Consider the following 72089-nt stretch of genomic DNA (forward strand, 5'->3'; position numbering starts at 1 on the left):
ATCTATATAATGTCTTTAATAATATAACTAATATTGATGTTAACTATTAATATTAACATTAGTATTAATAATAATAATAAAAGTAGCAATAATATTACTATAACAACTGTATTATAACTTGTTAATAATATATTATTACTTATGTAACATTTAATAATCATATAACATAATATAATAATTTTTATTGAATATTTATCATTTATACATTATAAATATTTTACATTATTATAATAATCATACATAAAATATCTATAGTTTCATTTCTAATGACAGTTTTTATCTTGGATAATATTTTACATAATTAAGTCAATTGATTAAGTTGTATTATCTTATTTTGATTTATTATATAAACTGATATTTGTATATATATATCTAATTACAACATTCGTTCGTGAATCGTCGGGAATAGTCAAGGGTCAAATGAATATATGAATATAGTTCCAAAGTTTTCGAGACTCAACATTACAGACTTTGCTTATCGTGTCGAAACCATATAAAGATTAAGTTTAAATTTGGTCGGAAATTCCCGGGTCATCACATAATGCATATAGTACTTGTATAGGATGTTTGGTTTTTTTTGCAGGTGCTACAAGGAGTAAAGGTGCCAAAATGTGGTGTTTAAATCTGAGTCAAACGGCTATACAACGGATACCAATTTTGGACTGGAGCACGCACGGTCGCACCACGGTCGACCGTGCAGGCAACCGTGTGTCAACGGATATTTTTTGAATCCCACTATAAAAGGCAAACATTTAAGAGCATTTGAAGCTGACCCTCTTGCACATTTAAAAGGCTTATCTTCAGTGATCACAAGTGCATCAATTACTACTCAAATGTGATCAAGCAAGAAAAGATTCTATGATCTTATAGATATAGAATTGGGTTGTTGTAACCTTACTAATTAAAATCATTTATCTTGTGAGTTTACTTAATGTAATATATGTCCTAGTATTGTGTTAGGGTCATCAATGTAGAGTGTATGAGTCTTGTAACTTCAATTAGTGGAAGCATAGGTTAGCTTAGTGATCTACTTCCTTAAAGGGACTTAGGAAGTTGATTAATCTCATTTGGAGATTAGTACTTGTCCAAGGTTAAGACAAGTTGATCTAGGTTAGAGTTTATCTTTCAAAGGGATAGAAAGATTAGGTTTGTTGTCTACTAAAGAAGATTGAAGACTTGTAAATCGGATCTCCACCGGGTTTAGAGAAAAGTGCTTAGTGAAGCAACAAATCCCGATTGGTGTAATCGGGGAGTGGATTAAGGTGGATTAGTTAACATCCACCCGAACCACTATAAATCCTTGTGTCTATGTTCTTTATATTACTTCATTTATCATTTTGAACATATACACTACACACATCAAGTTTGAGTTGAGTTGGTTGATCAAAGTAAAATCGAATTTGGTGATCAATCAAAAAAATATTAAAAATGTATTAAGTAACTATTCACCCCCTCTAGTTACTTACAATTGGTATCAGAGCGGTTGCTCAAATCATTGCGCTACAAATGATCGCGAAAGCGTCAAAATTCGTTTTGTGCAAAAACTTGAGTCAACGATTCTCGGATCAACTCAAACGATGGGATATTTGGAAGAATTGGTGAAAGAAGCACCAATCTTTGATAAGATGAATATTGATGTGTGGAAATCAAGATTTGAGTCTTATCTCAAATCCAAGGATTACTACTTGTGGAGAATAATCAAAGTAGGAGACTTTGTACCACAAGCTAGTTCAAGTTTAGTGAAGTCAACATTTCAAAACAATGATGTTTTGAAAAAATTTGATGCAATTTCACTACTTCATGAAATTCTTCCTAGTGAAGAAAGATTAAAGATAATCTTATGTGAAAATGCAAAAGAATGTTGGGACTCACTATGTTCTCAAGAAGATTTAAACTCTAAGAGTTTAAAGGGTAAAGGAATAGAGAAGGGTTTTGAAAAGGTTGGTGATTTTCAAGCAAAAGGGGTGAATGAAAATGAAGACTTTTGCCTCATGAGCTCTTGGAATGACATGGATCAAGATGGTCAAAGTGAAGAAGAGGTTGAATCTCCATTCAAAGAAGACGATGTCTCAAGCATGGATTGCAATGAGGTACATGTATTCTATCCTTCTAATTATGAAGAATTGTTATATGATTACAAGACTATTAAATTTGTGTATGATAGTAGTCGTGACAAAGTAAAACTTTTGGAGAAAGAATTACACCAAGTTACACAACTTAACAAAGTTTTAATTGTTGAAAATAACACTTTGAAAAGAAAACATGAAAGGATAACTAATTGTAATTCATTAAGAGGTAAACATGAAATGAATGTATGTCACGACTCTAGCAAACACAAATCTTGTAATTAAAGTCCATTATCTATTATTAGAAAAATTGAAAACATGGGAAAAATGGACCAAGCTAGCAAGTCCATGGTAGGGATAAGTCAAGGATTGGGCAATCTTAAAATCAATCAAAATCAATGATCAAAAAGCTAATGAGAATAACCTTCTCAAAAGACTTTGTATAAAAGAAAGGTTTTTCTTACAAATGCAAATTGTTTTTGAAAAATGATTTTAAAAGATCAAGTGTAGGAAGCTTACTTGCCTTAGGATTGTGTGTTTATGTGAAAACATGTATTGCATGCTAAATACTAGGTTGATGCGTTTTGTATACTATGTCCGATTAAAGATATATATATATATATATATATATATATATATATATATATATATATATATATATATATATATATATATATATAGTATATTATGAGTTATTGATGATTAAACATCGGGAGGATGTAATCATTCAATGTTAGGAAAAGAAAACTTGTCCTTAAGTATTCTATAGTGAAGCGACCCAACCTAATCCATCCGAACGAAGTCCATATCGATTATAAATGATTCACAACAGTTGATTACATCGCGAGGTACTTGACCTCTATATGATACATTTTACAAACATTGCATTCTTTTTTTGAAAAGACAATCTTTCATTACATCAAAAGTTGACGGAATGCATACCAATTTATAATATATCTAACTATAATTGACTTAATAATAATCTTGATGAACTCAACGACTCGAATGCAACGTCTTTTGAAATATGTCATGAATGACTCCAAGTAATATCTTTAAAATGAGCAATTTCACAGCGGAAGACTTCTTTCATACCTGAGAATAAACATGCTTTCAAGTGTCAACCAAAAGGTTGGTGAGTTCATTAGTTTAACATAAGTAATCATTTCCATCATTTTAATAGACCACAAGATTTTCATTTCTCATAAATATACGTCCCATGCAAAGAGATAAAAATAATCATTCATATGGATTGAACTCCTGGTAAACGACATTCACAATATACATATAAGAATATCCCCATCATTCCGGGATCCTCCTTCGGACATGATATAAATTTCAAAGTACTAAAGCACCCGGTACTTTGGATGGGGCTTGTTAGGCCCGATAGATCTATCTTTAGGATTCGCGTCAATTAGGGTTTCTGTTCCCTAATTCTTAGATTACCAGACTTAATAAAAAGGGGCATATTCGATTTCGATCATTCAACCATATAATGTAGTTTTGATTACTTGTGTCTATTTCGTAAAATAGTTATAAAAGCAGCGCATGTATTCTCAGTCCCAAAAATATATATTGCAAAAGCATTTAAAAAGGGAGTAATGAAACTCACGCATATAAGTATTGTAAAACAGTTAATAAAGCATTTGCATGTATCTCAGCCCAAAAACTTAAAGAGTAAAAAGGGCAAATGAAACTCACAATCCAATATTTTGTAGTAAAAATATTCATACGACTGAACTGAACAATGCAAGGTTGGCCTCGGATTCACGAACCTATAACAAATGTATATCTATTAAAATATATAAAGGAAGTCACATAATTTCATTTATTAGTCATATAATATTTATATTTTTGTAGTTATATAGAATTTATTCCAAATTTCATTTAGAAACATATTCTTTATTTATATACGTTATATCTTAACTTATATGTTATATATATATTTATTTTGTATATATAATTAAAATAATTAATATTTATACATTTAGTTTCATTAGTCTATCTATATATCTATATATATGTTTAGTATTATATTTAAAATCAAAAGTTTGATATATGTTAATAATAATAATATTTGTGATAATAATAATGTTAATGATAGTAATAATAATAATAATATTTTTACTAATAACAATACTAATAATGAAAATAATAATAATAATAATAACAATAATAATAATAATAAAATTAATAATAATAATAAAAATACTACCTTAGAGTAACGAGCTTTAAAAATAATAAACACCGCTTCCCGGGCTCGAAACTACAACCTTCCGTTCCAGACTCACACTACTAACCATCTGATCTATCTCGCTTTTCTGCTATAATTCACAAACCACAACTATATATTCAATATTTCTGTGTTCTTCTCCTTCTTCTCCTCAGGATAAACCCATTATCATTATCAAATCATATTATGTATCATTATCTTAATTATTTTTGTTAATTAACATCTTCATTAACATTTTATCTTTATCTCTACTATCATTACTTAATCGCCATCTTTGTTTAATCATCACCATCGTGCATCATTACTATCCTTAACCTAAACTATCATCATTATCCTCATTAAATTAAACTAGCATGATATCATAAAAAAATCATAACCTTATCATTTCATGACACCATCATCATCTTCGATTCCTCACGTTATCATCATCTGTACTAGTCACGTATCATCAAATAATCACCATTATTTTCATCAACTATCGTCATCAATAAATCGTTTCCATCAGGAAACATAGCTAAGTCTCGATGGCAACAAGAAGGATAATTGCCCAACTTCAAAAGCCCAACTATCAATTTATTAAGCCCATGTGAAAATGATAAAAGTAATCGGCCCAAAAATTGTACCCAAGCCCAGTTATGTGATTATTTTGGATTTAGGAAAATAGCCCGCCATTTATATATAAAGGTTACGGTTTTTTTTTTTTTTTTTTAAACACATAAAAGTAGCAGTCAATAATGACTCCTCCTATCATTATAATATTCGTGCCTTTTACAGCTATCACCTCTTCTTTATTGATAGTGGATGTTTGTCAAATAAACAAAGCAAAAATAAAAAAAAATAAACTGTAGCGGCAGCATAGTGCAGCCGAGTGTTTTGTTGGGTGGTCTTCAAATAACAGCAAATTAGTAGCAACAATAGCGTGATATGTGGTGGTTGTGTGGCGGTGATATGGATTATAATGGTGGTGGTTTACAATCGCTAAGAGGAGTGAGAGGTTGAGAGAGAGATCATGGTGGTTAGCGACAGTTGTAAAAAAAATTAGCTGCAGTACCTTAACAACGGTGTGGTAGTAACAGAAACAATGATGACTAGTTGTTGGTGGCGACGGTTGGGACAGAAACATAAATAGTAGGTGGTTAACCGTGGTGGTCTTGATGGTTCACAAAAAAAAAATATAGCGAGAGTGATGAAAGAGAGTATGTGAGGATAATTGGTTTCGGTTGCTTGAAACAAAAACAGGAACACGATGGTTTATGTGCAGCAAGTAATATATGGAAATTTGTAATAGTGGTAGCCAACGATAGGTGATGAAAGGGTGATGGTTTGGTAATCAATTAAGAATGGTGATGGCTTGATTAGTTCCATAATCGTGTATGTGCGGTGTATTTGTTGATAGAAAACAATAGTCTACTGGAGTTCAAGAGACGATGATAGGTTCACTCATATTTGTATGTTCTCATAGTAGTCGAGATAAAAGGTGTGGCTTGTTCACATGTAGGTGGATACAAATATGAAGGAAACTTGATAATTTATAGTGTTCAAGACAATAAAGTTTGTGGTGGTGTTAATGGGTTATGAGTGTTTACCAGGATGAACAATATATGTATACAACCATACTTATCAATTATATTTAATTATAACAATAAAATAATAATATTCTAAATCAAGTGGAACAAGTTTTTGGAATACGACCAGAATTATAAGGGAAATGAGTGTCAGAAAAGATGAAGATATTTAAATAAAGGTAGATGGTGATAGATATGGGTAGGTAACAGAAAAAGATATTGGTGTTTGTCTCTTATATTTGTTAATCGAATTTTATGGTGTTAGTGGGAGACTAGCACATGGGACAAATTGTGGACAAAACAATAGTCTCACGCCAGTTCACATTCAATACAATTTCTAGTGTTTTAAGCATACAATATTCAAATTAGATAGATATATAATATAGTATTAAATATAATAATATATATTATATACTCTTGATAAAAGAATGATGTGAATTGAATTGAAATGAAATAGAAATTGCAATTTTTCAAAGAAAGAACAGTACATCACTTTATAATTTGATGTGGTGGGTGTGTGTTGCTTATCATATGCATACGTATATAGAGAAAGAAGAAGAGTAAGAGAAATATATAATATTATAATTTGTAAGTTAATTAAACGTGCAAAAACAGTGTTCAAACTAGTGTAGCAGCCACCTTATAAAAATATCCTATATTTATTTTATTAATTTTTAATAACAACAACATATAATACTTCAAATTATATTTCGAATTATTATTTATATATACATACACACATATCTATTTGCACTTAATTCTTTCGTTAATCGTCGAGAGCAGTCGAAGGTCAAATGAATATATGAACATCGTTTCAAAATTTTCTAGACTCAACATTACATACTTTGCTTATCGTGTCAGAAACATATAAAGATTAAGTTTAAATTTGGTCGGAAATTCCCGGGTCGTCACAGTACCTACCCGTTAAAGAAATTTCGTCCCAAAATTTGAGTGAGGTGGTCATGGTTAACAATAAAAATGTTTTCATGACGAATATGAGTTGATAAATAGAGTTTTATCATCATTGAGTAATATGGATAAAATGATTCGATTAATCGAAGCGTATGAATGAAGCTATTACAAAAGATCGAGATGAAGAAATGGAGATTTTCCTAACTTTTGACGTAGTCGTGATTGAATTCCGGAATTCAAGGGATTTAAAAGAAAATCTTCGAAATATAAAAGATTTGATTTTTTGGTGAATAAGGAAATTAAGATCTCTATAATTAAATACGGTAATCCGCCTTGATTACTCTGTCTGATATTTCCATTATAAATTAAGCTCTTCCGTTCCATTATTCTCATCATTCCTATACTTTCTTTCTTAGTTCATACATCCAAAAGATTGTGAAAAATGCTTAATCCCGTTCTAATCCTTGATGTTTTCCTAATTATCATTCCTGTCATCCTTCTTTTCAATCTTCCACCAGAAGAATCTGTTTACTTCTACTATTATCTTAGGATGATACTATTCTTAATTATACCATGTCTTTATATTGCTATTCGTATTAATATCCACAGTTTGTAATCTCCGTGTTGTTATTGGGCTTTATATTTTTTTTTATATTTTGGAACTCTTTTGCCTTTTTATTCTCTTCTCGACCTCTAGTAAAGCGAGTAATGGTCCAGAATTCGTAAGTATATAGTTTCGAATGAACTTAATGTTCTAAACAAGAAAGAACGTAATAGCACGATTTGATTTGTCAAATTACCATAATTACTGAGAATAGAACTATCAAGAATATATTTTCTTGATATGTTCAGAAGTTAAGCAGAATGATAGAGTTATGTAACATGGTACATGATGACATTATAATCTGTGAATCATCATGTTCCATTTAGAAACTCAGCATGACTTACTGTAATATAATCACGTTGATCAAGTGTCATTATATTATACTAACTCATGCATCAATTTCCAACACTACTTCAAAATCATTCATAATTCAAACTCAAATTTTAAAGAAATTTAGAAACTAAGTAGTTTCCTTTATGATGTAATATAGATAGCAGGAAGAGATAAATAATTTCGGACAAGAATATTTATGAAAATATCCTCAGAAATATCGAAGATATTTATGATGATATTTTGGAATTTCTAAGTTCGATGGTTGATGGAGAAAGATTTTTCGCAAGATTTTAACATACGTACGGAGCAAGATATTTGTTGAAGGTTTCATCGGATCCAGAATTACTTGGATTCTTTGAACATATGGTATGTTACTTGTATTTGGCCTTGGTCTCCTTCATGGTTTGCTCAATATATTTTTCAGTACCAAATTTTCTATCGAGCGTTCCTAACACTCCCTTCTTTATCATCAAACTTTTGGCCGTTTAGACCATCTACAATTTTTTTGTTTCCTTTGCATTTAATGCTACGATATCTGAATCATCGGTTATCAATCCGAGGTGGTTTCAGGAGAATTGTGTTTTTAGATGATTAAACGCTGATAGTAATATGGTGGAATCTAAAAGGTTCCCCGGTAACAATAAAATAGCACGCATATATATCAAGGTTATAATAAGGTTGTTTCGAATGAAAAGTCGAAGTTGATTTGCTGGAGCTGTGACAAAATTGGCTACTTTGAAAAGGGATTGCAAAGTTATTTTTGCTAATAAATGCCAAAGGATCTGACGCGGCTACGTGTTAAACTTTTACTCAGTTACCGAGAGTTTCTCAGGTGCAATACTATATACATAAATCTTTCCTTTCGTAGATGAAGTGCGGTTGGTTCATCCTCTCGATTGAGGTGTTTTCTAGAATCATGAAAGGTTTGAACGCAGATTGTAATCGTCAAGATACAATGAGGTTTAAGATAAAATCAAGTGGCAAACTTGAAGAATTGTTTAGTTTCATATGTTATAATCAATATTTTAATTCATTTTAATTGTCCAATGTCGGCAGTCCACAAATAACAGTCCAATAAGTCATATATAACTTAATATATAATATTCGAATTAATTAATAAATATCGTGACCCGTATTCGTCTCAGACTCAATCACAACTCAAAGTATATATATTATTATAGAATCAACCTCAACCCTGTATAGAGAACTCGATCATTACTGCATATAGAGTGTCTATGGTTATTCCAAATAATATATATATATATATATATATATATATATATATATATATATATATATATATATATATATATATATATATATATATATATATATATATATATATATGTGTGTGTGTGTGTGTGTGTGTGTCGATATGATATGTCAAAACCTTGTATACGTGACCCGATATTTAAAGTGCGTAAAAATAAATAACAGAAATTAAATGACGATAAATAAAATTGCGAGAATGTAAATTGCGATAATTAAATTGCGATAAATAAATTGCGATAATAAAAATGTAATACGGAATTAACGGTTAGCTAGGAACAGTTAGCTAGGATTTCGTTAGCGTAGATTCTTAACAAAATTTCTCATAGTTAATTTGTTTGTTTCTAACAAATTTTTATTTTTGTCCAATATTTTCTTCACTATGCCACTTGTTGGATTCTTATAGATCAAAATCCAAATATGAAATTGAATGAAAATGGTTATTCTGTAGTGAACAGACACGTATATCGGTGAGTATAAATAGGATAGTAAATGACTGTTCAATCAGATTCGAAGAATGTACTATATAACTTATTAATGCGAAATCTATATATTCCTCGGGTATTGCCTGCTCGTTAAAATATTTTCGCCATTAACAGTTTGTACAATAAAAATTTTAATTACAATCTTTATGAAAACATATATACATATATATTTCCTTCAGACGTAATTATGGATTTAATGAGTCAATGTGATATTAAACTCATCAGATTTACGGCTAGAACTAGAGTACATAATTTCTAAAACATTAGAGATTACATAATCACCATGAAGGACGAAGATAGTTGATGTAGAATGATATGTAGAATGCTAATTATACTCGAGGTACAGGATGAGATGTTGAGGCGTGGATTGTTGATGGTACTGGTGCTGTTATTGATGGTACTGTTGGTGACGGTGATGTTGCTGAAGATGGTAGATTTTGCACCATATTCTCCAAATTGATTACTCGAGAGCGAAGTTCGCTAACTTCTTCTATTATTTCGGGATGACTGTCGGTCGGAACTAGTGGAGGAATAAGGTTTAAAATTTTAGATAGAATATAATCGTGGCGAGATACTCTGGAAATGATTATGAGAATGGTGTTTCGAATAGGTTCGCCGGTAAGTGCTTCAGGTTCGTTGCCAAGAGTGCAAGTTGGTGGGTGGAAAGGGTCGCTTTTTTTCTCGTCTCCATCGATTTAGTCGACTACGAACCCATCAGATGAATTAGAGATGGCTGATTGGTTTCTCCATTCCAGTTACACTGCTTTCGGAGTTCGAGTGGAAATCCATATCGGAATAGTTGTCGGAATAACTATCGGATTAGCTATCGGAATCTGAAGGACTCGAACTGGTTGAGGGATTCATCTCGTACGATCAGACAAAGGATTTTTCGATAAGAAATAGATTATAAGATGTAGATTAGTACCCTGCAATACATAATTTACATATGCATATATAATACTAAAATCCCATAAGTTACGGAGGAATCTACTGAAGCTGTCAGGAAATGGTAACAATAACAGATACGCTAAGATATAAATTTATCTATACACTGTCTATGCAATAGAGGCAGTAAGACATGTCTTGACTAAGAATGATAAGCAGGTAATTTCCTAAGGATGATAAGCAGATGATTTTCGACACAAAATGATAAGCAAAACTTTTGACATGCAGACACGGTCGAAGTCCAGACTTACTAATGCATCCTAACGACTATCAGTTAGACACACTAATGCAAGACCTGGTTCTCTAAGACCACCACTCTGATACCAACTGAAGCGACCCGACCTAATCCATCCAGACGAAGTCCATATCGATTATAAATGATTCACAACAGTTGATTACATCCCGAGGTACTTGACCTAGGTACTTGACCTCTATATGATACATTTTACAAACATTGCATTCTTTTTTTGAAAAGACAATCTTTCATTACATCGAAAGTTGACGGCATGCATACCATTTTATAATATATCTAACAATAATTGACTTAATAATAATCTTGATGAACTCAATGACTCAAATGCAACGTCTTTTGAAATATGTCATGAATGACTCCAAGTAATATCTTTAAAATGAGCAATTTCACAGCGGAAGACATCTTTCATACCTGAGAATAAACATGCTTTCAAGTGTCAACCAAAAGGTTGGTGAGTTCATTAGTTTAACATAAGTAATCATTTCCATCATTTTAATAGACCACAAGATTTTCATTTCTCATAAATATGTCCCATGCATAGAGATAAAAATAATCATTCATATGGATTGAACACCTGGTAACCGACATTCACAATATACATATAAGAATATCCCCATCATTTCGGGATCCTCCTTCGGACATGATATAAATTTCGAAGTACTAAAGCACCCGGTACTTTGGATGGGGCTTGTTAGGCCCGATAGATCTATCTTTAGGATTCACGTCAATTAGGGTGTCTGTTCCCTAATTCTTAGATTACCAGACTTAATAAAAAGGGGCATATTCGATTTCGATCATTCAACCATATAATGTAGTTTTGATTACTTGTATCTATTTCGTAAAACAGTTATAAAAGCAGCGCATGTATTCTCAGTCCCAAAAATATATATTGCAAAAGCATTTAAAAAGGGAGTAATGAAACTCACGCATATAAGTATTGTAAAACAGTTAATAAAGCATTTGCATGTATTCTCAGCCCAAAAACTTAAAGAGTAAAAAGGGCAAATGAAACTCACAATCCAATATTTTGTAGTAAAAATATTCATACGACTGAACTGAACAATGCAAGGTTGGCCTCGGATTCACGAACCTATAACAAATGTATATCTATTAAAATATATAAAGGAAGTCACATAATTTCATTTATTAGTCATATAATATTTATATTTTTGTAGTTATATAGAATTTATTCCAAATTTCATTTAGAAACATATTCTTTATTTATATACGTTATATCTTAACTTATATGTTATATATATATATTTATTTTGTATATATAATTAAAATAATTAATATCTATACATTTAGTTTCATTAGTATATCTATATATCTATATATATGTTTAGTATTATATTTAAAATCAAAAGTTTGATATATGTTAATAATAATAATATTTGTGATAATAATAATGTTAATGATAGTAATAATAATAATAATATTTTTACTAATAACAATACTAATAATGAAAATAATAATAATAATAATAACAATAATAATAATAATAAAATTAATAATAATAATAAAAATACTACCTTAGAGTAACGAGCTTTAAAAATAATAAACACCGCTTCCCGGGCTCGAAACTACAACCTTCCGTTCCAGACTCACACTACTAACCATCTGATCTATCTCGCTTTTCTGCTATAATTCACAAACCACAACTATATAATCAATATTTCTGTGTTCTTCTCCTTCTTCTCCTCAGGATAAACCCATAATCATTATCCAATCATATTATGTATCATTATCTTAATTATTTTTGTTAATTAACATCTTCATTAACATTTTATCTTTATCTCTACTATCATTACTTAATCGCCATCTTTGTTTAATCATCACCATCATGCATCATTACTATCCTTAACCTAAACTATCATCATTATCCTCATTAAATTAAACTAGCATGATATCATAACAAAATCATAACCTTATCATTTCATGACACCATCATCATCTTCGATTCCTCACGTTATCATCATCTGTACTAGTCACGTATCATCAAATAATCACCATTATTTTCATCAACTATCGTCATCAATAAATCGTTTCCATCAGGAAACATAGCTAAGTCTCGATGGCAACAAGAAGGATAATTGCCCAACTTCAAAAGCCCAACTATCAATTTATTAAGCCCATGTGAAAATGATAAAAGTAATCGGCCCAAAAATTGTACCCAAGCCCAGTTATGTGATTATTTTGGATTTAGGAAAATAGCCCGCCATTTATATATAAAGGTTACAGTTTTTTTTTTTTAAACACATAAAAGTAGCAGTCAATAATGACTCCTCCTATCATTATAATATTCGTGCCTTTTACAGCTATCACCTCTTCTTTATTGATAGTGGATGTTTGTCAAATAAACAAAGCAAAAATAAAAAAAATAAACTGTAGCGGCAGCATAGTGCAGCCGAGTGTTTTGTTGGGTGGTCTTCAAATAACAGCAAATTATTAGCAACAATAGCGTGATATGTGGTGGTTGTGTGGCGGTGATATGGATTATAATGGTGGTGGTTTACAATCGCTAAGAGGAGTGAGAGGTTGAGAGAGAGATCATGGTGGTTAGCGACAGTTGTAAAAAAAATAGCTGCAGTAGCTTAACAACGGTGTGGTAGTAACAGAAACAATGATGACTAGTTGTTGGTGGCGACGGTTGGGACAGAAACATAAATAGTAGGTGGTTAACCGTGGTGGTCTTGATGGTTCACAAAAAAAAATATATAGCGAGAGTGATGAGAGAGAGTAGGTGAGGATAATTGGTTTCGGTTGCTTGAAACAAAAACAGGAACACGATGGTTTATGTTCAGCAAGTAATATATGGTGATGGTCGACGAGCATAATAGAAATTTGTAATAGTGGTAGCCAACGATAGGTGATGAAAGGGTGATGGTTTGGTAATCAATTAAGAATGGTGATGGCTTGATTAGTTCCATAATCGTGTATGTGTGGTGTATTTGTTGATAGAAAACAATAGTCTACTAGAGTTCAAGAGACGATGATAGGTTCACTCATATTTGTATGTTCTCATAGTAGTCGAGATAAAAGGTGTGGCTTGTTCACATGTAGGTGGATACAAATATGCAGGAAACTTGATAATTTATAGTGTTCAAGACAATAAAGTTTGTGGTGGTGTTAATGGGTTATGAGTGTTTACCAGGATAAACAATATATGTATACACCCATACTTATCAATTATCTTTAATTATAACAATAAAATAATAATATTCTAAATCAAGTGGAACAAGTTTTTAGAATACGACCAGAATTAGAAGGGAAATGAGTGTCAGAAAAGATGAAGATATTTAACTAAAGGTAGATGGTGATAGATATGGGTAGGTAACAGAAAAAGATATTGGTGTTTGTCTCTTATATTTGTTGATCGAATTTTATGGTGTTAGTGGGAGACTAGCACATGGGACAAATTGTGGACAAAACAATAGTCTCACGCCAGTTCACATTCAATACAATTTCTAGTGTTTTAAGCATACAATATTCAAATTAGATAGATATATAATATAGTATTAAATATAATAATATATATTATATACTCTTGATAAAAGAATGATGTGAATTGAATTGAAATGAAATAGAAATTGCAATTTTTCAAAGAAAGAACAGTACATCACTTTATAATTTGATGTGGTGGGTGTGTGTTGCTTATCATATGCATACGTATATAAAGAAAGAAGAAGAGTAAGAGAAATATATAATATTATAATTTGTAAATTAATTAAACGTGCAAAAACAGTGTTCAAACTAGTGTAGCAGCCACCTTATAAAAATATCCTATATTTATTTTATTAATTTTTAATAACAACAACATATAATACTTCAAATTATATTTCGAATTATTATTTATATATACATACACACATATCTATTTGCACTTAATTGTTTTGTGAATCGTCGAGAGCAGTCGAAGGTCAAATGAATATATGAACATCGTTTAAAAATGTTCTAGACTCAACATTACATACTTTGCTTATCGTGTCAGAAACATATAAAGATTAAGTTTAAATTTGGTCGGAAATTCCCGGGTCGTCACAGTACCTACCCGTTAAAGAAATTTCGTCCCGAAATTTGAGTGAGGTGGTCATGGTTAACAATAAAAATGTTTTCATGACGAATATGAGTTGATAAATAGAGTTTTATCATCATTGAGTAATATGGATAAAATGATTCGATTAATCGAAGCGTATGAATGAAGCTATTACAAAAGATCGAGATGAAGAAATGGAGATTTTCCTAACTTTTGACGTAGTCGTGATTGAATTTCGGAATTCAAGGTATTTAAAAGAAAATCTTCGAAATATAAAAGATTTGATTTTTCGGTGAATAAGGAAATTAAGATCTCTATAATTAAATACTGTGATCCGTCTTGACTACTCTGTCTGATATTTCCATTATAAATTAAGCTCTTCCGTTCCATTATTCTCATCATTCCTATACTTTCTTTCTTAGTTTATCCATCACTCATTCGAGAATTTTACTCTAGCTTCATCTATACCAACGGTTCAGTTACCTTTAGGCTAAAAGCTTCAAGAACTACAGTAACACTGCAAAACTTTGGAAAACTTCTAGATGTTCCAGCAAACGGAGAAATTTTCTTCGATACAAGACACAGTCTGACTTATCTTCCTGATTTCATCAATAAAGATGATGCTATTCGAACACTGTGTGAAGATAATGCTCCAAGAGGAGAAATTCTCAATCGAGGAGTGTTGAGCAAACACCTGCGAAAGAAGTTCCGAATATGGAACACAGTGATCGACTACAATGTGTACTGTAGAATGTTAAATCGTTCACATATTCATGCTGTTCAGATGGTGAAGCGACCTGTCTCAATCCATAGGAACAAATACAACAACATATGATTACATCGCGAGGTACTTGACCTCTAAATGATACATTTTACAAACATTGCATTCGTTTTTATAAGACAACCTTTCATTACATCAAAAGTTGACAGGTATGCATACCATTTTATAATATCCAAACTATAAATGACCTAATCTGTCATTTACTTAATAATAATCTCTAATGAACTTCAACGACTCGAATGCAACGTCTTTTGAATTATGTCATGAATAACTCCCAGTAATATCTTTAAAATGAGCTAATGCACAGTGGAAGATTTCTTTCAAACATGAGAATAAACATGCTTTCAAGTGTCAACCAAAAGGTTGGTGAGTTCATTAGTTTAACATAAATAATCATTTCCATCATTTTAATAGACCACAAGATTTTCATTTTCATTTCTCATAAATATACGTCCCATGCATATAGACAAAAATATCATTCATATGGTGAACACCTGGTAACCGACATTAACAAGATGCATATAAGAATATCCCCTATCATTCCGGGAAATCCTTCGGACATGATAAAAACAAATTCGAAGTACTAAAGCATCTGGTACTTTGGATGGGGTTCGTTAGGCCCAATAGATCTATCTTTAGGATTCACGTCAATTAGTAGATCGGTTTACTAATTCTTAGGTTACCAAGCAAAAGGGGAATATTCGGCTTCGATCATTCACCCATATAATGTAGTTTCAATTACTTGTGTCTATTTCATAAAATATTTATAAAAATTGCGCATGTATTCTCAGCCCACAAATATAAAGGGTAAAAAGGCAAATGAAACTCACCATACTGTATTTCGTAGTAAAAAAACATATAACATCATTGAACAAGTGTAAGGTTGGCCTCGGATTCACGAACCTATATTAATTATATATAATTATATGTCGGTCAATATTTGTCTAACAATTTAAGTCAAGTCATAGTGTACCACAATCCTAATGCTCGAGACAAATATGCAAAAGTTAACAAAAGTTAACTTGACTCAAAATGATTTCCAAAACTTATACATGATTATTATTATGTATTTTAAATATCGTCATTTTATATTTTTAAATATTTTAAAAGATTTATTAGAACAAATAACATAATTCATTTATTAATAAATAAAATTTTATATTAAAATTTATATAATAATTTATAGTTTTATATATATTAGGTAATAAAATTTATAAAGTTTATTTAGTATCATAAAGATAATATGATAGGTATTATTAACGTAATTATATTACATGTAATAAAATATCTTTATATTACATATTTATTTGATAAAATAATATTGACAACAATAATAAGTAAAAGTTGTATTATTTTGTTATAATAATTATCATTATTTTATTAATAAAAATCAATGTTTATATTTACTAAAAATGATATTATGATAAAATGATAATTCTAATTATGATATCTTTAATATTTACGATATTTTTTAATATTAACTTTAAAATAAAAATTCTTATTTAAAATGATAGTAATAATGATATTTCTATTAAAAATCAAATTTTTTGTAAAGATGATATTTTTTAGTATTACTAATAATATTTTTAATAATAATAGTGATAAAAATAATGAAGAATGATAATTTAATCTAAATCAATATCTTTAATTTTCATTACGATACTCATACTCATTATTTCCTAATTAATTTGTTAATAGCTTTTAAATCGTCTTTTATATCGCGTTCATTTTAATGGTAATAATAGTAATCATAATAATTAAGTGTTACTAATATAGTTTTAATTATAATAATACTAATAATAATAAATATTATGATAAGGATAATACTAATAACTATTTTAATGATAATAATACTAATTATTATTTTAATGATAAAACGATGGTTATAATAATAATAATTTTTAATTATAATACCTTTATTGATAATGATAATAATAATAATAATAATAAGGATAATAATAATAATAACAATAATAATAATAATAATAATAATAATAATAATAATAATAATAATAATAATAATAATAATAATAATAATAATAATAATAATAATAATAAATAAAAATAATAGAACGACTATAATAACGACGATAATAATAATCATTTTTAATAATAATAGAAAAATTCAATTGACAATAACTTCTAATCCGTTCATCAAAACCATTCGGTATCTAAAGGAAAAGTTCTTAATGTTTCGCTAGCTTTCCAACGACATGCATATCTTATACCTTATCTCAACCGTAGGTGTAACTAATTCAAGATTCAACATATCATATCTAAGGTCAATATCAAAAGTACAAGCATGCATAATCCTATTTTCTCGAGCACTAGTCAAGGATACACTATTAATATGTAAAAATTAATTTAGGAGTACTCACGTGTCAATATTGAGATTCAATATTGCAGGAAAGGTACGTAGACGTAATGGAGACGATAAATATTAGATTGACCTCACGAGTGAAATGTCCCGTTCTTATTGATTAAAAACGTTCCATATTAATTGATTTCGTTGCGAGGTTTTGACCTCTATATGAGACGTTTTTCAAAGACTGCATTCATTTTAAAACAAACCATAACCTTTATTTCATAAATAAAGGTTTAAAAAGCTTTACGTAGATTATCAAATAATGATAATCTAAAATATCCTGTTTACACACGACCATTACATAATGGTTTACAATACAAATATGTTACAACAAAATAAGTTTCTTGAATGCAGTTTTTACACAATATCATACAAGCATGGACTCCAAATCTCGTCCTTATTTAAGTATGCAACAGCGGAAGCTCTTAATAATCACCTGAGAATAAACATGCTTAAAACGTCAACAAAAATGTTGGTGAGTTATAGGTTTAACCTATATATATCAAATCATAATAATAGACAACAAGATTTCATATTTCAATACACATCCCATACATAGAGATAAAAATCATTCATATGGTGAACACCTGGTAACCGACATTAACAAGATGCATATATAAGAATATCCCCATCATTCCGGGACACCCTTCGGATATGATATAAATTTCGAAGTACTAAAGCATCCGGTTCTTTGGATGGGGTTTGTTAGGCCCAATAGATCTATCTTTAGGATTCGCGTCAATTAGGGTGTCTGTTCCCTAATTCTTAGATTACCAGACTTAATAAAAAGGGGCATATTCGATTTCGATAATTCAACCATAGAATGTAGTTTCACGTACTTGTGTCTACTTTGTAAATCATTTATAAAACTTGCATGTATTCTCATCCCAAAAATATTAGATTTTAAAAGTGGGACTATAACTCACTTTCACAGATTTTTACTTCGTCGGGAAGTAAGACTTGGCCACTGGTTGATTCACGAACCTATAACAATATATACATATATATCAAAGTATGTTCAAAATATATTTACAACACTTTTAATATATTTTGATGTTTTAAGTTTATTAAGTCAGCTGTCCTCGTTAGTAACCTACAACTAGTTGTCCACAGTTAGATGTACAGAAATAAATCGATAAATATTATCTTGAATCAATCCACGACCCAGTGTATACGTATCTCAGTATTGATCACAACTCAAACTATATATATTTTGGAATCAACCTCAACCCTGTATAGCTAACTCCAACATTCACATATAGAGTGTCTATGGTTGTTCCGAAATATATATAGATGTGTCGACATGATAGGTCGAAACATTGTATACGTGTCTATGGTATCTCAAGATTACATAATATACAATACAAGTTGATTAAGTTATGGTTGGAATAGATTTGTTACCAATTTTCACGTAGCTAAAATGAGAAAAATTATCCAATCTTGTTTTACCCATAACTTCTTCATTTTAAATCCGTTTTGAGTGAATCAAATTGCTATGGTTTCATATTGAACTCTATTTTATGAATCTAAACAGAAAAAGTATAGGTTTATAGTCGGAAAAATAAGTTACAAGTCGTTTTTGTAAAGGTAGTCATTTCAGTCGAAAGAACGACGTCTAGATGACCATTTTAGAAAACATACTTCCACTTTGAGTTTAACCATAATTTTTGGATATAGTTTCATGTTCATAATAAAAATCATTTTCTCAGAATAACAACTTTTAAATCAAAGTTTATCATAGTTTTTAATTAACTAACCCAAAACAGCCCGCGGTGTTACTACGACGGCGTAAATCCGGTTTTACGGTGTTTTTCGTGTTTCCAGGTTTTAAATCATTAAGTTAGCATATCATATAGATATAGAACATGTGTTTAGTTTATTTTAAAAGTCAAGTTAGAAGAATTAACTTTTGTTTGCGAACAAGTTTAGAATTAACTAAACTATGTTCTAGTGATTACAAGTTTAAACCTTCGAATAAGATAGCTTTATATGTATGAATCGAATGATGTTATGAACATCATTACTACCTTAAGTTCCTTGGATAAACCTACTGGAAAAGAGAAAAATGGATCTAGCTTCAATGGATCCTTGGATGGCTCGAAGTTCTTGAAGCAGAATCATGACACGAAAACAAGTTCAAGTAAGATCATCACTTGAAATAAGATTGTTATAGTTATAGAAATTGAACCAAAGTTTGAATATGATTATTACCTTGTATTAGAATGATAACCTAGTGTAAGAAACAAAGATTTCTTGAGGTTGGATGATCACCTTACAAGATTGGAAGTGAGCTAGCAAACTTGAAAGTATTCTTGATTTTATGAAACTAGAACTTTTGGAATTTATGAAGAACACTTAGAACTTGAAGATAGAACTTGAGAGAGATCAATTAGATGAATAAAATTGAAGAATGAAAGTGTTTGTAGGTGTTTTTGGTCGTTGGTGTATGGATTAGATATAAAGGATATGTAATTTTGTTTTCATGTAAATAAGTCATGAATGATTACTCATATTTTTGTAATTTTATGAGATATTTCATGCTAGTTTCCAAATGATGGTTCCCACATGTGTTAGGTGACTCACATGGGCTGCTAAGAGCTGATCATTGGAGTGTATATACCAATAGTACATACATCTAAAAGCTATGTATTGTACGAGTACGAATACGGGTGCATACGAGTAGAATTGTTGATGAAACTGAACGAGGATGTAATTGTAAGCATTTTTGTTAAGTAGAAGTATTTTGATAAGTGTCTTGAAGTCTTTCAAAAGTGTATGAATACATATTAAAACACTACATGTATATACATTTTAACTGAGTCGTTAAGTCATCGTTAGTCGTTACATGTAAATGTTGTTTTGAAACCTTTAGGTTAACGATCTTGCTAAATGTTGTTAACCCAATGTTTATAATATCAAAAGAGATTTTAAATTATTATATTATCATGATATTATGATGTACGAATATCTCTTAATATGATATATATACATTAAATGTCGTTACAACGATAATCGTTACATATATGTCTCGTTTCACAATCATTAAGTTAGTAGTCTTGTTTTTACATATGTAGTTCATTGTTAATATACTTAATGATATGTTTACTTATCATAATATCATGTTAACTATATATATAACCATATATATGTCATCATATAGTTTTTACAAGTTTTAACGTTCGTGAATCACCGGTCAACTTGGGTAGTCAATTGTCTATATGAAACCTATTTCAATTAATCAAGTCTTAACAAGTTTGATTGCTTAATATGTTGGAAACATTTAATCATGTAAATATCAATCTCAATTAATATATATAAACATGGAAAAGTTCGGGTCACTACAGTACCTACCCGTAAAATAAATTTCGTCCCGAAATTTTAAGCTGTTGAAGGTGTTGACGAATCTTCTGGAAAGAGATACGGGTATTTCTTCTTCATCTGATCTTCATGCTCCCAGGTGAACTCGGGTCCTCTACGAGCATTCCATCGAACCTTAACAATTGGTATCTTGTTTTGCTTAAGTCTTTTAACCTCACGATCCATTATTTCGACGGGTTCTTCGATGAATTGAGGTTTTTCGTTGATTTGGATTTCATCTAACGGAATAGTGAGATCTTCTTTAGCAAAACATTTCTTCAAATTCGAGACGTGGAAAGTGTTATGTACAGCCGCGAGTTGTTGAGGTAACTCAAGTCGGTAAGCTACTGGTCCGACACGATCAATAATCTTGAATGGTCCAATATACCTTGGATTTAATTTCCCTCGTTTACCAAATCGAACAACGCCTTTCCAAGGTGCAACTTTAAGCATGACCATCTCTCCAATTTCAAATTCTATATCTTTTCTTTTAATGTCAGCGTAGCTCTTTTGTCGACTTTGGGCGGTTTTCAACCGTTGTTGAATTTGGATGATCTTCTCGGTAGTTTCTTGTATAATCTCCGGACCCGTAATCTGTCTATCCCCCACTTCACTCCAACAAATTGGAGACCTGCACTTTCTACCATAAAGTGCTTCAAACGGCGCCATCTCAATGCTTGGATGGTAGCTGTTGTTGTAGGAAAATTCTGCTAACGGTAGATGTCGATCCCAACTGTTTCCGAAATCAATAACACATGCTCGTAGCATGTCTTCAAGCGTTTGTATCGTCCTTTCGCTCTGCCCATCAGTTTGTGGATGATAGGCAGTACTCATGTCTAGACGAGTTCCTAATGCTTGCTGTAATGTCTGCCAGAATCTTGAAATAAATCTGCCATCCCTATCAGAGATAATAGAGATTGGTATTCCATGTCTGGAGATGACTTCCTTCAAATACAGTCGTGCTAAATTCTCCATCTTGTCATCTTCTCTTATTGGCAGGAAGTGTGCTGATTTGGTGAGACGATCAACTATTACCCAAATAGTATCATAACCACTTGCAGTCCTTGGCAATTTAGTGATGAAATCCATGGTAATATTTTCCCATTTCCATTCCGGGATTTCGGGTTGTTGAAGTAGACCTGATGGTTTCTGATGCTCAGCTTTGACCTTAGAACACGTCAAACATTCTCCTACATATTTAGCAACAATGGCTTTCATACCCGGCCACCAAAAATGTTTCTTGAGATCCTTGTACATCTTCCCCGTTCCAGGATGTATTGAGTATCTGGTTTTATGAGCTTCTCTAAGTACCATTTCTCTCATATCTCCAAATTTTGGTACCCAAATCCTTTCAGCCCTATACCGGGTTCCGTCTTTCCGAAAATTAAGATGCTTCTCCGATCCTTTGGGTATTTCATCCTTTAAATTTCCCTCTTTTAAAACTCCTTGTTGCGCCTCCTTTATTTGAGTAGTAAGGTTATTATGAATCATTATATTCATAGATTTTACTCGAATGGGTTCTCTGTCCTTCCTGCTCAAGGCATCGGCTACCACATTTGCCTTCCCCGGGTGGTAACGAATCTCAAAGTCGTAATCATTCAATAATTCAATCCACCTACGCTGCCTCATATTCAGTTGTTTCTGATTAAATATGTGTTGAAGACTTTTGTGGTCGGTATATATAATACTTTTGACCCCATATAAGTAGTGCCTCCAAGTCTTTAATGCAAAAACAACCGCGCCTAATTCCAAATCATGCGTCGTATAATTTTGTTCGTGAATCTTCAATTGTCTAGACGCATAAGCAATCACCTTCGTTCGTTGCATTAATACACAACCGAGACCTTGCTTTGATGCGTCACAATAAATCAAAAAATCATCATTCCCTTCAGGCAATGACAATATAGGTGCCGTAGTTAGCTTTTTCTTCAATAACTGAAACGCTTTCTCTTGTTCATCATTCCATTCAAATTTCTTCCCTTTATGCGTTAATGCAGTCAAGGGTTTTGCTATTCTGGAAAAGTCTTGGATGAACCTTCTGTAGTAACTAGCTAGTCCTAAAAACTGGCGTATGTGTTTCGGAGTTTTCGGGGTTTCCCACTTTTCAACAGTTTCTATCTTTGCCGGATCCACCTTAATACCTTCTTTGTTCACTATGTGACCGAGGAATTGAACTTCTTCCAACCAAAATGCACACTTTGAAAACTTAGCGTACAATTCTTCCTTCCTCAATACTTCTAACACCTTTCTCAAATGTTCATCATGTTCTTGGTCATTCTTTGAGTAAATAAGTATGTCATCAATGAAAACAATGACAAACTTGTCAAGGTATGGTCCACACACTCGGTTCATAAGGTCCATGAACACAGCTGGTGCATTAGTTAAACCAAATGGCATGACCATAAACTCATAATGACCGTAACGTGTTCTGAAAGCAGTCTTTGGAATATCATCTTCTTTCACCCGCATTTGATGATACCCGGAACGTAAGTCAATCTTTGAATAAACAGACGAGCCTTGTAGTTGATCAAATAAGTCGTCGATTCTCGGTAGTGGGTAGCGGTTCTTGATGGTAAGTTTGTTCAACTCTCGGTAGTCGATACACAACCTGAATGTACCATCTTTCTTCTTGACAAACAAAACAGGAGCTCCCCACGGTGATGTGCTTGGTCGAATGAAACCACGCTCTAAAAGTTCTTGTAATTGGCTTTGCAGTTCTTTCATCTCGCTGGGTGCGAGTCTGTAAGGTGCACGAGCTATTGGTGCAGCTCCTGGTACAAGATCTATTTGAAATTCAACGGATCGATGTGGGGGTAATCCCGGTAATTCTTTCAGAAATACATCGGGAAATTCTTTTGCAATGGGAACATCATTGATGCTCTTTTCTTCAGTTTATACTTTCTCGACGTGTGCTAGAACAGCATAGCAACCTTTTCTTATTAGTTTTTGTGCCTTCAAATTACTAATAAGATGTAGCTTCGTGTTGCCCTTTTCTCCGTACACCATTAAGGGTTTTCCTTTTTCTCGTATAATGCGTATTGCATTTTTGTAACAGACGATCTCTGCTTTCACTTCTTTCAACCAGTCCATACCGATTATCACATCAAAACTCCCTAACTCTACTGGTATCAAATCAATCTTAAATGTTTCGCTAACCAGTTTAATTTCTCGATTCCGACATATATTATCTGCTGAAATTAATTTACCATTTGCTAATTCGAGTAAAAATTTACTATCCAAAGGCGTCAATGGACAACTTAATTTAGCACAAAAATCTCTACTCATATAGCTTCTATCCGCACCCGAATCAAATAAAACGTAAGCAGATTTATTGTCAATAAGAAACGTACCCGTAACAAGCTCCGGGTCTTCCTGTGCCTCTGCTGCATTAATATTGAAAACTCTTCCGCGGCCTTGTCCATTCGTTTTCTCCTGGTTCGGGCAATTTCTAATAATGTGGCCCGGTTTTCCACATTTATAACAAACTACATTGGCATAACTTGCTCCGACACTACTTGCTCCGCCATTACTCGTTCCGAAACCATTTGTTCCTTTCGTTCTATTAACCCCTGGTCCGTAAACCTCACACTTCGCCGCGCTATGACCATTTTTTTACACTTGTTGCAAAATTTGGTGCAGAACCCCGAGTGATACTTTTCACACCTTTGGCATAGCTGCTTCTGATTGTTGTTGTTATTGCGGTTATTATTGTTGTTGGGATGATTGTTGTAGTTGCTGTTGCTGTTGTTGTTGTTGTTGTTGTTGTTGGGCCGTTTGTTGTAGTTGCGATTGATGTTGCGATTGTTGGGATAATTGTTGCGATTATTGTTGTAATTGTTGTTGTTGTTGTATTGGTGATTCTTATCACCGTTATCCTCCCACTTTCTTTTGACTTGCTTCACATTGGCCTCTTCAGTAGTCTGTTCTTTAATTCTTTCTTCAATCTGGTTCACTAGTTTGTGAGCCATTCTACATGCCTGTTGTATAGAGGCGGGCTCGTGTGAACTTATATCTTCTTGGATTCTTTCCGGTAATCCTTTCACAAATGCGTCGATCTTCTCTTCCTCATCTTCGAATGCTCCCGGACACAATAGGCACAATTCTGTGAATCGTCTTTCGTACGTGGTAATATCAAATCCTTGGGTTCGTAACCCTCTAAGTTCTGTCTTGAGCTTATTGACCTCGGTTCTGGGACGGTACTTCTCGTTCATCAAGTGCTTGAATGCTGACCACGGTAGTGCGTACGCATCGTCTTGTCCCACTTGCTCTAGATAGGTATTCCACCATGTTAACGCAGAACCTGTGAAGGTATGCGTAGCGTACTTCACTTTGTCCTCTTCAGTACACTTACTTATGGCAAACACCGATTCGACCTTCTCGGTCCACCGTTTCAATCCGATCGGTCCTTCGGTTCCATCAAATTCCAAAGGTTTGCAGGCAGTGAATTCTTTGTAGGTGCATCCTACACGATTTCCTGTACTGCTAGATCCAAGGTTATTGTTGGTATGTAGCGCAGCCTGTACTGCGGCTATGTTTGAAGCTAGAAAAGTACGAAATTCCTCTTCATTCATATTCACGGTGTGTCGAGTAGTCGGTGCCATTTCCTTCAAAATAGTCAAATGGAACAAGTTAATCATACAGAATATTAAGAGTAGTTAATAGTATTTCGTAGCATAATATGAACTCATTTATAAAAGCTTTTTCTTCATATTAGCGTTTTATAAGTTTAAATTCGGGTAGTACCTACCCGTTAAGTTCATACTTAGTAGCTAATATACAATTCAACTACTACAATTCTATATGAAAAACTGATTATAATAATATTTCGCGTTCAAACTTTTATACAATATTTTACAAACTTACAATACCGCTTATTTTACATAAAGCATGAAATATAGCACACAATAACTTTGATACAAGATAGTTGTGAAGATAATTCTAGCTAGTACACAAGTCGTTCAGCAAAGGCAATAAAGACACGTAATTCATACGTCCAGAAACAAGTCATGCATTCTGGTTTTACTAGGACTACTTCCCATCCTTGGTCTTGTGGAACATAACCGTTATGGCCGTTGATAAGACAGCGTGTTGTAACGTCGTCAAAGGGACGAGGGTTACGTAATGTCCAACAGTCCCGTAACAATCTAAAAACCTCATTTCTTACCCCAATTACCGACTCCGTCACTTGTGGAAACATTTTGTTTAATAGTTGTAGCCCGATGTTCTTGTTCTCACTTTGGTGAGAAGCGAACATTACTAATCCGTAAGCATAACATGCTTCTTTATGTTGCATGTTAGCCGCTTTTTCTAAATCACGAAGTCCAATATTCGGATATATTGAGTCAAAATAATTTCTTAACCCGTTGCGTAAAATAGCATTTGGGTTCCCCGCAATATATGCGTCAAAGTAAACACATCGTAACTTATGGGTTTCCCAATGTGCTATCCCCCATCTTTCAAACGAAAGTCTCTTATAAACCAAGACATTCTTGGAACGTTCTTTGAATGTCTTACAAACTGATCTCGCCTTAAATAGTTGTGCCGAGGAATTCTGGCCGACTCTAGACAAGATTTCATCAATCATGTCTCCGGGTAGGTCTCTTAAAATATTGGGTTGTCTATCCATTTTGTGTTTTTAAACTGTAAAATAGACAAGAGTTAGATTCATAAAAAAAATACTTATTAATACAAGCAATTTTTACATATATCATAAAGCATAAGAACACTATATTACATATATTACACCATACGAATACAACTATCTTATTCCGACTCGCTTGTTTCTTCTTCTTCGGTTTTGGTTCGTTTTGCCAAGTTTCTAGGGATATATGATGTTCCCCTAATACGAGCCGTCGTTGTCCACATTGGTTTAGAAAAACCTGGTGGTTTAGAGGTTCCCGGGTCATTGTTACAACTTAAGGACTTCGGGGGTTGACGATACATATAAAGTTCATCGGGGTTGGAATTAGATTTCTCTATTTTTATGCCCTTTCCCTTATTATTTTCTTTTGCCTTTTTAAATTCAGTTGGGATAATTTCTATAACATCATTGGAATTCTCGTCGGAATCCGATTCATCGGAGAATTGGTAATCCTCCCAATATTTTGCTTCCTTGGCGGAAACACCATTGACCATAATTAACCTTGGTCGGTTGGTTGAGGATTCTCTTTTACTTAACCATTTTATTATTTCCCCCACCGGTTCCGATTCTTCTTCCGGTTCCGATTCTTCTTCCGGTTTCGATTCTTCTTCCGGTTCCGACTCTTCTTCCGGTTCCTCTTCGGGAACTTGTGAATCAGTCCACGAATCATTCCAATTTACATTTGACTCTTCATTATTATTAGGTGAGTCAATGGGACTTGTTCTAGAGGTAGACATCTATCACATAATATCAAACACGTTAAGAGATTAATATATCACATAATATTCATATGTTAAAAATATATAGTTTCCAACAAAAATGTTAAGCAATCATTTTTAAAGAAAACACGGTCGAAGTCTAGAATCACTAATGCATCCTAACAAACTCGATAAGACACACTAATGCAAATTTTCTGGTTCTCTAAGACCAACGCTCGGATACCAACTGAAATGTCCCGTTCTTATTGATTAAAAACGTTCCATATTAATTGATTTCGTTGCGAGGTTTTGACCTCTATATGAGACGTTTTTCAAAGACTGCATTCATTTTAAAACAAACCATAACCTTTATTTCATAAATAAAGGTTTAAAAAGCTTTACGTAGATTATCAAATAATGATAATCTAAAATATCCTGTTTACACACGACCATTACATAATGGTTTACAATACAAATATGTTACAACAAAATAAGTTTCTTGAATGCAGTTTTTACACAATATCATACAAGCATGGACTCCAAATCTCGTCCTTATTTAAGTATGCGACAGCGGAAGCTCTTAATAATCACCTGAGAATAAACATGCTTAAAACGTCAACAAAAATGTTGGTGAGTTATAGGTTTAACCTATATATATCAAATCATAATAATAGACCACAAGATTTCATATTTCAATACACATCCCATACATAGAGATAAAAATCATTCATATGGTGAACACCTGGTAACCGACATTAACAAGATGCATATATAAGAATATCCCCATCATTCCGGGACACCCTTCGGATATGATATAAATTTCGAAGTACTAAAGCATCCGGTTCTTTGGATGGGGTTTGTTAGGCCCAATAGATCTATCTTTAGGATTCGCGTCAATTAGGGTGTCTGTTCCCTAATTCTTAGATTACCAGACTTAATAAAAAGGGGCATATTCGATTTCGATAATTCAACCATGGAATGTAGTTTCACGTACTTGTGTCTAATTTGTAAATCATTTATAAAACCTGCATGTATTCTCATCTCAAAAATATTAGATTTTAAAAGTGGGACTATAACTCACTTTCACAGATTTTTACTTCGTCGGGAAGTAAGACTTGGCCACTGGTTGATTCACGAACCTATAACAATATATACATATATATCAAAGTATGTTCAAAATATATTTACAACACTTTTAATATATTTTGATGTTTTAAGTTTATTAAGTCAGCTGTCCTCGTTAGTAACCTACAACTAGTTGTCCACAGTTAGATGTACAGAAATAAATCGATAAATATTATCTTGAATCAATCCACAACCCAGTGTATACGTATCTCAGTATTGATCACAACTCAAACTATATATATTTTGGAATCAACCTCAACCCTGTATAGCTAACTCCAACATTCACATATAGAGTGTCTATGGTTGTTCCGAAATATATATAGATGTGTCGACATGATAGGTCGAAACATTGTATACGTGTCTATGGTATCTCAAGATTACATAATATACAATACAAGTTGATTAAGTTATGGTTGGAATAGATTTGTTACCAATTTTCACGTAGCTAAAATGAGAAAAATTATCCAATCTTGTTTTACCCATAACTTCTTCATTTTAAATCCGTTTTGAGTGAATCAAATTGCTATGGTTTCATATTGAACTCTATTTTATGAATCTAAACAGAAAAAGTATAGGTTTATAGTCAGAAAAATAAGTTACAAGTCGTTTTTGTAAAGGTAGTCATTTCAGTCGAAAGAACGACGTCTAGATGACCATTTTAGAAAACATACTTCCACTTTGAGTTTAACCATAATTTTTGGATATAGTTTCATGTTCATAATAAAAATCATTTTCTCAGAATAACAACTTTTAAATCAAAATTTATCATAGTTTTTAATTAACTAACCCAAAACAGCCCGCGGTGTTACTACGACGGCGTAAATCCGGTTTTACGGTGTTTTTCGTGTTTCCAGGTTTTAAATCATTAAGTTAGCATATCATATAGATATAGAACATGTGTTTAGTTTATTTTAAAAGTCAAGTTAGAAGGATTAACTTTTGTTTGCGAACAAGTTTAGAATTAACTAAACTATGTTCTAGTGATTACAAGTTTAAACCTTCGAATAAGATAGCTTTATATGTATGAATCGAATGATGTTATGAACATCATTACTACCTTAAGTTCCTTGGATAAACCTACTGGAAAAGAGAAAAATGGATCTAGCTTCAATGGATCCTTGGATGGCTCGAAGTTCTTGAAGCAGAATCATGACACGAAAACAAGTTCAAGTAAGATCATCACTTGAAATAAGATTGTTATAGTTATAGAAATTGAACCAAAGTTTGAATATGATTATTACCTTGTATTAGAATGATAACCTACTGTAAGAAACAAAGATTTCTTGAGGTTGGATGATCACCTTACAAGATTGGAAGTGAGCTAGCAAACTTGAAAGTATTCTTGATTTTATGAAACTAGAACTTTTGGAATTTATGAAGAACACTTAGAACTTGAAGATAGAACTTGAGAGAGATCAATTAGATGAATAAAATTGAAGAATGAAAGTGTTTGTAGGTGTTTTTGGTCGTTGGTGTATGGATTAGATATAAAGGATATGTAATTTTGTTTTCATGTAAATAAGTCATGAATGATTACTCATATTTTTATAATTTTATGAGATATTTCATGCTAGTTGCCAAATGATGGTTCCCACATGTGTTAGGTGACTCACATGGGCTGCTAAGAGCTGATCATTGGAGTGTATATACCAATAGTACATACATCTAAAAGCTATGTATTGTACGAGTACGAATACGGGTGCATACGAGTAGAATTGTTGATGAAACTGAACGAGGATGTAATTGTAAGCATTTTTGTTAAGTAGAAGTATTTTGATAAGTGTCTTGAAGTCTTTCAAAAGTGTATGAATACATATTAAAACACTACATGTATATACATTTTAACTGAGTCGTTAAGTCATCGTTAGTCTTTACATGTAAATGTTGTTTTGAAACCTTTAGGTTAACGATCTTGTTAAATGTTGTTAACCCAATGTTTATAATATCAAAAGAGATTTTAAATTATTATATTATCATGATATTATGATGTACGAATATCTCTTAATATGATATATATACATTAAATGTCGTTACAACGATAATCGTTACATATATGTCTCGTTTCACAATCATTAAGTTAGTAGTCTTGTTTTTACATATGTAGTTCATTGTTAATATACTTAATGATATGTTTACTTATCATAATATCATGTTAACTATATATATAACCATATATATGTCATCATATAGTTTTTACAAGTTTTAACGTTCGTGAATCACCGGTCAACTTGGGTAGTCAATTGTCTATATGAAACCTATTTCAATTAATCAAGTCTTAACAAGTTTGATTGCTTAATATGTTGGAAACATTTAATCATGTAAATATCAATCTCAATTAATATATATAAACATGGAAAAGTTCGGGTCACTACAACGAGCATACCCATGATCCATACCCATAATCTCCATAGCTATAACTCATAATTTCCTTAGCTCTATCCTAATAGAAAACTAGTTTTTGAGAACCCGTTTTAGATCACTCGAGCAGCACTCCGTCATAGTATTTTATGTAAATATTAATACTAATAATACTCCAAATACTAAGATTAATAATAATAACTATCCTAATAATAATAGTAATAATAATAATTTAATTAATATAAATAATACTCCGTAAGAAGGAAGAATGAAAAAAAAATGAATTTGCAGAATGAACGAGTTCGGGTTTTAAAGAACATTAGCCACCAACCCCCACCATTACAGCTCACGTTCATAAATTAAGTGCCACCGACACTCTTATACTAATACATAGTTATATATATATATATATATATATATATATATATATATATATATATATATATATATATATATATATATATATATATATATATATATATTATTTAATAAATAATATATTTAATCTTTAGAATTAATTAAATATTATATTATATTTACGTGCGTAGTAAAAATGTAATTTTTACTAAAATGACTCGTACGTTGTCACTCGACTCATGTATCACTTTCGGTTTTTCGAGCGCACTTACGTACGTTTAGAAAACTAGCCTTTTATGTTACGCGACGTGCACCTTTATTAATAAATAGACTTAAATTAATGAAAAACTAACCCACTCAAAGTGTAACTTAATCTTTCGAGTGTTTTGGTCATTTACTTTTATAAATCATAGTCTCATTATTTATCAAAGCAAATTTAATAAATATTAGTTTAAATCAAAACGTTTTATGACTAGTTTGATATTATAATTCATCACTTTGTAAAATTTAAATATATTTTTAAAAAAATATATATAAACTTGTACATATTGTATATAATATAATATTTAGTCTTTCAAAACTAATAATAGTTCAAAGTTTATTTTAAGATTCGTTTAGAAATTCCTACGTAACATTTACACTTTAAAACTTAATTCGATATAATTCATTTATGTGTCAATGTTTATTTTAATTTCCTTAAAATTTCTAAATAATATATCTTAATATCAATCGGATAAAATAACAAGTGTTACTATCGTTCACATAACAAATTTTGAAATCATATCTATTTAATATACTCCAACACATTTTAAATACACGTTGCACATTATTTATATATATCTAACAATCAATATTTCAATTTACGTTATTTGACAAGACATTTTATTTATACAAGTTCTATTATATTGAAAAGTGTTTTCGCACGTTCGAAAATAGATCAATCAAGTTTTATGAAATTCAATTCTCCACTAACATTTGTCTGACACTAGATAAGTGATACTTTGTTCTCATTTGTAAATCGCTTTACCAATTATTCCGAATACCGTTAAAAAAGTAATGATTTCCGAAATTAATGTAGACCTCATAACAGAGAATGGTAATCATAATTTGATGTATCTGATAATTCAATCATGTGATATTATCTTTTAATTCCGTCGATAACTATATTGAACAAATATCGAAACCAACACGTTTATGTAAAGTATTATATCTCCAATACTTTGTTAACGTTTTCCAAGGCATATAATAATTTCATAATTTATTTTCATATCAACCATCCGTTAATTGTTTTGCTAATATTACTCAATTTAATATTCGCACATGTGTATATAATCATATATATCTATTTACACATAATTGTTCGTGAATCGTCGGGCATGGTCAAAGGTTAATTGATTACACGAATATAGATTTCAAAACTTTCGAGACTCAACATTACAAATTTTGCTTATCGTGTCGGGAACATATAAAGATTAAAGTTTAAATTTGATCGAAAATTTCCGGGTCATCACAGTACCTACCCGTTAAAAGAAATTTCGTCCCGAAATTTGATAGAGGTCATCATGGCTAATAGTAAGAATGTTATTATGACGAATATAAGCTGATCCATAGAGCTTTATCATGATTAAGAAATACGGATAAAATAATTTGATTTCTCGAAGCGTATGAGTGAAGTTATCGTAAAAGAGCGAAATGAGTAAATGTAGAATCGTTTTGACTGATGACGTAGTTATGATTGATTTCCGGAATTCATGGGATTTAAAGAAAATCTCCGTAATAAGATTTGGTGTTTTCGGCGATTTAGGAAATCTGGATCTTCTTTGATTTAATGCAATAATCTGCTCCGATTTCTCTGTCGGATATTTCACTATAAATCCACCGTCTTCGTTTCCTTACAACTCACACCTTCTTTTCTTTCTTCTCAATTCATACTTTATAGTATTTGTTAATGTGCTCCATCCCATTCTGATCCTTGATATACTCTTAACTTTCATATCTGTTATTCTTCTTTTTCATCTACCACCAGAGGATTTTATTTACTTCTACTATTATCTTGGAGTTATAGTGTTATTAATTTTCCCGTGCCTTTACGTGGTAATACGTATTGATGTGCACGGTTTGTAATTTTTGTGTTGTTGTCAAGCTTTATATTGCTATATGCATCGGCATATACGGTTTATAATTTCTGGGTGGTTGTTGGGTTTTATATCTTCCCTTATATTTCGATGTCCCTGCTTCTGTCTCCCCTAATCAATGTCATCCACAGTTAATGTCCTCTCCTATTTGCTGCAATTTATACTCCAATTTCTAGTTTGGAGTTTTTATTCTTTCGTTTCCTCTTCTTGTGATTAAGCACCGTATGCAATGGTCCGGAATTCGTAGATATGGATTTCAGAATAAATGTTCTAAGAAGGGAATCGTAATGGTACAATCTTGCTTTGTCAAATTACCAGAATATCCGGAAAGATAGAACTATCAAGAAGATATGTTGTTAATATGTTTAGAGATTAGATAGAATATAAGAGTCGTGTAAATGGCACATGATGACGGTATGTTCTGTGAATCATCACGTTCCATTAGAAACTCAGCATGAATTACCGTAATATAATCACGTTGATCAAGTGTCTTTATATTATACTAACTCATGCTTCAGTTCCCAACACTACTTCAAAACATTCATATTCGAATTTTTTTTCTTCAGAATTTAGAAACTAACACAGTTTATTTCATGTTGCAAATATTACGGAAAGATAAATGATTTCAGATACGGATACTTATGAAAATATCTTCAGAAATATCGAGGATATTTATAATGAAAGATATGATGATATCTTAGAATGTTCAAGATATGATGATAATGAAGAATATTTGTCTGTGAAGGTTTAGAATAAGAAGTAAGGTGTTCGCTAACGATTTCAGCAGACATTGAATCATTCGGATCCTTTGAAGGTAGATTTTGTCCTTGTGATTTGTCCACAGTCTCTTTCATGGTCTGCTCAATCCGTTTTCCAGTTCCAAACCTTCTTTCTTTCTCAGCTTTACCACCATACCATTCTTTATCATCAAACTTTTGACTGTTAAAGTCATTTACAGTTTTTGGTGCTTCATTAGCATTTCGAGAACTATCCGTAGTTAGAGATGTTTTTTAGAAACTTCACATTCAAAGTATGTAAGTCTTGGAGGTAGACATTATATATATACATATAACTGTTGGCGTAAAATTGCTGCGAAATTCAAAATGCTGATTGCTGATTCTCAGTAATTGGTATGACAATTATCGTTTCAGGATGTAGGTGAGTACATGATGAGTTTTAATGAATAAGTATAGTGACTTTTCGGAGAGGCTTAAGTCGAAGGTTAATGAAGTTGTTGATAAGTTTACTGCTAATGTGGCGAGATATGAAAGGTTACCCAGTAACAATTGGCGAAAAGGGCAATGTAGCTATCGAGGTTATAATAAGGCTAATCCGATTGAAGAGTCGAAGTTGATTTGCTGGAGCTGTGACAAAACTGGCTACTTTGAAAAGGAATCGTAAGGTTGTTTTTGCTAATAAATGATAAAGAATTCGACGCGGTACGTGTTAAACTATGACTTTGGTTTCAAGAGTTTTTCAGGTGCAAGACTTCGGGTTATGTGTGGTTGGATCATCATCTCGATTGGTCATTATCTGAAGTGTCTTCCGAAATTTTGAAATGTTTTAAATGTAGCTTGTCATTGTCAATATCCAAAGGATGAAATTGTCATGAATCTCAATTGGTTCTCATATCCTCCTGAGTGTTACAAATAAAGGTGATTTTCTATCACAGTTTTGAATTCATAGTATAAATTTGATAGATGTAGGAATTTAAGAGTGAGGATTTCGGTTATATCTCGAATTAAATTCTGAGATTTCAAAATTCGAATAGATATTTGAATTTGAATGAGTATGGTTGTTTTGATTTCTTATAAAAGAATGTATACTGTTGCGAAAATAGGGAGTATAGTTGATGATTTACTGAATTAAAATCGAAGAATGTAATATATTAATTGTGAATTTATATCTCTCGGGTATTACCTACCCGTTAAAAAATTTCACAAATAATATTTTGAACAAGAATTTTTCATTACAGTCTTTATAAAAATATATGTATGTATATTTTCTTCAGATGTAATACCGATTTAGTGAGTTAATATCATATTAAGCTCATTTTATTTTCGGCTTGAATTAGTAAAGAATAATCTCTAAAACATTAGAGATTACATAATCTTCACAGAGTTTTCCACTACTGTGATCAATACTTCAATATCTATTCTTATAGATATTTCCTTAGTAAATCATGCTGATGCTCATGGAAATTTTGTTAACTTCGCATGATACGAATTTTGTTTTCCAGTAAATTTCGAGTACATCGAAGATAAAAGTGTAAAATCAAACATGTTATTGAATGATACAATTGGTTTATTATGAAACCGAATTCATTTAATTGAAACTGAGATTGTAGTTTGAAATGTCCCGTTCTTATTGATTAAAAACGTTCCATATTAATTGATTTCGTTGCGAGGTTTTGACCTCTATATGAGACGTTTTTCAAAGACTGCATTCATTTTTAAAACAAACCATAACCTTTATTTCATAAATAAAGGTTTAAAAAGCTTTACGTAGATTATCAAATAATGATAATCTAAAATATCCTGTTTACACATGACCATTACATAATGGTTTACAATACAAATATGTTACATCGAAATCAGTTTCTTGAATGCAGTTTTTACACAATATCATACAAACATGGACTCCAAATCTTGTCCTTATTTTAGTATGCAACAGCGGAAGCTCTTAGTATTCACCTGAGAATAAACATGCTTTAAACGTCAACAAAAATGTTGGTGAGTTATAGGTTTAACCTATATATATCAAATCGTAACAATAGACCACAAGATTTCATATTTCAATACACATCCCATACATAGAGATAAAAATCATTCATATGGTGAACACCTGGTAACCGACATTAACAAGATGCATATATAAGAATATCCTCATCATTCCGGGACACCCTTCGGATATGATATAAATTTCAAAGTACTAAAGCATCCGGTACTTTGGATGGGGTTTGTTAGGCCCAATAGATCTATCTTTAGGATTCGAGTCAATTAGGGTGTCTGTTCCCTAATTCTTAGATTACCAGACTTAATAAAAAGGGGCATATTCAATTTCGATAATTCAACCATAGAATGTAGTTTCACGTACTTGTGTCTATTTTGTAAATTATTTATAAAACCTGCATGTATTCTCATCCCAAAAATATTAGATTTTAAAAGTGGGACTATAACTCACTTTCACAGATTTTTACTTCGTCGGGAAGTAAGACTTGGCCACTGGTTGATTCACGAACCTATAACAATATATACATATATATCAAAGTATGTTCAAAATATATTTACAACACTTTTAATATATTTTGATGTTTTAAGTTTATTAAGTCAGCTGTCCTTGTTAGTAACCTACAACTAGTTGTCCACGGTTAGATGTACAGAAATAAATCGATAAGTATTATCTTGAATCAATCCACGACCCAGTGTATACGTATCTCAGTATTGATCACAACTCAAACTATATATATTTTGGAATCAACCTCAACCTTGTATAGCTAACTCCAACATTCACATATAGAGTGTCTATGGTTAATCCGAAATATATATAGATGTGTCGACATGATAGGTCGAAACATTGTATACGTGTCTATGGTATCTCAAGATTACATAATATACAATACAAGTTGATTAAGTTATGGTTGGAATAGATTTGTTACCAATTTTCACGTAGCTAAAATGAGAAAAATTATCCAATCTTGTTTTACTCATAACTTCTTCATTTTAAATCCGTTTTGAGTGAATCAAATTGCTATGGTTTCATATTGAACTCTATTTTATGAATCTAAACAGTAAAAGTATAGGTTTATAGTCGGAAAAATAAGTTACAAGTCGTTTTTATAATGGTAGTCATTTCAGTCGAAAGAACGACGTCTAGATGACCATTTTAGAAAACATACTTCCAATTTAAGTTTAACCATAATTTTTGGATATAGTTTCATGTTCATAATAAAAATCATTTTCCCAGAATAACAACTTTTAAATCAAAGTTTATCATAGTTTTTAATTAACTAACCCAAAACAGCCCGCGGTGTTACTACGACCGCGTAAATCCGATTTTACGGTGTTTTTCATGTTTCCAGGTTTTAAATCATTAAGTTAGCATATCATATAGATATAGAACATGTGTTTAGTTGATTTTAAAAGTCAAGTTAGAAGGATTAACTTTTATTTGCGAACAAGTTTAGAATTAACTAAACTATGTTCTAGTGATTACAAGTTTAAACCTTCGAATAAGATAGCTTTATATGTATGAATCGAATGATGTTATGAACATCATTACTACCTCAAGTTCCTTTGATAAACCTACTGGAAATGAGAAAAATATATCTAGCTTCAAAGGATCCTTGGATGGCTTGAAAGTTCTTGAAGCAGAATCATGACACGAAAATAATTTCAAGTAAGATTTCCACTCGAAATAAGATTGTTATAGTTATAGAAATTGAATTAAAGTTTGAATATGATTATTACCTTGTATTAGAAAGATAACCTACTGTAAGTAACAAAGGTTTCTTGATCTTGGATGATTACTTGGAATGGATTTAGAAAACTTGGAAGTAAACTTGCAATCTTGGAAGTATTCTTGATTTTATGAAACTAGAACTTTTGGAATTTATGAAGAACACTTAGAACTTGAAGATAGACCTTGAGAGAGATCAATTAGATGAAGAAAATTGAAGAATGAAAGTGTTTGTAGGTGTTTTTGGTCGTTGGTGTATGGATTAGATATGAAGGATATGTAATTTTGTTTTCATGTAAATAAGTCATGAATGATTACTCATATTTTTGTAATTTTATGAGATATTTCATGCTAGTTGCCAAATGATGGTTCCTACATATGTTAGGTGACTCACATGGGCTGCTAAGATCTGATCATTGGAGTGTATATACCAATAGTACATACATCTAAAAGATGTGTATTGTACGAGTACGAATACGGGTGCATACGAGTAGAATTGTTGATGAAACTGAACGAGGATGTAATTGTAAGCATTTTTGTTAAGTAGAAGTATTTTGATAAGTGTCTTGAAGTCTTTAAAAAGTGTATGAATACATATTAAAACAATACATGTATATACATTTTAACTGAGTCGTTAAGTCATCGTTAGTCGTTACATGTAAATGTTGTTTTGAAACCTTTAGGTTAACGATCTTGTTGAATGTTGTTAACCCATTGTTTATTATAACAAATGAGATGTTAAATTGTTATATTATCATGATATTATGATATATAATATATCTTAGTATGATATATATACAGTTAAATGTCGTTACAACGATAATCGTTACATATATGTCTCGTTTCGAAATCATTAAGTTAGTAGTCTTATTTTTACATATGTATTTCATTGTTAATACACTTAATAATATATTTAATTATCATTTAACATAATTAACCAAGTGTATCAATATCTTAATATGATTCATATGTACCTAGTAAGACGTTGTTATAACGATAATCGTTATATATATCGTTTTCGAGTTTCTTAAATTAATATTCTCATTTTTATGTTATATTTGTTAAAATACCTAATGAGATACATACTTATAATAAAATCATGTTAACTATATATATAACCATATATATGTCATCGTATAGTTTTTACAAGTTTTAACGTTCGTGAATCACCGGTCAACTTGGGTGGTCAATTGTCTATATGAAACCTATTTCAATTAATCAAGTCTTAACAAGTTTGATTGCTTAACATGTTGGAAACACTTAATCATGTAAATAACAATTTCATTTAATATATTTATAAACATGGAAAATTTCGGGTCACTACAGTACCTACCCGTTAAATAAATTTCGTCCCGAAATTTTAAGCAGTTGGAGGTGTTGACGTATCTTCTGGAAATAAATGCGGGTATTTCTTCTTCATCTGATCTTCACGCTCCCAGGTGAACTCGGGTCCTCTACGAGCATTCCATCAAACCTTAACAATCGGTATCTTGTTTTGTTTAAGTCTCTTAACCTCACGATCCATTATTTCGACGGGTTCTTCAATGAATTGAAGTTTGTCATTGATTTGGATTTCGTCCAACGGAATAGTGAGATCTTCTTTAGCAAAACATTTCTTCAAATTTGAGACGTGAAAAGTGTTATGTACAGCTGCGAGTTGTTGAGGTAGCTCCAATTGGTAAGCTACTGGTCCAACACGATCTATAATCTTGAATGGTCCAATGTACCTTGGATTTAGTTTCCCCCTTTTACCAAATCAAACAACGCCTTTCCAAGGTGAAACCTTAAGCATGACCATTTCTCCAATTTCAAACTCTATATCTTTTCTTTTACTGTCCGCGTAGCTCTTTTGTCGACTCTGGGCGGTTTTCAATCTTTGTTGAATTTGGATGATTTTCTCGGTAGTTTCTTGTATTATCTCCGGACCCGTAATCTGTCTATCCCCCACTTCACTCCAACAAATCGGAGACCTGCACTTTCTACCATAAAGTTCTTCAAACGGCGCCATCTCAATGCTTGAATGGTAGCTGTTATTGTAGGAAAATTCTGCTAACGGTAGATGTCGATCCCAACTGTTTCCGAAATTAATAACACAAGCTCGTAGCATGTCTTCAAGTGTTTGTATTGTCCTTTCGCTCTGCCCATCAGTTTGTGGATGATAGGCAGTACTCATGTCTATACGAGTTCCCAATGCTTGCTGTAATGTCTGCCAGAATCTTGAAATAAATTTGCCATCCCTATCAGAGATAATAGAGATTGGTATTCCATGTCTGGAGACGACTTCCTTCAAATATAGTCGTGCTAACTTCTCCATCTTATCATCTTCTCTTATTGACAGGAAGTGTGCTGATTTGGTGAGACGATCAACTATTACCCAAATAGTATCAAAACCACTTGCAGTCCTTGGCAATTTAGTGATGAAATCCATGGTAATGTTTTCCCATTTCCATTCCGGGATTTCGGGTTGTTGATGTAGACCTGATGGTTTCTGATGCTCAGCTTTGACCTTAGAACACGTCAAACATTCTCCTACGTATTTAGCAACATCGGCTTTCATATCCGGCCACCAAAAATGTTTCTTGAGATCCTTGTACATCTTCCCCGTTCCAGGATGTATTGAGTATCTGGTTTTATGACTTCTCTAAGTACCATTTCTCTCATATCTCCAAATTTTGGTACCCAAATCCTTTCAGCCCAATACCGGGTTCCGTCTTCCTGAATATTAAGATGCTTCTCCGATCCTTTGGGTATTTCATCCTTTAAATTTTCCTCTTTTAAAACTCCTTGTTACGCCTCCTTTATTTGAGTAGTAAGGTTAGTGTGAATCATTATATTCATAGATTTTACTCGAATGGATTCTCTGTCCTTCCTGCTCAAGGCGTCGGCTACCACATTTGCCTTCCCTGGGTGGTAATAAATCTCAAAGTCGTAATCATTCAACAATTCAATCCACCTACGCTGCTTCATATTCAGTTGTTTCTGATTAAATATGTGTTGAAGACTTTTGTGGTCGGTATATATAATACTTTTGACCCCATATAAGTAGTGCCCCCAAGTCTTTAATGCAAAAACAACCGCGCCTAATTCCAAATCATGCGTCGTATAATTTTGTTCGTGAATCTTCAATTATCTAGACGCATAAGCAATCACCTTTTTTAATTGCATTAATACACAACCGAGACCTTGCTTTGATGCATCACAATAAATCACAAAATCATCATTCCCTTCAGGCAATGACAATATAGGTGCCGTAGTTAGCTTTTTCTTCAATAACTGGAATGTTTTCTCTTGTTCATCCTTCCATTCAAATTTCTTCCCCTTATGCGTTAATACAGTCAAGGGTTTTACTATTCTGGAAAAGTCTTGGATGAACCTTCTGTAGTAACCAGCTAGTCCTAAAAATTGACGTATATGCTTCAGAGTTTTTGGGGTTTCCTACTTTTCAACGATTTCGATCTTTGCCGGGTCCACCTGGATACCTTCTTTGTTCACTATGTGACCGAGGAATTGAACTTCTTCCAACCAAAATGCACACTTTGAAAACTTAGCGTACAGTTTTTCTTTCCTCAATACTTCTAGCACTTTTCTCAAATGTTCTTCGTGCTCTTGATCATTCTTTGAGTAAATAAGTATGTCATCGATAAAAACAATGTTAAACTTGTCAAGATATGGCCCACACACTCGGTTTATAAGGTCCATGAACACAGCTGATGCTTTAGTCAATCCAAACGGCATAACCATAAACTCGTAATGACCATAACGCGTCCTAAAAACAGTTTTTGGAATATCATCCTCCTTTACTCGCATTTGATGATATCCAGAACGTAAATCGATCTTCGAATAAACCGACGAGCCTTGTAGTTGATCAAATAAGTCGTCAACTCTCGGTACTGGATAACGGTTTTTGATGGTAAGTTTGTTCAACTCTCTGTAGTCAATACACAACCTAAATGTACCATCCTTCTTCTTGACAAACAAAACAGGAGATCCCCATGGTGATGTGCTTGGTCGAATGAAACCACATTCTAATAGTTCTTGCAGTTGGCTTTGCAGTTCTTTCATCTCGCTGGGTGCGAGTCTATAAGGAGCACGAGCTATTGGTGCAGCTCCTGGTACAAGATCTATTTGAAATTCAACAGATCGATGTGGAGGTAGTCCCGGTAATTCTTTCGGAAATACATCGGGAAATTCTTTTGCGACGGGAACATCATTGATGCTCTTTTCTTCAGTTTGTACTTTCTCGATGTGTGCTAGAACAGCATAGCAACCTTTTCTTATTAGTTTTTGTGCCTTCAAATTACTAATAAGATGTAGCTTCATGTTGCCCTTTTCTCCGTACACCATTAAGGGTTCTCCTTCTTCTCGTACAATGCGAATTGCATTTTTATAACATACGATCTCTGCTTTCACCTTCTTCAACTAGTCCATGCCAACTATTACATCAAAACTCCCTAACTCTACTGGTATCAAATCAATCTTAAATATTTCGCTACCCAGTTTAATTTCTCGATTCCGGCATATATTATCTGCTGAAATTAATTTACCGTTTGCTAATTCGAGTAAAAATTTACTATCCGACGGCGTCAATGGACAACTTAATTTAGCACAAAAATCTCTACTCATATAACTTCTATCTGCACCCAAATCAAATAAAACGTAAGCAGATTTATTGTCAATAAGAAACGTACCCGTAACAAGCTCCGGGTCTTCCTGTGCCTCTTTCGCATTAATATTGAAAACTATTTCCCTTGTCCATTCGTGTTCCCCTGGTTCGGGAAATTTCTAATAATGTGGCCCGGTTTTCCATATTTATAACAAACTACATTGGCATAACTTGCTCCGACACTACTTGCCCCGCCATTACTCGTTCTGACACCATTTGTTCCTTTCGTTCTGTTAACCCCTGGTCCGTAGACCTCACACTTCGCCGCGCTATGACCATTTCTTTTACACTTGTTGCAAAATTTGGTGCAGAACCCTGAGTGATACTTTTCACACCTTTGGCATAGCTGCTTCTGATTGTTGTTGTTGTTGCGGTTATTATTGTTGTTGGGATGATTGTTGTAGTTGCTATTGTTGTTGTTGTTGTTGTTGTTGTTGTTGTTGTTGTTGTTGTTGTTGTTGTTGTTGTTGTTGTTGTTGTTGTTGTTGGGTCATTTGTTGTAGTTGCGATTGATGTTGCGATTATTAGGATAGTTGTTGCGATTATTGTTGTAATTGCTGTTGTTGTTGTATTGGTGATTCTTATCACCGTTTTCCTTCCACTTTCTTTTGACTTGTTTCACATTGGCCTCTTCAGCAGTCTGTTCTTTAATTCTTTCTTCAATCTGGTTCACTAGTTTGTGAGCCATTCTACATGCCTGTTGTATGAAGGCGGGCTCGTGTGAACTTATATCTTCTTGGATTCTTTCCGGTAATCCTTTCACAAACGCGTCGATCTTCTCTTCCTCATCTTCGAACGCTCCCGGACACAATAGGCACAATTCTGTGAATCATCTTTCGTACATGGTAATATCAAATCCTTGGGTTCGTTACCCTCTAAGTTCTGTCTTGAGCTTATTGACCTCGATTCTGGGACGGTACTTCTCGTTCATCAAGTGCTTGAATGCTGACCACGGTAGTGCGTACGCATCATCTTGTCCCACTTGCTCTAGATAGGTATTCCACCATGTTAACGCAGAACCTGTGAAGGTATGCGTAGCATACTTCACTTTGTCCACTTCAGTACACTTACTTATGGCAAACACCGATTCGACCTTCTCGGTACACCGTTTCAATCCGATCGGTCCTTCGGTTCCATCAAATTCCAAAGGTTTGCAGGAAGTGAATTCTTTGTAGGTGCATCCTACATGATTTCCTGTACTGCTAGATCCAAGGTTATTGTTGGTATGTAGCGCAGCCTGTACTGCGGCTATGTTTGAAGCTAGAAAAATACGGAATTCCTCTTCATTCATATTCACGGTGTGTCGAGTAGTCGGTGCCATTTCCTTCAAAATAGTCAAATGGAACAAGTTAATCATACAGAATATTAAGAGTAGTTAATAGTATTTCGTAGCATAATATGAACTCATTTATAAAAGCTTTTTCTTTATATTAGCGTTTTATAAGTTTAAATTCGGGTAGTACCTACCCGTTAAGTTCATACTTAGTAGCTAATATACAATATAACTACTACAATTCTATATGAAAAACTGATTATAATAATATTTCGCGTTCAAACTTTTATACAATATTTTACAAACTTACAATACCGCTTATTTTACATAAAGCATGGAATATAGCACACAATAACTTTGATACAAGATAGTTGTCAAGATAATTCTAGCTAGTACACAAGTCGTTCAGCAAAGGCAATAAAGCCACGTAATTCATACGTCCAGAAACAAGTCATGCATTCTGGTTTTACTAGGACTACTTCCCATCCTTGGTCTTGTGGAACATAACCATTATGGCTGTTGATAAGACAGCGTGTTGTAACGTCGTCAAAGGGACGAGGGTTACGTAATGACCAACAGTCTCGTAATAACCTAAAAACCTCATTTCTTACCCCAATTACCGACTCCGTCACTTGTGGGAACGTTTTGTTTAATAGTTGTAGTCCAATGTTCTTTTTCTCACTTCGGTGAGAAGCGAACATTACTAACCCGTAAGCATAGCATGCTTCTTTATGTTGCATGTTAGCCGCTTTTTCTAAATCATGAAGTCCTATATTCGGATACATTGAGTCAAAATAATTTCTTAACCCGTTGCGTAAAATAGCATTTGGGTTCCCCGCAATATATGCGTCAAAGTAAACACATCGTAACTTATGGGTTTCCCAATGTGATATCCCCCATCTTTCAAACGAAAGTCTCTTATAAACCAAGACATTCTTGGAACGTTCTTCGAATGTCTTACAAACTGATTTCGCCGTAAATAGTTGTGCCGAAAAATTCTGACCGACTCTAGACAAGATTTCATCAATCATGTCTCCGGGTAGGTCTCTTAAAATATTGGGTTGTCTATCCATTTTGTGTTTTTATACTGTAAAATAGAAAAGAGTTAGATTCATAAAAAAAAATACTTATTAATACAAGCAATTTTTACATATATCATAAAGCATAAGCACACTATATTACGTATATTACACCACACGAATACAACTATCTTATTCTGACTCGCTCGTTTCTTCTTCTTCGGTTTTGGTTCGTTTTGCTAAGTTTCTAGGGATATATGATGTTCCCCTAATACGAGCTGTCGTTTTCCACAACGGTTTAGAAAAACCTGGTGGTTTAGAGGTTCCCGGGTTATTGTTACAACTTAAGAAATACGGGTGTTGATGATACATATAAAGTTCATCGGGGTTAGAATCAGATTTCTCTATTTTTATGCCCTTTCCCTTATTGTTCTCTTTTGCCTTTTTAAATTCATTTGGGGTAATTTCTATAACATCATCGGAATCCTCGTCGGGATCCGATTCATCGGAGAATTGGTAATCCTCCCAATATTTTGCTTCCTTGGCGGAAACACCATTGACCATAATTAACCTTGGTCGTTTGGTTGAGGATTTTCTTTTACTTAACCGTTTTATTATTTCCCCCACCGGTTCTATTTCCTCCTCCGGTTCCTCCTCTTCCGGTTCTGATTCTTCTTCCAGTTCTGATTCTTCTTCCGGTTCTTCTTCGAGAATTTGTGAATCAGTCCAATATATATATTCGACTCTTCGTTATTATTAGGTGAGTCAATGGGATTTGTGCTAGAGGTAGACATCTATCACACAATATCAAACATGTTAAGAGATTAATATATCACATAATATATACATGTTAATAATATATAGTTTCCAACAAAAATGTTAAGCAATCATTTTTAAAGAAAACACAGTCGAAGTCTAGACTCACTAATGCATCCTAACAAACTCGATAAGACACACTAATGCAAATTTTTTGGTTCTCTAAGACCAACGCTCGGATACCAACTGAAATGTCCTGTTCTTATTGATTAAAAATGTTCCATATTAATTGATTTCGTTGCGAGGTTTTGACCTCTATATGAGACGTTTTTCAAAGACTGCATTCATTTTTAAAACAAACCATAACCTTTATTTCATAAATAAAGGTTTAAAAAGCTTTACGTAGATTATCAAATAATGATAATCTAAAATATCCTGTTTACACACGACCATTACATAATGGTTTACAATACAAATATGTCACATCGAAATCAGTTTCTTGAATGCAGTTTTTACACAATATCATACAAACATGGACTCCAAATCTTGTCCTTATTTTAGTATGCAACAGCGGAAGCTCTTAGTATTCACCTGAGAATAAACATGCTTTAAACGTCAACAAAAATGTTGGTGAGTTATAGGTTTAACCTATATATATCAAATCGTAACAATAGACTACAAGATTTCATATTTCAATACACATCCCATACATAGAGATAAAAATCATTCATACGGTGAACACCTGGTAACCGACATTAACAAGATGCATATATAAGAATATCCCCATCATTTCGGGACACCCTTCGGATATGATATAAATTTCGAAGTACTAAAGTATCCGGTACTTTGGATGGGGTTTGTTAGGCCCAATAGATCTATCTTTAGGATTCGCGTCAATTAGGGTGTCTGTTCCCTAATTCTTAGATTACCAGACTTAATAAAAAGGGGCATATTCAATTTCGATAATTCAACCATAGAATGTAGTTTCACGTACTTGTATCTATTTTGTAAATTATTTATAAAACCTGCATGTATTCTCATCCCAAAAATATTAGATTTTAAAAGTGGGACTATAACTCACTTTCACAGATTTTTACTTCGTCGGGAAGTAAGACTTGGCCACTGGTTGATTCACGAACCTATAACAATATATACATATATATCAAAGTATGTTCAAAATATATTTACAACACTTTTAATATATTTTGATGTTTTAAGTTTATTAAGTCAGCTGTCCTCGTTAGTAACCTACAACTAGTTGTCCACAGTTAGATGTACAGAAATAAATCGATAAATATTATCTTGAATAAATCCACGACCCTGTGTATACGTATCTCAGTATTGATCACAACTCAAACTATATATATTTTGGAATCAACCTCAACCCTGTATAGCTAACTCCAACATTCACATATAGAGTGTCTATGGTTGTTCCGAAATATATATAGATGTGTCGACATGATAGGTCAAAACATTGTATACGTGTCTATGGTATCTCAAGATTACATAATATACAATACAAGTTGATTAAGTTATGGTTGGAATAGATTTGTTTCCAATTTTCACGTAGCCAAAATGAGAAAAATTATCCAATCTTGTTTTACCCATAACTTCTTCATTTTAAATCCGTTTTGAGTGAATCAAATTGCTATGGTTTCATATTGAACTCTATTTTATGAATCTAAACAGAAAAAGTATAGGTTTATAGTCGGAAAAATAAGTTACAAGTCATTTTTGTAAAGGTAGTCATTTCAGTCGAAAGAACGACGTCTAGATGACCATTTTAGAAAACATACTTCCACTTTGAGTTTAACCATAATTTTTGGATATAGTTTCATGTTCATAATAAAAATCATTTTCTTAGAATAACAACTTTTAAATCAAAGTTTATCATAGTTTTTAATTAACTAACCAAAAACAGCCCGCGGTGTTACTACGACGGCGTAAATTAGATTTTACGGTGTTTTTCGTGTTTCCAGGTTTTAAATCATTAAGTTAGCATATCATATAGATATAGAACATGTGTTTAGTTGATTTTAAAAGTCAAGTTAGAAGGATTAACTTTTATTTGCGAACAAGTTTAGAATTAACTAAACTATGTTCTAGTGATTACAAGTTTAAACCTTCGAATAAGATAGCTTTATATGTATGAATCGAATGATCTTATGAACATCATTACTACCTCAAGTTCCTTGGATAAACCTATTGGAAATGAGAAAAATAGATCTAGCTTCAAAGGATCCTTGGATGGCTTGAAAGTTCTTGAAGCAGAATCTTGACACGAAAACAATTTAAAGTAAGACTTCCACTCGAAATAAGATTGTTATAGTTATAGAAATTGAATTAAAGTTTGAATATGATTATTACCTTGTATTAGAAAGATAACCTACTGTAAGTAACAAAGGTTTCTTGATCTTGGATGATTACTTGGAATGGATTTAGAAAACTTGGAAGTAAACTTGCAATCTTGGAAGTATTCTTGATTTTATGAAACTAGAACTTTTGGAATTTATGAAGAACACTTAGAACTTGAAGATAGAACTTGAGAGAGATCAATTAGATGAAGAAAATTGAAGAATGAAAGTGTTTGTAGGTGTTTTTGGTCATTGGTGTATGGATTAGATATAAAGGATATGTAATTTTGTTTTCATGTAAATAAGTCATGAATGATTACTCATATTTTTTTAATTTTATGAGATATTTCATGCTAGTTGTCAAATGATGGTTCCCACATGTGTTAGGTGACTCACATGGGCTGCTAAGAGCTGATCATTGGAGTGTATATACCAATAGTACATACATCTAAAAGCTGTGTATTGTACGAGTACGAATACGGGTGCATACGAGTAGAATTGTTGATGAAACTGAACGAGGATGTAATTGTAAGCATTTTTGTAAGTAGAAGTATTTTGATAAGTGTCTTGAAGTCTTTCAAAAGTTTATGAATACATATTAAAACACTACATGTATATACATTTTAACTGAGTCGTTAAGTCATCGTTAGTTGTTACATGTAAATGTTGTTTTGAAACCTTTAGGTTAACGATCTTGTTGAATGTTGTTAACCCATTGTTTATTATAACAAATGAGATGTTAAATTGTTATATGATCATGATATTATGATATATAATATATCTTAGTATGATATATATACAGTTAAATGTCGTTACAACGATAATCGTTACATATATGTCTCGTTTCGAAATCATTAAGTTAGTAGTCTTATTTTTACATATGTATTTCATTGTTAATACACTTAATAATATATTTACTTATCATTTAACATAATTAACCAAGTGTATCAATATCTTAATATGATTCATATGTACCTAGTAAGACGTTGTTATAACGATAATCGTTATATATATCGTTTTCGAGTTTCTTAAATTAATAGTCTCATTTTTATGTATATAACTCATTGTTAAAATACCTAACGAGATACATACTTATAATAAAATCATGTTAACTATATATATAACCATATATATGTCATCGTATAATTTTTACAAGTTTTAACGTTCGTGAATCACCGGTCAACTTGGGTGGTCAATTGTCTATATGAAACCTATTTCAATTAATCAAGTCTTAACAAGTTTGATTGCTTAACATGTTGGAAATACTTAATCATGTAAATAACAATTTCATTTAATATATATTTAAACATGGAAAAGTTCGGGTCACTACATAGTTAATGATGATTTGGTTGTTAACGAAGAATGTACATCATAGCATATTAGTAATATGAATTTAACCGAGTAGTATCTACCCTTTTTCAATTCATACTTAATAACTTAGTACGAAAGATTTATATATAGTTTCAGAATTCTTATATGTAAAAAATATATATAATTTCTTCAGAAGAATGAGTCAATACATCATAACTCGTTGATAAAAAAAACTCGTTGTTGATCAGTGATGATGTCCACGGCGATTCTTGAAATGCCGGAACTCGTGATGTTATAGGTGCTGCTAGTGCTGATGATGCTTACAGTATTGATGGTGATGGTAGTACTGTCGATATTGTTGATGCTGATGATACTGCCGGTAACTGCTGGTGGTGCTTGTATAACAAGTCTACCTTGTAAATTGCGCACCATTCTTTGTCAGGGTTTCGATTGTTCTTCCTATCATCTTTGTCCACTTATCTGATTTATGGTTAAGACTGAAATAGATAATCTCTAAGACTTTAGAGATTACATAATCACCGCAGAATGTGTCTCCAATGAAGTTATGAATCAATACTTCATCGTTTGTTGTTTTTGGTATTCCTTGGTGTCTACGGTGCGTATGATGTTGATATTCGAGGTACAGATTGTGATGTTGAGGCGTGTGATACGGATGTGATTGTTGATGGTGGTAATGGTACTGTTGGGGTTGATGATGGTGGTACCATTGATGTTGATGATGCTGCTGGTGCTTATGGTATTGAGACTTGTGATGTTAATGTTACTGGCAGTATTGGTTATGCTGCTGGTGCTGCTGATGGTGTTTGTAATCCTTGCACCATAATCTCCAAAGTCGTCAGGCGAGCGCGAAGTTCGTTAACTTCTGCTAGTACACCGGGATGATTGGCAGTTGGAGCGAGTGGATGAATAAGATTTGTAATATGGGATAGTATATAATCATGACGAGATACTCTAGAAATGAGAGAGAAAATAGTGTTTCGAATAGGTTCGCCGGTAATTGCTTCAGGTTCATCGCCAAGAGGTGATTGTGGTGGATGGAAGGGGTCGCCTTCTTCTTGTCTCCAGTGATTTAGTATATTATGAACCCATCCCCAATTCATCCAGAATAGATGATGGGAAATTGGTTGATCCATTCCAGTCACGCTGCTTTCGGAGCTCGTGTGGAAGTCCATATCAGCATAGCTGTCGGAATCTGAGGAGTTCGAACTGGTTGAGGGATCCATCTTGTATAATCGGGGAAGATGAATTTTTGGTATGAAATAGATTATAGAATTTAGTTTTGGTATTCTTCAATACATAATTTACATATGTATATATATAATACCAAAATCCCCTAAATTACGGAGAATCTTTCAAAAGTGTTAGTCAAAGTTCACAGTAACAGATACGCTAAGATATTAATTCGTCTATACACTATTTTGCAATAAATGCAGGAAAACGCGTCTACACTTAAGAATGGTAAGCAGGTAATTTCCTAAGGATGATAAGTAGATGATTTCCGACTAGAAATGACAAGCAAAACTTTTGACATGTAGACACGGTCGAAGTCCAGACTCACTAATGCATCTTAACAACTATCAGTTAGACACACTAATGCAAGACCTGGTTCGCTAAGACCACCGCTCTGATACCACATGAAACGACCCGTCCTAATCCATAGGAACAAATACAACAACATATGATTACATCGCGAGGTACTTGACCTCTAAATGATACATTTTACAAACATTGCATTCGCTTTTATAAGACAACCTTTCATTACATCGAAAGTTGACAGTTATGTATGCCATTTTATAATATCCAAACTATAAATGACCTAATCTGTCATTTACTTAATAATAATCTCTAATGAACTTTAACGACTCGAATGCAACGTCTTTTGAAATATGTCATGAATAACTCCCAGTAATATCTTTAAAATGAGCTAATGCACAGTGGAAGATTTCTTTCAAACCTGAGAATAAACATGCTTTCAAGTGTCAACCAAAAGGTTGGTGAGTTCATTAGTTTAACATAAATAATCATTTCCATCATTTTAATAGACCACAAGATTTTCATTTTCATTTCTCATAAATATACGTCCCATGCATAGAGACAAAAATATCATTCATATGGTGAACACCTGGTAACCGACATTAACAAGATGCATATAAGAATATCCCCTATCATTCCGGGAAATCCTTCAGACATGATAAAAAAATTCGAAGTACTAAAGCATCCGGTACTTTGGATGGGGTTCGTTAGGCCCAATAGATCTATCTTTAGGATTCGTGTCAATTAGTAGATCGGTTTACTAATTCTTAGGTTACCAAGCAAAAGGGGCATATTCGGCTTCGATCATTCACCCATATAATGTAGTTTCAATTACTTGTGTCTATTTCGTAAAATAATTATAAAAATTGCGCATGTATTCTCAGCCCAAAAATATAAAGGGTAAAAAGGAAAATGAAACTCACCATACTGTATTTCGTAGTAAAAATACATATAACATCATTGAACAAGTGTAAGGTTGGTCTCGGATTCACGAACCTATATTAATTATATATAATTATATGTCAGTCAATATTTGTCTAACAATTTAAGTCAAGTCATAGTGTACCACAATCCTAATGCTCGAGACTAATATGCAAAAGTTAACAAAAGTTAACTTGACTTAAAATGATTTCCAAAACTTATACATGATTATTATTATTATATATTTTAAATATCGTCGTTTTATATTTTTAAATATTTTAAAAGATTTATTAGAACAAATAACATAATTCATTTATTAATAAATAAAATTTTATATTAAAATTTATATAATAATTTATAGTTTTATATATATTAGGTAATAAAATTTATAAAGTTTATTTAGTATCATAAAGATAATATGATAGGTATTATTAACGTAATTATATTACATTTAATAAAATATCTTTATATTACATATTTATTTGATAAAATAATATTGACAACAATAATAAGTAAAAGTCGTATTATTTTGTAATAATAATTATCATTATTTTATTAATAAAAATCAATGTTTATATTTACTAAAAATGATATTATGATACAATGATAATTCTAATTATGATATCTTTAATATTTACGATATTTTTTAATATTAACTTTAAAATAAAAATTCTTATTTAAAATGATAGTAATAATGATATTTTATAATAACAATGATATTTCTTTTAAAAATGAAAATTTTCGTAAAGATGATATTTTTTAGTATTACTAATAATATTTTTAATAATAATAGTGATAAAAATAATGAAGAACGATAATTTAATCTAAATCAATATCTTTAATTTTCATTATGATACTCATACTCATTATTTCCTAATTAATTTGTTAATAGCTTTTAAATCGTCTTTTATATCGCGTTCATTTTAATGGTAATAATAGTAATCATAATAATTAAGTGTTACTAATATAGTTTTAATTATAATAATACTAATAATAATAAATATTATGATAAGGATAATACTAATAACTATTTTAATGATAATAATAATAATAATACTAATTATAATTTTAATGATAAAACGATGGTTATAATAATAATAATTTTTAATTATAATACCTTTATTGATAATGATAATAATAATAATAATAATAATAATAATAATAATAATAATGATAATAATAATAATAATAATAACAATAATAATAATAATAATAATAAAAATAAAAATAATAGAACGACGATAATAACGACGATAATAATAATCATTTTTAATAATAATACAAAAATTCAATTGACAATAACTTCTAATCCGTTCATCGAAACCATTCGGTATCTAAAGGAAAGGTTCTTAATTTTTCGCTAGATTTCCAACGACATACATATCTTATACCTTATCTCAACCGTAGGTGTAACTAATTCAAGATTCAACATAACCTATCTAAGGGCAATATCAAAAGTACAAGCATGTATAATCCTATTTTCTCAAGCACTAGTCAAGGATACACTATTAATATGTAAAAATTAATTTAGGAGTACTCACGTATCAATATTGAGATTCAATATTGCAGGAAAGGCACGTAGACGTAACGGAGACGATAAATATTAGATTGACCTCACGATCATACCCATGATCCATACCCATAATCTCCATAGCTATAACCCATAATTTCCTTAGCCCTATCCTACTCGAAAACCAGTTTTTGAGAACCCATTTTAGATCACTCGAGCAGCACTCCGTCATAGTATTTTATGTAAATATTAATACTAATAATACTCTAAATACTAAGATTAATAATAATAACTATCCTAATAATAATAGTAATAATAATAATTTAATTAATATAAATAATACTCCGTAAGAAGCAAGAATGAAAAAAAAAATGAATTTGCAGAATGAACGAGTTTGGGTTTTAAAGAACATTAGCCACCAACCCCCACCATTACAGAGTTTAGGTTTTAAAGAACATTAGCCACCAACCCCCACCATTACAGCTCACGTTCATAAATCAAGTGCCACTGACACTCTTATACTAATACATAGTTATATATATATATATATATATACATTATTTAATAAATAATATATTTAATCTTTAGAATTAATTAAATATTATATTATATTTACGTGCGTAGTAAAAATGTAATTTTTACTAAAATGACTCGTACGTTGTCACTCTACTCATGTACCACTTTCGGTTTTTCGAGAGCACTTACGTACGTTTAGAAAACTAGCCTTTTACGTTACGCGACGTGTACCTTTATTAATAATTAGACTTAAATTAATGAAAAACTAACCCACTCAAAGTGTAACTTAATCTTTCGAGTGTTTTGGTCATTTACTTTTATGAATCATAGTCTCATTATTTATCAAATAAAATTTAATAAATATTAGTTTAAATCAAAACGTTTTATGACTAGTTTGATATTATAATTCATCACTTTGTAAAATTTAAATAAATTTTTAAAAAAATATATATAAACTTGTACATATCGTATATAATATAATATTTAGTATTTCAAAACTAATAATAGTTCAAAGTTTATTTTAAGATTCGTTTAGAAATTCCTACGTAACGTTTACACTTTAAAACTTAATTCGATATAATTCATTTATGCGTCAATGTTTATTTTAATTTCCTTAAACTTTCTAAATAATATATCTTAATATCAATCGGATAAAATAACAAGTATTACTATCGTTCACATAACAAATTTTGAAATCATATCTATTTAATATACTTCAACACGTTTTAAATACACGTTGCACATTATTTATATATATCTAACAATCAATATTCCAATTTACGTTATTTAACAAGACATTTTATTTATACAAGTTCTATTATATTGAAAAGTGTTTTTGCACGTTCGAAAATAGATCAATCAAGTTGTATGAAATTCAATTCTCCACTAACATTTGTCTGACACTAGATAAGTGACACTTTGTTCTCATTTGTAAATCGCTTTACCAATTATTCCGAATACCGTTAAAAAAGTAATGATTTCTCAAATTAATGTGGACCTAATAACAGAGACTCGTAATCATAATTCGATGTATCTGATAATTCATTCATGTGATATTATCTTTTAATTCCGTCGATAACTATATTGAACAAATATCGAAACCAACACGTTTATGTAAAGTATTATATCTCCAATACTTTGTTAACGTTTTCCAAGTCATATAATAATTTCATAACTTATTTTCATATCAACCATCCGTTAATTGTTTTGCTAATATTACTCAATTTAATATTCGCACATGTGTATATAATCATATATATCTATTTACACATAATTGTTCGTGAATCATCGGGCATGGTCAAAGGTTAATTGATTACATGAATATAGATTTCAAAACTTTCGAGACTCAACATTACAAATTTTGCTTATCGTGTCAGGAACATATAAAGATTAAAGTTTAAATTTGATCGAAAATTTCCGGTCATCACAGATGGCTCTTCTTTGGTGCCTAGAAATGCAAGTTCCAGTGAACATGGCATACTTTATGGCCATACGAATGAACAATGTGGCAAAGAACTCAACAAGAGCTCTTCCTTATGGAATGCATCTTACAAGGTTATTTGTCAAATTAAAGGCAACAGATGACATTCGCATAAATCCAACCTATCAAATATTTAATCGTCATACATTAAAATTGATGGGGTGGGATGATGAAGATAACTCTGATGAGATTGATAGGGTTTATGAAGCCATGACCAACTCTCAAATCAACTTGGAAGATATATCTGATAGTGATGAAGAACAGTTTCTGGATGAAGCTAATGATCCTTTTTATGGCTTGGATCGTGATTCAAAAGCTGAACGAATCTACTTAAATCAAGCTAAGATAAAGAAGTATCAATCCAAGATCAGCCGGTTACTAAAGAAAGCGAAAAAGGCATTTTCATATCGAAGTAGTAGTGATGTGACGTGAATAAAGTGAGAGAGGTTAAAATGTTGAATGACTTGTTTGTAATAATTGAATGTGTGACTATTTGAATATTTCTTGATTAGAATCTGTTTAACTCAAGTTAATTAACTTATGCTTCTAACAGTCCTCACACGGTCGACCTTAGCATCGACCGTAGCATCGACCGTGTATGTGTCTGATACTTCTTCTTTCTCTCTCTTTGAAAAATAAATGCACATTGAACCTCTCAAATCTAGTTGAACCTATTCTTAAAGTATCATTCATAAAACTAGCATTCTTGAATATGATCAAAATTCTCAAAAGATTCAATTACTCCAAAAAGGAATGAAAGATTAAATGAAGGTTCATCTTTTTCCCTTTAAATTGAGAAGATTATGATGCAAAACTCACTACCCCATCTAACTCAAAATGAGTCAAGAAAACAACTCTCCAAACAATCCTTTTGTGATTGACTTATCTTCTTCAATTTCTGACTCCTTTGACAATCTCTTTCCTAACTCTCAAGAAGAATGAGATGTGGTCAACTGCAACCGACAAATGGTTAGCACAAGACCAATTGTCAAATGTTGTATGGTTACCATTGAGCACTTTTCAAAAGAGCTTCTCGAAAACATTGCTTGAATAAAATGGGATTCGTTCCAAACTTTGAGAGGTCCCATTCACTCCACTCTTGTTCGTGAATTATATGCTAACTATGAATTCACTCCCCCAAATACCATCAAATTCCGGTTGTTTGATAAAGGGTTTTCCATGTCCCTCAAAGACTTTGAATTTTTTTTGCATGTTCCCGATGAAGGCGTGGAATGCTTCTCCTATAGTCCATATCTCTTCTGTCTTCCCGAATTTGTCACAAAAGGTGACATCATCAACACCTTTTGTCAAAGGCCCATCAATCACATTGAAATCTAAAGTGATGGTCTTAAGGCAAATCATCTTGCACCTAAGTTTGACCTTTGGCTCAAAGTCATAAGTCAAAATATCTACTGCAAAGGGAAAACACTTTCCACAAACGTTCATGCCTGTGAAGCCTCGCTACTCTGGTGTCTCCAACATCGAATTCAAGTCAACATGGCACTATTCATGGCAAAAAGGATGAATGGACTGGTGTATAATGAATCTCTGTCTTCCCTATGGAGCACACTTAACGAAGCTCTTCACACAACTGTGCGTTCGTGACGTACATCTGGTTGGTCTAACTTCCCTCCCAATCAACTATGATTCAGTTCGACCTTTTATCGAAGAAACAGAAGGAGAGAACACACCTGCCTGGAGTATTACGGGATCTGATGATAGTGTGGAAGATGACCAGTTCATTGCACTATTATCCTCCACTCAAATGTCCATTCTTCATCGTCAGAATCGTCGAACTCACAAGATCTTGCGACGCTTTCTGAACAATCTTGTTTGTGGAAAATGCTCATCTAACCCAAGCACATCTCATCCCATGTAGAACAAACTTAAGATTGTTCTACTATATCTTCTATGCATATTTTCATATATGCATCACTATGTTTCATGCTTGATTTGAATAAAATGTGTACTTGTTGTGTTTTAATATATATGTTTTTCCAACGTGCACAATTTAAGGGGGAGATTTGTTCTGAGGGCGAGCTTAGTTCTAGGGGGAGCTAACCTTTTTGCTTCGATAAAAGGGGGAGAAAGATGGATACATGTGAGTGTTAACACTTGAGTATTTATAGCAAAATGTCCCTCATCACTTGTATGTTTGTCATCATCAAAAAGGGGGAGAATGTTAGTTGAATGTGGGTTAATACACTAAACGATAAACTTAAGTATGATTAACCAATGAATATGTTTTGATGATGACACACACATATACGCATAAGTGATGACTGACATCTTAACATAAAACACGCAAGGTCACTAATCCATACTTTATCTTGCGAACGACCAAGTTAAACATAGGTTAAAGAATGAAATTAAAAGTTTAGGCAAACACACGATAGAGGTACGGTCGACCGCATAATCAACCGTGAAACCCCAAACTGAATTGCAATGTAGTTTTCTGAAAACAAGTTGCACAGTCGCCACCACCGTCAACCGCAGTGCGATCGCAGTTTCTTCTGTCTCCGATTTTGACCAAATAAAGTTTGAATAGTTCCCGACATCTATAATTCATGAAACCTTTCTAAACATGCTTAGAATAGATGCCCTCTCCATACTCAATTGAGTTTTGGTCATAAAAATACTAATTGTGATTAATTACGCCTAATGACATCTTAATGACAAATTAACCAAGATTAGGCATAACACATAAGTGTTAATCAACAACTTGTGATCTTAATTCTTATCTAGATATATTTAGTACGATCATCAAGTGCCAACACACTTAAGCCAATGTCACGAGAACAATGATTGCTATTAGAAATGACTTAGTGATTAATTAAGGCTAAATGAAGAACAATGATCTCAAGGTTAAACTAGAAATGACTTGTAATCCTAAAACACACTTAGATACATTTAGGATGGTCACCAAGTCCCAACTAGAGATTGCTCTTCCCTTGTGCATGTGTTGGACATTAATGTGTTCTTACACATTAATCATGTAATGTGTTATATTGCACATTATACTTTTTAAGTACTTGAATTATAAGTTGTACAAGTATCTACATGATTGATCTTAGAATAACTATCTCTTGCTATGTGAGTATTACTTGCTACTTGCTAATATTCTTAATACTCATAAACTTGTCAACTTAATTAATATGTTTGCCATGTGCTCATTAGTTAGGATTCAAGTAACTAACCTACTCCAATAGATTAAGTGTAAAATATTTCATAATGAAACTATAGTCAATTGTCTATTTGGTCTAGTCTAAATAACTAAGTATAATTGCTTGATCAAGAATAACTTAACCTTAATGTCTCTACACACTTCATGATTATCTTATAGAGACATTATTCAATTAATCCCTAACTAAAATAAAATGAAACATGACTTGTGATTAATTGGAATTAGGGAGTTAATGATATAGTGACTAACCTTTAGAATTGAACCAAGAGCATTAAAGTGACTAACTAAGTCTTGACCAATCTGAAATTTCCCTAAATATCAATCAAGACACTTCTCCAAGAATATTGGGTTTGCCACTTTTGGAATGATTAGTCACTTTCATGCAATAAGACCAAATCTCACACACTTAATGCATATAGTACTTGTATAGGATGTTTGATTTCTTTTGCAGGTGCTAGAAGGAGTAAAGGTGTCAAAATGTGGTGTTCAAATCTGAGTCAAATGGCTATACAATGGATACCAATTTTAGAGGGAGCACGCACGGTCGCACCACGGTCGACCGTGCAGGTAACCATGTGTCAACGGCTATTTTTTGAATCCCACTATAAAAGGCAAACATTTAAGAGCATTTGAAGCTGACCCTCTTGCATATTTAAAAGGCTTATCTCCAGTGATCATAAGTGCATCAATTACTACTCAAATGTGATCAAGCAAAAGAAGATTCTATGATCTTATAGATATAGAATTGGGTTGTTGTAAACTTACTAATTAAAATCATTTATCTTGTGAGTTTACTTAATGTAATGTATGTCCTAGTATTGTGTTAGGGTCATCATTGCAGAGTGTATGAGTCTTGTAACTTCAATTAGTGGAAGCATAGGCTAGCTTAGTGATCTACTTCCTTAAAGGGACTTAGGAAGTTGATTAATCTCATTTGGAGATTAGTGCTTGTCCAAGGTGAAGACAAGTTGATCTAGGTTAGAGTTGATCTTTCAAAGAGATAGAAAGATTAGGTTTGTTGTCTACTAAAGAAGATTGAAGACTTGTAAATCAGATCTCCACCGGGTTTGGAGAAAAGTGCTTAGTGAAGCAACAAATCCCAATTGGTGTAATCGGGGAGTGGATTAAGGTGGATTAGTTAACATCCACCCTAACAACTATAAATCCTTGTGTCTATGTTCTTTACATTACTTCATTTTTCATTTTGAACATATACACTACACACATCAAGTTTGAGTTGAGTTGATTGATCAAAGTAAAATCGAATTTGGTGATCAATCGAAAAAATGTGAAAAACGTATTAAGTAACTATTCACCCCACCCCTCTAGTTACTTACAGAACTTATCAGAAAGATATGTTCTTGATATATTTGGAGATTATGTAGAATGTAAGAGCCGTGTAACATGGCACATGATGCCGTTATAGTCTGTGAATCATCACGTTCTATTAGAAACTCAGCATGACTTACTGTAATATAATCACGTTGATCAAGTGTCATTATATTATACTAACTCATGCATTAGTTCCCAACACTACTTCAAAAACATTCATATTTTACATTCGAAATTTTTTTCAGAATTTAGAAACTAAAATAATTTCAGATAAGAATAGTTATGAAAATATCTTCAGAAATATCAAGGATATTTATAATGAAAGATACGATGATATCTTAGAATTTCTAATATCAAAGAATAATGACGAAGATTTGTACGTAAGGGTTTTGAGTCAGGAGCAAGGTATTCGTTAATGACTTTAGCAGATACTGAATCATTTGATTTCTTTGAAGACAGGTTTAGTCTTTGTGATTTATTCACAGCCTCCTTCATGGTTTGCTCAATCCGTTTTCCAGTTCCAACTTTTCCAAGCTTTACCAACATATTATTCTTTATCATTAAACTTTCAACTGTTATGGTCGTTTACAGTTTTTGCTGCTTCATCAGCAATTTTCAAAATTTGGAGTATTGATTCGTAGACTGTGTGCTTTTCAGAAATTCAGAATTTGAAGGTCACAATTCCAAGAGATAAATGTTATATGTATACTGATCATATACATAGCATTGTATATGTATGTTTTATTTGCTAAAAGCCAAGAGCAGAATTACACGAGCTATAATCCAAAGTTATGAAATATTCACTGAAAATGATTACAGCCGTTATGTTTTCGCGTTAATAAAAGACTGCGGTTTATTCCGCTAAGTTTCCGCGGATAGTTAAGTAAACCGCAGACCGTAGATATTTCGAATACTATAAATAGAGAGCATGGCCTCTCATTTATGGGTTGTTGATCTCTGCCATTTGCCCAAGCCTTTGTGATTTTCACTTGTGATCTTGCCTAAGGGATTTCTACATTGCGCTAAGGTGAATCATGCTAATTGACAGTCAAGACCAGGTCAGGGTGGTTGATCACTTGATTGATAAAGTGAAATACGATCATCAGGGCCCAAAATAATCATCAAACATCCCATCATCCTTCTTATTATTGCACTCGATCCTTAATCAAGTAGTAACTTGATATAGGATTGATCAATTGGCGCCATCCGTGGGACACGTTTTACGAATTCAACTTGAAATTTTTTGTTCTGTGCTGTCAAACAATCAATTGCTTGGTTTAATTTAAATCGTGTATTATTCTGATGATTTACAGGAAGTCTCTGAAGCGTATTAGTTGATTTGATCGTTGAAAATGGCAGCTAACACGAAACAAACAGGAAGTTCTATCAATGATGATGCGTTGGTTAATGATTTGCAAAATTCCTTGTCAAGTAGTACGCAGGCAAACGTTAATACTATCATGGGTAGTTCAGGGAAAGAATCGCTAGTTAAAGCGCCTAGTGGCAATCCTGTTAATGCTGATTCGCAACTAAAGGTTGCTGCTGAAAAATTGGTCATGCGCAGGAATTTGCAGCAACATCGTGAAGAAACCGTCGCTGATGGCAAGTGATTAAGGATTTTGGCTGGAAAAGCAGACAAAGTACTTGGCACCGCTATTGAACAAGCTAGAAAAGATTGTCGCTAATCTCGCGTACCACAAACTTACTTATGGCCGCTGAATGATTCTGGATCACAGGCTGATCGCTTAGTCATTGATCATCGCGATAGTGATAGCGATGGTGCGGATGAACGTGTTATTCTAAATTCTGTTTATAATTTGAAGACTGCGAAAGCGCCAAGAGAAGAACATGAGGTTTCTGATGATTCGGACAATGCAGAGGAATTTGTAAAAATTCCACATGTTAAACGAAGGAGACCACCAACACCTTTCCCTCGACATGAGGATGCGGGTGAAGCATCTGATGATGTTCGCAGAGAAAATGCTCAACATTTTTTAGCGGATGCTTTTAGAAGCATTGCGCCTAAGTCAATGCAACATAAGTTTGAACAACCGAATTTTTTGCAAGATATGATCGCCAAGTTTTGCGCGGACAATACTGGTCGACTGAAATTACCACTACTATAGACAAGTTTGTCCAGGATATTTCTGATTATCCAATTGTTACACCGCCTATTGTGCCAGCGACATTGGGAGTTTACTCAGGGTTAACTGATCCCTTGTATTTTTTGCAGCGATTTGAAGGGGTGGTAGGCACCTATAATTGGGATGAACCGGTTGCATGTAGAGTGTTTCCTATGGTTTTACAAGGGTCTGCAAGGGAGTGGTTTCATAGCCTGCAAGCTCGCAGTATTCTTGGCTTCATTGATCTTCGCGATAAATTTTTGCTGCAGTTTCAGAATCTTTTGCCGTAGAAAAAGATACATATAGAATGTCATGATATTAAACAAGGTAATAAGGAAACCTTGAGCGCATTATTAATGCAGTACATTTACGAGTGCCAAAAGATACCAAGTTTAAATGAGGATCAAAAAATCTCTGGTTTTTTGCATGCTATTAATCCACAGCGGCATCCGACACTTGTGCGAAGATTGCGAAGGGATATTCCGCCGACTTCGCTAAAGTGCAACAAGAAACATACGACTATCTTCGAGGTGGAGAGGATAGCACTATCACCCCTGCGTGTGGGTGGGGTAAAGATAAAAGTTGGCGAGATGACAGTGATTCTTTTCGCGATGGCAATAGCGATAATTACCGCGGTCCTGGATACCCGCGGGGAAGTGGCGGTGGTAGTTATCTACCAAATGATAGATATCAAGGTCAAAATGATAACCATGGATATGGCCGTGGGAATCGCTATTCTAAGCGCAAATGGAACAACGAGTCTTTCAATATCATTCAGATGCTAACAAAAACACCTAAGAAAATTCTGCTACAAGAAAGGGTTGCTAAATTTTTCCCCGATCCTCAACCTTTAGCGGAAAATAGTAGGCGGGATAAATCCAAGTTTTGTATTTTTCATGAGGATTACGGTCATGATACCAATTGTTGTAGAGACTTAGCTGTAACGACCCGGATTTTTCCGATTGTTTTATACATATAAGATTAATATTTACATAAATTAAACATTACCAACATAATAAGTAATCTAAATTGTTGAGACTTATGTTTCTGAAAAGAGTATTACACAACGTTTGACCGTCCAATTTGACTGATGATATCACGAACTATATAACATACGATAATTATACGTTTGTGTATATATATGTATTTATATATATATATATATATATATATATATATATATATATATATATATATATATTTAACATGGTCTAAGGATGGTTTAACATCTCATTGTGTACCAATAACAATGAGTTATAAGTATACTTTGAGACTACTAACTTAAGTTTTCAAAACGGTAACTATACATAACGTTCTTTGACATATATACCTATAACCTATAATGCTTATACAAGTATCATATAAATACGTATTTAATCACTTTTAAAGGGCTTTTATACATAAAACAATATAAGTATATTTACAAAAGATAGCTATATTTGAATCCTCGTTCCGTTTTCTCAAGATTTCTATATGTATATCTAGGGTATATGTACCCGTATCATACCCAGCTTCTATACATATTTACTATTAGTATATACATATCAAATCAACATCCTAATCAACATTATCCCCTCCCATTCACGTTTTTAATGGCTTCCCCCACCTCATTTTTAGTTCACAATTTTTACTTCCAATTACCCTATAACTCACATACTTGAAAGCCTTAAGGAACCTACTTCAATTCAGCAAGTTACCATGATGATTTAGCTTCAAAAACAAGCCTTAATCATCATAAGAAAACCAAACAAGAACACTACAAGATACTACTTTCATTTCAAGTTTATATTCTAAGTTTACTTCCAACCTTTCAATCCCACTTCACCACTCTTTTGATTCCAAGATTATTTCCTATCTTTTCAGTAATTTTATCCAAGTAACTTGAGGTAGTAACCTTATCCATAATCTTATTCGATTTATATTTATATAGCTATCTTATTTTGTGTTATAAAATTTTAACAACAAGAACATAGTTTGAATGATTTAAAACTTGTTCGCAAAGTAAATAGATCCTTCTAACTTAACTTTTAAAACACTTCAAGACCTGTAATATATCATAATGATATGCTAACTTAACAAGATACAACTTGATTTTACAAAGAACACCTTAAAACTGAATCTACATCGTTGGAGTGCAACCGGGTGCTGTTTTGGATTGGATAATTAAAAACCATCTTAAACTTTGAATTGGAAGTTTATATTCTGTAAAAATGATATTTCTTATGAATATGTTAATATATAAAAATCTCATGGTGTAACTCAAAGTGTAAGTATTTTTGTAAAAATGATCATCCAGATGTTGTTTTTACAACGGAAATGATCACTTTCACAAGATTCACCAAAGTTTGACCTATAACCCGTGATTTCGAATGCAAACTAAGGTATTTACAGTTCATATTCATAAATAATGACTCGATCCAAGGAAGTGGCAAGTTGAACCAACAAAAACGGAGTTATATTGAAGAAACTACGGCTAAAACAAAATTGGGTATCCAAAGCTAGTTTAGCTACGAAATTAATTGGAGTAAAACTAAACTAATCATATCTTTGCTAATTAATATGATATTTTATATATATTTACTTATGATTTGATTTTATATATTTTAGGACAACCCGTAAACAACACGAGAAGATTAATTATAAGACCTCATGATTGTACGCAACACGTCATTTGACAATACGGTACTTTATGTACGCAACACGTCATTTGACAACATGGTACCATGGGTCGAGATTAATTCTGATCAATACGAATACGATGGGGTCTTTATTTATTTATTGAGCAACTAATTGTGGACCAATAATATTGGACTTCTAACTACGGACTAATAGATATTAAAAGTATTATAAGTATATATGTAACGATTATTTGAAAAGAAAATATGTTAATATATTATATATATGGTTAGGTTCATGATATCTATCGGAGATCAAGTTGTGTTAAATATCTTCAAAGCAAAAGTGAGTATATAGTCCCACTTTTAAAATCTAAATATTTCGGGATGAGAATACATGCATTTTATGATTTATGTTATGGACACAAGTGATTAAAAATATATATTCTACGTTGAGTTGTACCACTGGCATACTTCCCTGTAACTTGGTAACTACTATTTACATGAGGTATTGTAAACGCGAATCCTGTTGATAGATCTATCGGGCCTGACAACCCCAACCGGACTGGATGACCAGTATTCAACGGTTGCACAGTACTTCGTTTCGGTGACTACACTTGGTACGGTGTAGTGAGTGAAGGTATTTCATATGCCCGAGAGACATATTAAATTAATGTGGCTAACATGTTATGATCCAAGTTGGGTCATACCCAATAACAAGCTTACCGACACCTTATATGTGTTTATCTTATCGATTGATTCGTTAAATAAATACGCGACACTTGGATTTTAGAAAAATTGGTTTTCTAAAATATAATCACTTGTGATAAATTATTTGGATAATTTATATATGATAAGGATTTAATTATTCATAGGTTTAAGTAATTATGTTGTGTTATGTTTTATAAAATGGTTTATAAAATGTTAAAAGCTTAACAAGTGCATGGTAATTAATAACAAGTTTTATAAATACAAACTTTGTTATTATATTAAGGTGGTGGTGGACGGTTTTATTGACCCAAGAAACACCCCATGCTTCATTATTCTTGTTACTTTTAATGTCACAACTTCACATGTGCATGCAAGCTTCATTAACCAAGGTTTTGACTAAGTATGCACTTATAAGTTAAAGATAATTCTTTCTTCCTTTTGGGGTAGTTGCTGGCCGAAATACTTAGGGTGTTTCTGCCCAATCTGGTCGAACTAATTCAGTAACAAAAGAGAGAGTTTCTTACTTGTGATCATAGTGATTAAGTGTCAAAAATCCTAACCAAACAAGGGTGGTGTTGGTGCATCAATAGCTTGGGGTATTACACACTTGAGGTTTCATAGTTTTGAAGCTTTATTCATCTTTATTCCTTGGAGAGCTGCTGTCCGAATTATTTTGGGTATAAATGAGTGGTTTCAAGCTTGGTTAACTAGTTCATTAAGCTTTCCAAAACAGCCCTCAAAATCTTTGAGGAGGTATTGGCACTCTTATCCTTTCTTGTTATTTGTAAGTATATATTCACAACTTGATCCTATTGGGATTTAGCTTTAATTGGCTTAAAGTTTAACAAGTAAAATTTGATAATTACACGCTTCCGTTTATTAAGATTCTTAAAAGGTTTTAAGACTTCTCAAACTTGTTAAATCTCAACAATGGTATCTAGAGCCGAAGTTGTTGGAATATGCTTCAAGATGATTTATTAAACCCACTATAATTTTGCATTCTATGAACATGCATGAAGTAGAATGTAAAATTTTCGGTTTTGGGTGGTTTGTCATTTTGGCCAAAATCACTAGTGATTCTGATTCAGTACTGCCAATCACTTGTGATTCAGTACTGCCAATCACTTGTGATTCTGTACTGCCGATCACTTGTGATTCTGTACTGCCGATCACTTGTGATTCTGTACTGCCGATCACTTGTGATTCTGTACTGCCAATCACTTGTGATTCTGTACTGCCAATCACTTGTGATTCTGTATTGCCTATCTCTTTTGTAGTTAAAGTTCACAATCTAAGCCTTGACCTTGTGTTTGGTTGCATGCATGGTTGATTAATATTTATTCAATTGGTTTGTAATAATATTTATTCATTTGGCATGTAATAATTCATTTGGTTATGTAATTTATTTTATATTTGTATGTAAAATAGATTAGGTTGTAATTTCATTTTTTAGACAAAATGTATTAGGATATATTTTGTAAAATGATGAAGAATGATGAAGACTTGAAGAACACATGAAGAAGCATTTGGATGCAAGGTTAAGTGGGAGATTTGAAATCTCCTACTTTGTGTAATTACCCCTTACCCGGTGGCATTTTGTTTTCGGCTAAACAAAATGCTTACCAAAAGGCTTGATTGTGAACATGTTATTTTGCATGCTTGGTTGTTTATTGTATGATTGTGGATTGTATGTATGCTACAAGTTAATCACACAAGTTAACAACAAACTAAAATGACAATTTAATTGGTTAAATTCAAATGGCAAAAGACGTTAATAAATGGTTATTAAGAATTAGAAACGGATTGCACATATAAAATGGTTTATATCAAGTAATTGGCTAAAATTACTAGACTTGAAAATGGATTTCAAATAAACCATACACTAAATGCATGTTGGTGTATGGCATATATGTTTTCTTAAACTAGAATAAAGAAAGCCGAAAATCCCTTTAAAACTAAAACAAGGTAAACAAGTTTAACGCCATCCTTTTGTGGAAACGCTTAAAAATATTAGGGAACTCTTAATGGGATAAAGGTCACCTAACCATTATGAGCAAACTAATATGATTGAGGTGAATTTCGCACACTTGTGGGATAAAGGTCACCTAACCACTAGTATGTTGAATTTACACGTTAGCACAAGTAGGACGACTTGATTTGGGAATCATGAACTTAGGGTCACCGAAGCATGATGAACAAATAGGCGTAGATGGGATAATATGCCATGCAAAAGGATTGCATGATCCCATAACTTAGAAGTTGCAAAAGGATTGCAATTGTCAAATAATGACTACCTAGCTGAATCAAATAACGGGATAAAGGTCACCTAACCGAAATTTGATTTACCGTTGGATTCTAATATTTAATAAGTCAATTAATATTTAAAGGGTATTGTTTATTAAATTTAAAACGGTACTTAAATGAACTTTGTTAAATTTTGTAGATGGCCGCCAATAACAACAACATGCAAAACGCACCCATTAACTTGAACAACCTATCGTTAAGGTCTCTCCTCGAGAAAGACAAACTCAACCATACAAACTTTATGGATTGGTTACGCAATCTTAGGATTGTCCTCAAACTTGAGGATAAGGCGTATGTGTTGGAAGACCCCATTCCCGATCAACCCGACGAGGATGATATGGAAGGCATGGCTTATTGGGATAAGTATTGCGCCGATTCGGTGCAAGTCGCCTGCCTAATGCTTGGGACTATGATACCCGAACTCCAAAAGGATTTCGAGCATCATACTGCATACGACATGATCACGCAATTGAAGGAGATGTTCCTTCAACAAGCACGTGTCGAGCGCTTCGAGACCGTTCGAGCGCTTCATGCATGTCGTATAGACGACTCCCAATCCGTTTCATCTTATGTCCTTAAGATGAAAAGCCTCATTGATCGTGCAAATCGTCTTAATCTCAACATATCTAATGAGCTAGCCAAGGATCTTATCCTAAACTCCTTTTCAAATAGGTTTGACCAATTTGTAATTAATTACAATATGAATGGGATGGATAAGACCATTGGCGAACTTCATGGCATGCTTAGGACGGCAGAAACTAGCATGGGTAAGAGGGCTTCACCCGTGCTAATGATCAATGATGGTGGGTCCAAAGGTAATAACACCTCTAAGCCAAAGGCGGCTAAGAGGAAAGGACCAGCCCATCAAGGAAAGGGAAAGGGTAGGATGGTTACCTCAACCAAAAACAAGAACAAGAAGCAAAAGGTTGCCGGACAAGCAAACCCCAAGGAAGACCCGTGCTTCGGTTGTGGTGAAATGGGTCATTGGAAACGCAACTGCCCGGTCTACCTTAAGGAGTTGAAGGAGAAGAGGGATGCGGGGCAAACCTCAGGTAATATATATATGGTATATATAGAGCTTAGTATTACTTCTTCTAATACATGGGTATTAGACACTGGATGTGGAACTCACATTTGCAATTCTTTGCAGGGGTTCAAAAGAAGTAGCAAGCAAGCGGGAACATCAAGTCTCTTTATGGGTAATGGAGCCAAAGTGCAAGTGAAGGCTCAAGGAGACTTTGTATTAAAGCTTCCAAGTGGTTTGGAACTTATTTTGAACAATGTTTTGTATGCACCGGATTTATGTCGAAACATTATTTCAGTTTCCCGTTTAAAACAATGTGGTTTTTATCTTAATTTTGTTAATGATGATATCCACGTTTATTTAGATAATGTATTCTATTTTAAGGCTTCGCCTTCAAATGGAATTTATGAATTGGTTCATAATGATACATCATCTAGTAGCTCAATATACCATACTAGCACCAAGAAACTCAAAAGGAATTTGAGTGATTCCTACTTATGGCATTGTCGCCTTGGTCACATAAACAAGAAACGAATGCGACACTTCAAAAGAATGGACTTTTGAAATCAAATGAGATGGACTCGTTTGATGTATGTGAATCTTGTTTACAAGGCAAAATGACTAAATCACCTTTCAAAGGGACCTATGAAAGGGCTAAAGATTTATTGGGATTAATACATTCGGATGTATGTGGACCCTTTAAACCCATGACTAGGAATGGTGAAAGATACTTTGTTACTTTCATTGATGACTTTAGTCGTTTCGGATATGTCTACTTATTAAGAGACAAGGACGAAACCTTTGAAGCATTCAAAGAATATCAAAATGAAGTAAAAAATCAACTCAACAAGACAATAAAGGTACTTCGTACCGATAGAGGAGGTGAATACCTAAGTGATGCTTTCCAAGATCATCTTAGAAGTTGTGGGATTATCTCGCAACTTACTCCACCCGGGACACCACAGCTTAATGGTGTATCCGAAAGGAGGAACCGAACCCTAATGGATATGGTTCGATCTATGATGGCTAGAAGCTCGTTACCTCTATCATTCTGGGGTTATTGTCTATGCTCCACGGCTCGTATTTTAAATATGGCCCCAACCAAGAAAGTGGAACGAACTCCTCATGAGATGTGGTTTGGAAAACCTCCATCTCTATCATACTTAAAGGTATGGGGATGTGAAGCTTATCCTAAGTGTTACGTCCCTAATAAGTTGAATGCTCGATCCAAGAAGTGTATCTTCATAGGATATCCCAAGGATGATATGGGATACTATTTCTATGATCCAACCGAGCAAAATGTATTTGTTGCTCGAAAGGCTGAATTCCTTGAAACTAAGTTCCTAATGGAAGGAAATAGTGAAAGGAAGATAGATCTTGAAGAGGTTCAAGATCAAGTAGATGATACACAATTGGTTTACACTAGCACTCAACATGAAAATGTTGAGAGTGATCAAATGGATGATCAAAATACACAAGACGTTCGCAGATCTGGTAGGATTAGTAATCCTCCTGAGAGATATGGGTTTCTCATGGATGGTTGCTATGTGGTTGATTTGGATGAACCAATAAACTACCAAGATGCTTTATCAAGGATTGATAAAGATAAATGGCAGGAAGCCATGAACGCTGAGATGCAATCCATGTATGACAACCAAGTTTGGGAACTTGTTACACAACCTGCTGGCTCAAGGCTAGTTGATTGTAAATGGCTTTTCAAAATGAAAACCGACATACATGGAAACTTGGATACATATAAAGCTAGACTTGTAGCAAAAGGTTTCACTCAAACTCAAGGGGTTGACTATGATGAAACTTTTTCGCCTGTGGCAATGTTAAAGTCTATTAGGATATTACTTGCCATTGCTGCTCATTATGATTACGAAATATGGCAAATGGATGTCAAGACCGCTTTCCTAAATGGATATCTTGTGGAAGATGTCTATATGGTTCAGCCTGAAGGTTTTGTTGATCCGAAATATCCTAAAAAGGTATGCAAGTTAAAGAAGTCAATCTACGGATTGAAACAAGCATCTAGAATGTGGAATCATCGTTTTAATGAGGAAGCCGAGAAATTTGGCTTCATTAAAAATGGTGATGAAGCTTGTGTATATAAGAAAGCTAGTGGGAGCACTATCATGTTCCTTGTACTATATGTGGATGATATATTGTTATTTGGAAATGATATTCTGGAAATGCAAAGAGTTAAAACTTGGCTAAGTAAATGCTTCTCCATTAAGGATCTTGGAGAAGCACAATACGTTTTGGGGATTGGGATCTACAGGGATAGATCCAAGAAACTGATAGGTTTGAATCAAAGTGCATACATTGAAAAGATCTTGAAAAGGTTCAAGATGGAGAACTCTAAGAAAGGTTTGGTACCTATTCAAAGAGGAACACTCCTTAGTTCATCTCAGTGCCCCACCACGAAAGATGAACAAGAGAGAATGAAGAAAGTCCCATATGCGTCTGCCATTGGGTCAATCATGTATGCAATGATATGCACTAGACCGGATGTGTCATGCGCTCTTAGCCTGACAAGCAGATACCAGAATAACCCAGGAAACAGTCATTGGATTGCTGTTAAAAGTATATTGAAATACCTTAGGAGGACTAAGGATATGTTTGTAATATATGGGTCTGGTGAGGAGGAAATCGCTGTAAAAGGTTACGTGGACGCGAGTTTCCAAACTGATCGAGATGATTCTCGATCACAATCCGGTTATGTCTTCATGTTAAATGGAGGTGCGGTCTCTTGGAAGAGTTCAAAACAGGATGTTGTTGCATTATCCACTACAGAGTCGGAGTACATTGCCGCCTCATTGGCAGCGCAGGAAGCTGCATGGATGAAGAAATTCATCGACGACTTAGGAGTAGTCCCTTCCATTCAGGACCCTCTTGAGATCTTTTATGACAACGAGGGTGCGATTGCTCAAATCAAAGAACCTCGTGCTCACCAAAAGACCCGTCACATTGAGCGGAGATTCAACTACATAAGGGATGAAGTTGAAAAGGGAAAGATATGTATTCGCAAAGTTCACACAGATCTTAATATAGCGGATCCTCTCACGAAGCTCTTACATGGAGCAAAACATACTGGACATGTTTGTGCATTAGGGCTTCGATATTCTAGTGATTGTTCATGATCTGTTTTAAGTATTGTAACGGAACGAAATTGTTCAAACTCATTAATATAATTATGGTATTAATTTATTTTGAGTTATGTTCCTATTTTACATATTTAATCCATGAATAAGTAATTATTCTAAATTCCGTAGTCGATCACAGTTGTGGGAACAAGTGTGAGGTTTATACTATTATGAACTTGGATTGGTATACATTCACGGGATGAATGTGGGGCAAGGTTGCAACCAAGGTTCATAGATATTTGTGGGATACAAATATTGGAAGACCCGCTCTCAAGATTTACTAAATGGAGCCTTTTTGGTTGATCACACGTAATCTT

The sequence above is a fragment of the Rutidosis leptorrhynchoides genome, chromosome 8 (genome assembly GCF_046630445.1).
Source record: "Rutidosis leptorrhynchoides isolate AG116_Rl617_1_P2 chromosome 8, CSIRO_AGI_Rlap_v1, whole genome shotgun sequence".
Classification (NCBI taxonomy): Eukaryota; Viridiplantae; Streptophyta; class Magnoliopsida; order Asterales; family Asteraceae; genus Rutidosis; species Rutidosis leptorrhynchoides.